The sequence below is a fragment of the Phoenix dactylifera genome, chromosome 17, assembly GCF_009389715.1.
Source record: "Phoenix dactylifera cultivar Barhee BC4 chromosome 17, palm_55x_up_171113_PBpolish2nd_filt_p, whole genome shotgun sequence".
Lineage (NCBI taxonomy): Eukaryota > Viridiplantae > Streptophyta > Magnoliopsida > Arecales > Arecaceae > Phoenix > Phoenix dactylifera.
The window spans coordinates 8,169,979-8,240,992 of NC_052408.1; the positions used below are offsets into that span (position 1 = coordinate 8,169,979).

The window sequence follows — 71,014 nt, forward strand, 5'->3', positions numbered from 1 at the left end:
AGCAAGGTTCAACCAAGACTAACTGGTGGACTGCTATGTTGAAGAGAAGTCGAGGGAGGAAGGGTTAAATAGCAAGAAAATGATAAACCATAAGAATGTTTTACTTATTTCACGCATTTTCCTTTTTAAATCGTGTACAAATCTCTCAAGTCATGATTCACAGTGATCAATAAGCAGCACATATGGTTTCAAACCAACCTACAATACATTAGCCGCTGCTACTAGGAGCTGTTTGGTTGCCTACAATTCAATTATCTGCTGTAGAAAGAGACCTCATTTGGCAGTCCGTAATTGAAAGATGCAAATATGGTTATTGGATGCGAAAAAGATGTAGATATCCTATAATTGAGCCATCCATGGAAGACAATACATTGTTCACATTTTCTATTATAATGTTTTATTTATCATATTATTTCTATTGAAACACAAAAAATAATGCTGTTAAATTATTATTGAATTAGTATAAAAAAATATTGTATAAAATAATTTGATATTGTAATAACCAGACAAATTATTTGTCTTATGCACTATAACAATGACTAGTTATTATATTTTATTTATTCTATCTAATTATAATTATTACTATATATTATATACTGATTATAATACCATAGTAGTATTATGCTATCATAGTAGTAAGAATGCTATAATAAGATTATTATTATTATTATTATTATTCATAATACCACTATATCATTCTAATAATAATAATATTATTATAATAACATGAATAATAACAACAAATGTTTTTATATGTGATAATATAATTTAAAAATAATATAATACTTCTAAAAATTATTGCAATATGATAAATAATAATATCATCACTATTAATACAATGGCAGCATAATACTATAACATTAATTTAATAATATCATTAATATTTTAATTATAAAGATATAATAAAGGAGTAGGAAAATGGTTGGGCTATCCCTTATATAGCTGGAACTGGGAACAATTTTGGCTGCAGTTCCAGTTACAAGTTTCTGGAATTTTTTTTGTTTTAGTTGAACTTTAGCAGTTGCAACCAACCCACCAATCGCAGGCAAGCAGACAGCCCCTTAGATTGGTTTGCTTGTCCTTCCAATTATGTAAACGAAACATCATCAGATCTAGCACAAAACCATTGCCAGCAAAAGAAATAGGACAAGTGCTTTCATGAAGCCACAGATCAATCATTCTTGACATCATGGAAGTCCTATTTGAGAATAATTGTATTACAGGAATGCAGCATAGTGCAACTTGCTACCACACGAAAAGAAGATAATCTGGTTTTTTCCATATTACATAAGTCTTGACCAAACCAAGGAACAAAGACTTCTGCATAGAAAGAAAGGCCCATCGCCCATGAACATAAAACTATTTCATGTACTTCTGCAGAAATTTTCGATGGAAATCATTTCTGATGGTATCATTGATAAATCGTTTGGGAGCCTTCGTTTCACCACGAGCCTGATTCTTGAAGACAACATCATCATCCCATCTGTGACATTACAAATGATAAAACACAGTATCAGTAAAACATATAAAGCTGATCAGAATTCATCACAGCAAATTGATGGTAATATAGAGTACCTTCTTTTAACGTTGAAGGAAGTTGAATTATTAAGATTTATCAATGGGTTGCCGCGCATCAGCTCAGCCTCTTTGGCCTTAAGCTCTTCTTCTTGTTCTTGACGCTCCTGTTGCAAATAACCATATTTTTTTTTTTGAATTTAGATGCATAGAAATATAAATAAAATCACATAATTTCATGTACAAGATGACATGAACAAAATGTTCGCAGCACTAAAGAAGATAAGGGTCATAAATCATTAGGTTGGAAAAGGGTGTGTTATTGGAAACTCAATAAGCTCAAGGTGAGATTTGGAGACACAGGAAGAATATGTGCAAGAGTTTGCTTCATATGGTCCGCCGTACCACCCGGTACCGACTATACCAGCAGCTAGCTACGGGTACATATGGATATTCGATACAACAACATACCAAACATATGATATAGCTACTGTCTCACCTCCAGCAGAGTACCATGTGTCAGCATGGAAAGTAGGCGTATTATGGTGTACCAGAAAGCTATTAATATGGTGCCCCATACTGGTACAGAAAACCTTGTCCCGAAGTACCATTAAAGCTTGTTAAATCTATTCAAATGCTTTAAGTTCAAAATTGAACTTAAGAATTAAGTTCACTTAGATATTATTGTATGTGTGTCATTGGAAAACATGGTCCATTTAGCAAGACTACATATGTTCTAGTTGTAAGAGAGAGTTCTGTCATAACTGTTTGAGCATACCAAACCCAATCAGCTTTAACCAATCTATTGTGTCTTAAAATGTATTCCAATAAGTGCATATTCATCTTAATCATTTTATTTCTTTATCCAAGATTAAGAATATCTACATAAACCGTACAAATCTTGTGCCTCACCAAGATGATAAGTGAAAATTATTCATGCAATACTGATCTTTTTATGGTTGTACAACTTCAATAAACCAGTCTGCTACTACTTCAATGACAGATGAGATGCTTTATATTTGTTCAAAATAAGAGGCGCAACTTCGGCTGTTCATACTATTCCTTGAGCACTTTGCCTTGGATGGTTATAAGCAAAAGTAGGGCAGTTTAATATCTTAGTTTTGTTCCATAGAAAGTGCGCTCATCAGTTGATAGTATCCAATAGTACTAGAATTACACATAAAACTCAGTCTGCCTGAGAAATAATGAGTAGCCAGGTTTTTGCCCCCATCTGTTAGCTTATGATAACCTAATAACCAACTTCATTGTTGGAATAAAGTTTCTGATGGCATCCTGCCTGCCTTTTTTGTGTGTGTGGGGAGAGGGGGAAAAACAAATTATGTGCAATATTAAAGCATAGACAAGAGAGATGATGTAGTTACAAATGGTTACCAATACAGACCTTCCGAAGTTTCTCCTCAGCTCGCTCTTTTTTAATCCTTTCAAGCTCTGCCAATAGAGCCTCGGTGTCATCATCATCATCATCACTGACAATAGAAATCAATGCCCGGTTAAATAAGATCAAGAGAGGGAGTTTAAAAGAGAAGAGGAAGCACAAGTCACAACCATGCAGATCCTTCAGTCAACATCTATTTATTGGGAACCAAGATGATTAAAGGGTGAAATTACAATTAAGCACAGACAATTATATGCTCCCTAGAAGTATATCAATAACAAAAAGTTTCATTTTTTCATTTCTTCAAATGCGCATTTTAATCTTGTCAAATTTACTCTTCATGGTTCATAACTATTTGAAAAGAAAAAAGGATGATAAAAAAGTCACGATTACAACCTAAAAAGACCGTCCTTTTTTCATCTCTCTTCCAATCTGCACTTAGACTTGTCAAGTTTCTTTTTCAAATGAACGGATGATACTGTAAAAAGAATGTTAAGCCCACCCAGGAGAGTTACTAACCTTACAAAGTAATGGCCCCGGAGAACCTTTTAGTTTTAATTCTTTGTTGCATAGGAAGTATGAAATTTTAGTCTATCAAATTGAAGCAACAGCGCCATCATGTTTATTTTCTTTTGTTTTAATAATTATGTTGAAAAACTAGAGTCTGGATAGAATGCTGATTCTCTTTAAAAACACAATGCTAAACTTAGATTTAGCACAACAAAATCACAGTGACAGTTTTCTGGAATGCCAGTGATGATAGACAATGGCTACCTCGGCTGCATGGGCAATGGAGAGAAAAAAAGTAACAGTAGGAAATGAATACACTAGTTAGCAAAAAATAAGATCAAGATTCGTCGTCTCAGTACCGGGCCCCTTACCGATACGATCCTATTACAGTATCGGTATGCCTGAAATGGGACCGGTTTGGCATACCAAGTGTCGATATATTCTCTATACTACATACCGATTTGGTACTGGTATGGTATAGTATGGTTGGTATGCACCGGTACTGACCGGTACAAAGGTAAGATAGTTCACTCTATTTAAGTATATGATCGGTAAGTAAATAAGGTATATGTCAGCTATATGATGTCATTGTACCCTTTTTTTTCCACTTTCAAAAGCCAAAGAAAGCATATAATTCCACAACAATCATCTTTCTTCAAAGCAACAACACTGGTGGCAAATTTACGAAAACAAAGAAAGGATACTATATGTCGTATGACATTTATAGTCAACAACAAAAGAGTTACACTTGGGTCAGAAAGCACAAAATGTAAATCCAAACAAGGATTAGAAGTAGTCCTTAACTGATAAAACATGGCATTCATGAGGTGAATATTAATCAGTGTATGATATTTGATTGAGTTAACATACTTTGTTAGGTTAGTAGGGGATGTAGGTAGGTGTGGAGGTCGATACCAAAAAAAAAAAATCCAGTTCAGACATGAAATAAAATTTTGCAGAGCAGATATTGTTAAATATTTGCATTGAAAATTCAAAATTTGAAACCAGGTGGGGTTCTCAACTTGGATTCTCAACAAGTTGACGGGTGGGAAAAAATAAAACAAAAGTTGGTGAAGATATGGGAGAAAAAAATTCCAAACCCTACTTCTTCAAAACATCTAAATTTACGATGGAAAAGCCTGACATCCAAAGTTGGTGACGATATGGTATAAATATTTCTAAACCTTGCTTCCCTAAAAGATCTAAATTTATGATGAAAAAGCCTGATATACTACTTAAAGAAAGGAACAAGAGCAAAATAGAAGCAAAAAGGCTCTCTGATTTTTTTTTTTTTTTTTTTGGGTGGGGGGGGGGGGGGGGTGCAAATGAAAATAGTCATCTGACCAACAAAGATTTCCAAATTGGATGGCCCTCAAAAAATACTGCCTCAGTTATTTTCCCAGGGAAGCGAACTGCACCAATCCTTCTTCTCTACTCCTTTTCAGAAAAATGAAGTCCCAAAAGGCATCTAGAAATACCTTTGCCCATCTCCCTTATACTGTGGTCCTACAAGCCAAAAATTGGTACAAACCAACTAAAAAGATCATAACTAATAACCATCTTGACCCTGCATAATCAGCTACATACCTAAGTTCGAGCATATTAACCCCTAATCCGTAATCTATGCCCATCCTCCCTCCCTTCATGACCACATGAACCACCTGCTAAATCACATCATTTGACTACACTATGCTAAAATCCTAATATCTAAGCCAACCCTCTATGGGTGAAAAACTTGGGTACCTATATAAATTGATATTTCCAAACCTCAATTAGTTATCGAACAAGATTTCCCACATATATGGAGTTGGTTTCAGGATTAAGGCATAAACCATCAAAGTTTGAGTAAATTTTTTACCATTACTCATGTTAATGACAACCCTTTCGAGCCTTTAGTTTGCTGCTCTGGTCATGTACTTAAAAATTGATTATTTAGAATTTCCAATAGGCAAGGAACTTATATGTAAGTACATACAGAAAAAGCCAATTCAATTAAAAGCTGAAGCCTTTAGTCTTACTTTAGATAAATTAGAAACTGACCTCTCATCATCACTTTTTACTTCCACATCAGAGTCATCAGCATCTATATTCCGTGGAACAATCCTGTCTTCAGCTTCCCTCTTTGACCCTGTAATGAGACATTATGATGAGAATAAATAACAATTGGGGTATCTCTTTCTTGAAAATAACAAGCAAATGAAGGTAGCATAAACGAATGTTATACTTCATTCTAAGTAATCCTATTTACCTTCCAAAAGAAGTTGACCTGTACTTGACCCTTTTCTTCGATCTCTGTCCTCTGCATATATAAGAAATGATTTTTTGGTAGTCTATAAAACACCTAAAGCAAAGGGGAAATGAAATCAAGCCAACACGCATCAAACGGTATAATATGAAGAGCTGCCCTTTTAAGAGAAGAAACTAGAAGGAGTTAGGAGTTTTTTACAATGAAAAAGCAACAAAGAATTTCAGTGTTTTAGCAAAAAAGAGAAAACAAAAGCCAGCAAAGAACCACCGAGCAAACAAAACTAACGTTGAAAGTTTTTAATAAAAGAAGACAAAAGTTGGGGTGTTCATAAAGCAAGAAAATGAAATCTTATGGACCACAAAAGTGCAGTATAGTAGAATCTAATGAGGAATCATGAAACTATGTGACTTCAAAAGCTTTAATTGTAAGCACCAAAAATATAGAAAGAGGAAAAAAGGCTCAAGAATTCTCGTGATACCAGCATAGGACTTATCCTTCGTGACAAAGTGTCTGCGCTCACGCTCTTCCAACTCGTCCCTGATATTCCTCTTATGCAATTCCTCCTGGGTATCCTGCCCCTCCTTCCTGCACCACAAAAGAGCTGCTAACTACGATGAACACCATTACATCGACATTCTTTTTTAGCAACAAATTTCAGCTCCCATAGAAAGGAGCATAAATGGGATTGGCTCCACTTTGAAATTCCAAACCACTGTTACGATGTCTATCCTTTCTTTCTTGGAGAGCACATATCAAGAAGCACAAAAAACACCACGAAATGGGATCAATCCAATTTTAACAGGTATAAGTATAATATGGCTTGGTCGAAATTTCAAAATGTTTAGAAGAGAATTTGAGGGTTTTCTTCTTCTAAAGAGAGAGACCTGAAGAATATAGAAGAAACCGATAATTATCCAAGACCGAGATTTAAGAAAAAAACATTTTCCCATGCAATATAAAAAACCCAATTCCAGTGGGTAAAATTATGAACCAGGTAAGATCAAAGCTCTAAACTAGAGTCTATAAAGCTGGGCGAATTTTTCCTATTTCTTTTAAAAAGAGCAGATTTCAACCTTGAAAAAAAGGGAGCAGCCGCGAATCCTAAAGCAAAAGCCCACAACTACGAACATCAAAATTATCCCCCTCTTTTCGTGCAATTGGATGAATACAGCCCTAAAACCCGTTCAAAGTATTAAATTGGCGCAAAATTGTAAACTACGTTAGTTTTCTTCCCTTCTCGGAAAAGGGCAAACCTGAAAAGCGCAAAAGGCACCCACAATTACCCACATCGTAAAATATCCACATTCCCCATGAAATAGAACGAGTCCAGCTTGGATAAACAAGGATAGTTCCCAGAATTTGAATCTAGGGTTAGGGGTTCTTTAAAAATCATAAAAGTCCATACATCTAGAGTTAGAGTTAGGGCAAACGATTCATTCCAAGAATAGACGGACCTGGGTTTGAGGGTGGTGTGGGAGGCAAGGTCCCTGGAGGAGTACTTCTGCGAGGGCCCGAAGATCCGGGTGCCGCCCTGCTCGTTGCCGCCCTTGGCCGGCGCCCATGTCGGCCGAGCCGCCGTCGTCATCGCGCGATCCCTCTCCTCCTCCTCGTTGACGCCTCTTCGTAGAGATTAGATCGAATCGCAGAACGAAAACTTCAGCGGTCGAAATCTTCCCTTAAGAAATCTTGATCGAAAATAAAGAAGGAAGGGGACGCGGGACTGCGTACCGGGCGGTGAATTTATGTTGAGAATGTCGTACGGTGCACGTGATAGAAGGGTGGATATAATAATAGCAATCTAAAGTCGGTGTACAATTTCGTCTTGTTAAAGTCGGTAAAATCCGGCCCACTTCGAAAGCCCGGAACCTGTTCCTGTTAGGGCGACTCAACGGTCTAGTTATGTGCATTCCAGTTGATTTTTTTTTTTCGTTTGTTTTTTTTGGCATTCAAAGTTTCCAACTTCAAGTGTGTTTTACTTTTATTCTTTTCAAATATATACTGATATAGAAATTCCAAAATAACTTATCAGTTTACTGTTACAATAGACATAATTAATGAAGCTATTTTTACATATACACATAGCCTACAAAGTTCTGGGAAGAACGTATTCATTGAAAAATAACTGTTTTTTTGTTACAATCACAATTTACTACTAGGTATAGAAATTTGAATTTTAGGATAAAAAAATACAATGCACACACTTGCTTGACACTGACATGATACTTGATGAACAGTTGCACCCTTATGTAACACTCATCTACCTCTTTAGTAGCACACCAACTTATGATAATTAATATATCTATTTATTTATATTTTTATGTATGTATACTAATTAATTTATATATCATAAATACAAATACTATGACCATATTATTAATAAAATTAACTGATAAATAAGATTTGTCATGAAGAGTCATTTATTCGTGAGCTGGTGTGATGGAAAGGCGAGCAAGCACCGTCACCCAAATCAAAGAGCTCATCTTTGAAAACGTGTATGAGAAGTTGGGCCTGCAACCAGTTGCGGCCACCACACGTAGCCTTTGCAATCAGTCCAGCCCCGCAAAAAGGCATGCAAGTTATCAGCATGCACGTGAGGAAGTACAAAATCTTAGGTGTCCATTGCTTCATTGTGGCTTCTTTTTCTTTCTCCAATACTTATAACGAGAGAGAGAGAGAGAGAGAGAGAGAGAGAGACGGAGAGAGGGAGGGAGAACACAGAGACAAAGGCGCAGCTCTTGGGGCTCCACATCGGCGTAAGCCTCCATGATATCGGCATGGTTGCTGCAACGCAGCCCACCGAGTTGGCGACGACCTCGCCGGCGAAGGGGTAGCAGGTCACTAGCTAGGGCCGGCGCGAGCAATGCCTTGAGAGCGCTGACCATGGCTGCGAAGGTGGCGAGATTCTGCGTGGCAGGAGGTTTCTCTGTAGCAGAAGAAGATATCCACTGACGTCCGTTGCCGGCAACAGCAGGTCAAGACTCAAGATTGGACAGAGGCAGCCACTGCTCCTCCTGCGGCAGGTCGAGTAGGTTGCAGAGGAGGAGGATGGAGGAGGAAGAGGCGCTTATGCCACCGCGCGCCATGCTGAGGGCAACCAAACCGGCTGATCCGGTGGGGTTCATCCGATTTGGCATGAAAGGAGCCCAAGTATCTTTCTTAAGAGAAATTCTCAAAGTAGTCCGTCCTCTAAAAAAACTCTTCGTGTATTCAGGTTTTGGGAATGCCAGTTCACAACCGGATGATGGAAGGGCACCAATATTTATAAAACTCAATATCTTATATGAGGATCGTGGGCATGTATTTAGTCCCATATTAATCGATTATGTACTAATAGATCTTAAGTACTTATAAAAAAAATAAATAATATCTTCTGTCCAGCTTTTTTGGATGAGGTTCTGGGTTGTTACAAATTAATGGTATCAAAGCAAACCTATTTCATAGCCTATGTGGACCAAGAAATATTGCAGCATGGGCCCATTGAAGCTAATCATGGATCAATCGTAGAGCTTATAATTAGATTTGAATGAATTTAGATACTTAGCTGGACGAGAATGTCAGGCCTTAAATGGATAGAGTATGTGAGAATCCATATAGATATATATTTAGTTCCACATCAGCTATATACTAAGTAGATCTTGGATACTTATATATGGCTAAAATATACACATAATATATTTTAGTTAGCTTTTTTAAATGAGATCCTAGGTTGTTACATCTTATTTACTCATTTAGGTCCATCTAGTTAGGACCAATGAGGACCCTCTATATAAATGGTATCTTCTTTTACATTGATTCTACAATACTCTGTAATCTGTAGGCTCTGTTTTTCTTTTAATAAAGTTTGGAGGGAGCGTCTGCTTCCTCTTCCTCTATTCCTCCAAGAAAAGAAAGATAGTGTTCATCCATTACACTCCAATACCTGAAGGATTACTTCAATCTTTGTTCCCTTTGAGGCCATGCATATCTAAGGAGAGGTTAATGATGCAACAGGTCAGATAGCTTCTCATGTTGCCAGTGATACGGGTTTTAGTCGTGATACTTCCATGGATGTAGACTGTTTAATATAGTCATTTAAAAAGTTAAAAAAAAGGTGGGAGAGATGCCTTTTATTTTTCGATGTGATGACATGTGGTAAGCCAAAAGAGTTGTATCTTTCGTGCGAAAGAAGGATTCAGCTTCATTGCACAACAATGGCTTCGAGATCTATGCAGATAGATGAATCAAAAGGTTCAAAGTACTTTGAGACCTATACAAAGTGCGATTCGATGGGCGATGTTGCAAAGAAGATCAATCATTCTTTTTGCACGACAGATCCAACCTAAACCTAATCAGGTGATGCCCATAGTATTGGCACAAAAGATACAACCAAACTACAGATCCTTTACGATGTGAACACGACACCACAAAGTGCTTTACAGTCGTGAATGGTTGCTAGCAAGAGATGGTCGGCTATTAAACAACATAATCCACTAGCGCAAACCATGCCATACATGACGCACATTTTTTTATGGCCGTCAGTAGACATCTAGAGATGCGCAACACTCTGCGGTGCCACAGCGCGGAGGATCCTGGTTGGGCAGGTACTCCAGTTATACTCTCAGTTCATCTCATGAGGAGAGAACCGTATCTTTTAAGCTTAGCTCGATCTTTGAGAAGTAGGGGCGAAAAAAGTAATTATATTGGATGGATTTTCACATAATTTTGACTAATCTAAGTAGGTGGATGCTGACCATGTTAATTTACCGATCATAACGTAATCCCAACATTCTAGAAATCTTAATGTATGGAGGAGGAGTATACTCGTGGCTAGTTGACCAAGCATTAATATTCTCCCACACACTACAGAGGATTCTGGTTGGGCAGGTAATCTAGTTTATGTTCGCACTTTGTCTCATTAGGAGGGAACCTCATATTTCTAGCTTGGCTCGGTCTTTGAGTCGCTGGGGCAAAACAAATCATCATGTAATTTTGCCTAAACTAAATGGGTGGGCGCTGACGATGTTAATTTACCAATCATGACATAATACCAACATTCTAGAAACCATGATGTATAGCGTTAATATTCTTCATCCTATCAACAAGTGGACACCAAGAAAATAAACTAATGAAAAGTCTACAAATGTGAATGCATGTCCTGCCTTTTTCTCATGTTAGGTCACAATTTCCAACAAATTTTTTTAGCTTTGTGTTTGATAGTGGCTTACCTCTTCAGCTAAGTGCGTCATCTAACATCTCTACCGAACTGTGATTCCATCTCAGTATCATGCTTCCATTATGCCCTAACGTCCTCGCCAAGCACCATATAGGCTACAAATTGTGTTAGTTCTGATACCATTTGTAGCAACACAAAATTTCATCTAAAAATAACTAGCCGAAAAGTATTTTTTAAGTTCCTTAATTTTATATAAGTATCTAAAATTATTTTGGCAAATAACTGATATGAAATTAAATACATATCCACACAGATTCTTATAGTATAGTCGTACTGGCAAGACTTTTATTCAAATATGTTTGCCACTTCCTTAGCTATATGTTCTGACAAATCTGCGTGCATGTCTTATGCTTGCTACAACTATAATTTTTTGTTTTAGCAACATAAACTTCCTTGCCTGCGTTGCCACCTTGGCTTCACATTATTTTAGAGAAGATAACTTTTGTTTCTCACCATATTTTTGAATTCACTGATTAGTCTTCATAATAATAACTAGAATGTAACGGTTTGGTAAATTCTAACTTAAATTGCTTATGCTAAAAAGTCATTTCTCCCCATACAAGTATTACAAAGTGTTGCTTTTTTAACTCAAACCAGCAGTTAATCCCACATATACAACAACAAAAAAATCATTTACAAATAAAACCAACATGATTCTTTTTAATTCAGCCCCCTCAAATAGTTTCTATGATGCTGATGTAGCAATTCATCACGTTTCATGTATGTGACATGCCATATGAAACTTTTTCATGCGACTAATTAGTATTCTGAAGCATTTTTTTTAAAATTTATTTCTCTGACAAAATAAATTATTATTATAAAATATATATTTTTTTGTAATTTTTTTGGTGAGCTTTTTGTAATTTTCTTAGGTGGATAACGGAACGCGCTTTTGGGCAATGAAGGCAGGGCTGGTGGCGCTGTGGAGAGTCATCTTCCAAGCAAGCCGCCGTAGGGGCTGACCCTTAATTCCACGCGCCGCCGCCTCTCGTCCTTGTTCTTCCGATTCCACGTGGAGTCAAGTCCTACCCGAAGACCGGTCAACTCCCCAAACCGAGCGCGTGGGAGAGCGATGGAGACGAGGAGAGGAAAAAAATAAAACTAAAGCCTTTAAAGTAGTAGCCGCGGAAGAAAAGTAGTAGTAGTGGAAGAAGAGCTAAAAGAGCAACGAGAGCGGAAGAGAAAAGGAGAAGAGAAAAAGACGTCGATCGATCCATCCCCGACTCACATTTCACGGGCTTCCATCTCCCAAGCCCTCGCCTTTTTCTCCTCTCCCCTCCTTTCGCCCTTCCTTTCCCCCAAATCCAGCGCCTTCTCCGCCTCCCCATGCCCCCCTCCGCTTTCTTCCTCTTCTGAAACCCAAACGTCAGAGAGAGAGAGAGAAAGAGAGAGAGAGAGAGAGGCGAAGAGAGCTAGAGAAAGAGGTTGGTGGCGACGGGAAGATGGAGTCGGGGTCGGGCTCCGGGGAAGGCCACATCAAGGGCGTGCCCACGCACGGCGGCCGCTACGTGCAGTACAATGTGTACGGCAACCTCTTCGAGGTCTCCTCCAAGTACGTCCCCCCGATTCGCCCCGTCGGTCGCGGGGCGAACGGCATTGTTTGGTGAGACGGATCCATCTCTCCTCCAATCCTCCTCCAATTTATCGATTAATTTGTTTCTCTGCTTGCATCTCAAATACTTTTCTTTTTACTATGCTCGTTAAGTTTGAATTCTTGTACTGATTCCTTGCTCGATTATGAGTTTCCATCTGTTTCTTGTTGGGGAATTGATTCTTTCCTAAATAGATAGTCTTCTTTGCTTTTCTTGGATTTTTAGTCATTAATTGAAGTAAAAGGAAGAGGAAAAATCACTTTTTTATTGAGTTGGTTTTATCGGGTTGGCAAGTTCTTGGGGAGTGAGGAAATGGATGATTGAAAAGCTAGTGGTAGCAAGCACTCCAAGAATTTAGGAAAAAGAAAGTCTTAAGAAGGGTTTTTTGGATGTTTAACTCTTTACCAGTGTCCTCTGGTGTTTTTTCCGTCATGATCAATGGCTTTGGTTGCCACTGGTGACTTCAACGTCCCAAGGTTACTCAGGACAATAGTTATAGACAGCGCTACAGGTGTGACGTGAATGAGTTTGGGGATGCAATCAGAGAGTTTGGTTTGGTGGATCTCCTATTTGAAGGTAGGAGATTCATTATGTCAGCATCTGCAAGGCTCTCATTTCTTGCACACCTTGATACTTACTTGTCCCTTGAAATTAGAGTTCCAAGTTCCCAGGTGTCCTTTTGATTGCTGCCTGAACCTATCTCGGAGCCCACAGATTGTTTTTTTGAGAATTTTGGTTTCTTTTGATTGGTTTTGAGAGTTTTGGTTTAGTTGAGAGGTTTTGGCTTTATGTGGAGGGGTTCTTGTCGTTGGTTAGGGACTTCTGGAACTTAGGTCTCAGTTTTAGCGATAAGTTCAGGTGTCAGAAATTGCTGAAGGATTGGAATAGAGATAATGTTTGAAATTTTTATCAGTTGATAATGGAGATCCATTAAAAGAGACCAGGGTGCTTTAGAAGGCTGAGCGAGCCAGTCATGTAGATGAGAAACCATGTTTACGGCAAATGCCTGATGTTGGAGAAGCCCTTTCAAGAGAGTGATCTATAGTGCAGCAGTGCTTTGGTAAAATCAGAAACCACTTCAGCACCATTTGGGATATTGATCATAGGAGAAAATCAATCTTATTGGATAGAGATCTCTTCCAAGTCCTTCCTTTATTTCAGAGGCATTTTGGAGAGTAAGGTGGACCAGGCAGCATTAGTTGATTACTGGCAACCATTGCTATCACCCTATGCACAGGATAAGACCTTTCTTGAGGTGATAATGTCAACAGTTTTTGGTTTTAAAGGGACAAGAATACTTGGTTCAGATGGATCTTCTCCCAGTCCTTTTCTATAGGGGTCAGGTTTTATTGCATTTCAACTTCACACAAAATGGTTCTCATTTCTCATAAGGAAGATGCTGCTGGAATTTTGTTTCAGACTATAGGCCCATGACATTCCTTAATACCTTGGCTAACCTACTAGCCTGGGTGCTGCAGATTGTTGATTCCTCTCAGTCCACCTTCCTCAAGGGTAGACTAATTATAGACTGTCTAACGATGCATAGGGAGTTGCCCTCTCATATTCTCAGAGAAAGATCTTTAGTATTCTTCTTAAACAGCACCCAAGAAAGCTTATGACCTTTCTAAGCTAGAGGTTTCACCATGTGCCATTTGCTAGAGGGATTAGCCAAATTGGATAATTTGTTCTGGAGAGAAATCTCTTCTGAATGGGCATTCATTTGCGATGGCTCCACTGGCAGGGCTTTCCATTATTGAAGGGGCCTCAGGAAGGGAGACATTTTGTTATTGTTGTATGCATTCAAGTCATAGATATATGTGCCAATAGCCTTGTGAAGTTTGAAAACAGCAGGCTTCATTTCTGGGATGGGTAGTATGGTAGCCTCTAAGCATTTCTTGTTTATATTGCTCTTTCCTTCTTTTTCATTTGAGTCTTTCTTTCCTGTTTAATGTCTTTTATAGGATATCAAGCTGTTTAAACAACTCCTATTTGCTAGTAATTCATTTCTTAAGAACTGTTTTCCTCCATATCCACCCAAGGCGAAGAGTTTATCTTTAGCAGCTTGATTCTTAAAACTAATGGTCAATACTCTCTGAAGACTGAATCACTTTTTTTCTCCTTGTTCTCAGTGCTGCTGTGAATTCACAGACACGAGAAGAGGTTGCTATTAAGAAGATTGGTAATGCATTTGATAACCGGATCGATGCCAAACGAACTTTAAGAGAAATAAAGCTTCTCCGTCACATGGATCATGAAAATGTGAGTTCAACTTACTAGTTGTCATTTTTAACATCTTTTAGCATCCCACCGATCCTTTTCAATCATGTTATTTATTTGATTATTAGCAGTTCTATTGGTGGTAAACTTTTCCTCAACATCATTTTCAATTATTCTCTTCAGTACTAGTATCACAGGATTTCTGAGGTAAGCATTCATCAACTAAGACAAGATTAGCAAAGTTGCCTAACCCCATGAAAGTTTTTGATAAAAGTGTTTGGCATTGAAACAGTTGATATCTCCACTTCAAAGGAAACTATTTTGTTATGTGTATAATTGTAGAATAACAATATGGAAAAATTACCCTGCTATCATTTTTTAATTAACTGCTTATCCAGTGCTAAAGCATCTAGTGAAAATTTGATGGAAGTCACTTTTATACTTGTTGCTCATGCTGGGGCAGGAGTCCTGTAATGGTTCTCTCTCTGTGATAGTGTCATGTTTTCTGCTAATAGTGGTTAATACCTCTATGTCATGCTGATCGTTTTGGACATGATCATACTTCTCTCTAGTAGCCATTCTTTAAGGGCCTTCACTGCACTGCATGTTTCTTTGTTCAAGTATCTGTTAACTTCATTCTAGGCGCTGTTACAAGGGAAGATTTCTGTAAAATTAAAGTACTGTAAGGTGATCATTGCTAAAGCACTCAAAACTACATAGTTTTTGTTAGTCCAGGTACAATCCATTTGGCAAGGTTCTATTAGAAGTGATCTTTTAAAGAATTTCTAGCTATCCAGAATTTATGGTTTCACTGAAGATATTTCATCATTTTCTTCTGCTATATTAATTTTCTGAGGTATGCACCACTGTAGTTTGGAATATTTCTAGATATATTTGTACATGCAGTGCAGTAAAATGAGTTTGCTCTGGCTTGACATTCATTTCACTGATCTAATGGTCTTTTAACACTGACTGTTTGCAATGTATTTTTGGAAGTGGAGTTTATTTTTGCTTACAATTTCTTTTATATTGTTACACTGATCTATTATTATCCTTGTCTTATTGTTGGAATTATTAGTCTATGTGCGGGCCTCCTTTTGTAGAATCCATACATCTCTGACAACTCGATTAATTCTTGGTCACAGGTTATTGCAATAAAGGATATCATACGCCCTCCAAAAGGGAAAACTTCAATGATGTCTTCATCGTTTATGAATTAATGGATACTGATCTTCATCAGATAATTCGCTCCAATCAGCCATTGACTGATGACCATTGCCAGGTTTGGTGTTTGTGATCTCTCTGGTATTTATTCTAGCAGACTTAGGTAGTTCCATAAATGCATAGTTGGACTTGTTTCTTATTTTATTTGTTTCTTTATGTTCATATATCAGATTTGTGTACTTTTAGGTTACTGGAAGCCTCTTGTCTATAGCTTTCACCTGTCCATATTGGTCATTATCCATCACATACACTACAATATGCTTCTGCACTGGTCCATGCAATTGACTTGACTCAATTTAAGGTCACCAACAATTCTAGGCTCACTCACATTAGTTGGTTCAGAACTATCCAATTATTGTCAAGAAATCCTTCTGTCCCAATTTTCAGCTCACTCAAGTTCTGTCAATTCAATATGAAGTGGAGAATATAGAATCTGAAAGGGAGAATATCAAATCAAAGAGGCAAGTTCCTCTTTCTCCCACGTAATCATACAATTATGGTTATATATAACTTTCACCAGGAATCATCATTTTGTTGAGCACGCAAGTTAAACTTGAGGAATTATTGCTCTAGGGTATCCTTAACAAATCCATGCCAGACCATATAGGGAGGAGATATAGTTTCTCCAAACTTTTTCCCAAAATACTTGAGATTTTCATAAATAATCCATGATAAAGCCATCCAAATGTTTTTGAACATTGATGCTTTTCTTGGATTTTTGGACATTCCACGTAATCTAGAGTCCAAACTCCAAACTTATTTTTCTGTTGGTGCTGTCGCTACTCCTTGTTTCAAAAAAAAAGAAAAAATCCTTGGTACAAATCAGAAATTATATCTTTCTGATAAAATTTTGAGTAAATTTGCATGTTTGTTTTTTTTAATTAGACATGATTGTTTTAAATTATGAATTAACAGCAATTTTTTAAATAGTTCTTACAATTAAACATTTATAGTTTTAGTAAGTGATGTCGATACTTTATTATATATCATCTAGATTATGTTATTCTAGTATTAAATTTAACTAGTCTGTTGGCTTCTTTTTCATTTTTTCATATATCATTTCTTTGTATAAAATTGGCAACATAAATTTGATATGGAGGCATTCCAATTGATTGAGAATGCATGCAAGACAAAGTTAAAATGCAAATATTGCTTGCATTATTTCAAAGGAGGCAATATGTGCAAAAAACTGCACTTGGCTCGAGTTGGTTGGGTTTAGGTGTCGGTGCCCTTCAAGTGTCCAAGATGTATGCCTGGGTTACAAGATATCTTATAAAGGACAAGCATTAGGATAGTTCTTTAGCATGTTTGGAACTGTACATCTTGCTCTTTTGAAGAAGGCTCCAACTAGAGACCCTCAAGAAGTTCTTGAATACTCTTGTTTTCGGATTTCTTTTTCTGAATAAATAAAGACTGTGTAGATAGTTCCTCCATGCTTTGATTTTTTTCATCTAATATCTGAATAAAAGATTCACCTAAATCATTTGCCTTTTTCACGTGATGCAAAATTATTCTCGACAGTCCTTGTTACAAATCTGAATCTTTTTTTTAACTACAGTGGAAATAGCTTGTAGTATGATTCGTAAGTTTGATTCTATTTTAGGAACATATATTGTTACTATTCTATTTTCCTTTTCCCTTAGGATCTGATTAAATCAGCCAAGGTAATGAAATTTATTCAGATATTTTTTATACGTTGGCGGGATCTAATTCAATTCTTATTTCTTTTCACTGATGATAGTTTCCTTGATTGCATCAATCTAATAGATTTTCTTTTACTTCCATTACTATTATGTGTGTTTCTCTCCAAACTCTGTTAGCGTTATTATTGTTTAACTTTATGAGTAGCATCTCCATTATTCTATAAGCTCATCCTCTTTTCAGATTCTTTGCCATCCTCACTTTTGATGATTATGTGGCAAGCTTGATCCTCATTTTTTTTTTCCCTTGCTCCATTTGCTAGTCCATATAATTTTTACTGTCTCAAAATCTTCACAGTTTCCTGTTTTCGTCAGGGTCTTTCTTTTGACTGCTGTTTTCCCAGTCCAGGCACCTTGCTTTGTTACATTTATCCATGTGCTTCCATGCTCAACTTCATTATTGAAAGTTTTTTTCATAGACAAACTAGAAGCAATCTTCTTTTCCTGGAAGTTATGTTGAATCTAAACTGCATGTGAGTTGTATTTGGAATTTATAGAATGAATAAATTTTCCTTCTTTTTTTCTTTTTTAAGTGGCTTTGTCATGTTTTATTGCTATTTCTTTTTGCCCCTTCTCATCTCTACCATTCATGATTTCTTATTAGAGCTTTTGTTAAATTACAAGTTATTGCCTTTATTAAATTTAATCAAGAATGAGCACACTCGTTTGTTCTATCCTTGCGCTATATTTTTAACATCTTTAACCTTAATTGATCAAATTTAGATATTTAGTATGTGGTAACCATACCTAGTCTAGAGGTTAAAAGTTAATTCTTTATCGCGGTTGTGGAGTATTCCATGAAGCTAGCTGAATTTGCTAACACACTAGGGACTGCAAGGCTCTTCCATTGTATTTATTTTTATATCCACTGGATAGTTGATATTATCTAGTATCTATTTTTTGGTTATGGTGGTGTTAGACTTGATGTTGCTATTTCATATGCTACTCATGGAAGCTTTTGTAAAATTTTTGGCTGGTGATTTATGTGACTCAATGTAGTGTGCCTACTGCATGATAATACTTTCTGGAATATAAGCATCAGTTATCTTTTACTACCTTCTAATCTAATCATGCATGATGTTTCGATCTGCTTGGCAGTATTTCCTTTATCAATTACTTCGTGGGCTGAAATACGTGCATTCAGCACATGTCTTACACCGAGACCTTAAGCCTAGCAATTTGCTCCTAAATGCAAATTGTGACCTTAAGATAGGAGATTTTGGACTGGCAAGGACAACTTCTGAAACAGACTTCATGACTGAGTATGTTGTCACCCGATGGTACCGGGCACCAGAGTTGCTTCTTAATTGTTCAGAGTACACTGCTGCTATTGATATTTGGTCGGTAGGATGCATACTTGGTGAAATTGTGACTCGAGAGCCACTATTTCCTGGAAAGGACTATGTTCATCAGTTAAGGCTGATAACTGAGGTACGACCTTGAGATTTTTCTGTGCATAAAACATTTTGTAAGGTTGTTTCCTGTAGATAATTTCCAGCTTAACAATAATGTCTTTTATCAATATGTTCAATCTTATGGCAACTTATGGTTTACATATTGTTGAAGAATGATGTTTTTCTTTGGCACTTCAGCAACTAGATGGTCTTCTTTCCCTCCCCCACCATATCTCTTGGGTTTAGTTCTTCATTTTTTTGTTCCATCTTTTTCTATTTGCAACTTTTTACTATGCCAATGAAGACAATTATATTAGATCAGGCAAGCCATGGCAGTGCATCATAAACTACAAGACACCTATCAAAGGTAGACCTGAGCCAGTATCTTGGAAATCCATCAATTTCTATTCAGAATCCATGAGTATAAAAGAGGTTGATATGTCTAGATTTTAGGTAAGTATTGGCAATTTCAAAGAGCATGTTGGCAATATATGACATGTTTACAGTTGACATAGTATTATTTCAAACATGGTCAATTTTGCAGTACATGATTGTCAGTCAGATTCACAGATTAATAACATATCCACTGCATCTGATTTTCCCCCCCTGTTCAATGTGGTTGCTTTAATGGACTAATTTCTTTATTATTCCATTTTTTTTTGTTTACATTGGTGCATTTAAAATTGTTGGCGAAGTAATATATCATGTCTGATATGGTATTTGCTACAACCATTTAACCTTACCAGCAGTTTGTTTTCTAGTCAAATTTTCTGATGGTGCATATTTTGAGATCATTAGTTTAGTTGCTTGTGCTGACTGATCTGACCTATCTTGAATTGAAATTTAAAAGAAAAGAAATGTATGCTCTTAGAGAAAGATTGAGGTCTGATTATCGAACTAACCACAGTGACATGCTGTATTTTCCCATCAGCTATGATGCAGTGGGCTGTAGGCATCTTTGTGAAAGTGCCAAAATTCCATCGTTCATGCTCTTGTTGTTAAACATTGTCACCTATCAAACGATATTCTATGGTTAAATTAGTTCTTTGACTTTTCTCTACGAGTAATATGAGATATGGTTTAAACTTCAGCAAACTCAGTTACCTGAATACCACTTCCCAACCAACACCCCCCCTCCCTGGCCAGAAGGCTTGAATTAAGCAACAAATTTCATTTCATTTCATTGCATTGGTTTTACCTCGCAGAATTCTTTTATAGAAGCTTTGTTCTAGCATTACTGTAGAATGTCCCCAGAGTTAAAATTAAATGACATTGTGTTTTATCATTCTGAAAAGCTAATAGGTTCACCGGATGACTCGAGCCTTGGGTTTCTTCGAAGTGATAATGCCCGAAGGTATGTGAGGCAGCTCCCTCAATACCCAAGGCAACCATTCAGGGCTAGGTTTCCAAACATGTCTAGTGGAGCTGTTGATTTACTGGAGAGAATGCTGGTGTTTGATCCAAGCAAGAGAATTACAGGTATATTAGTATTTGCAAAAGTTTTTGTTTTAATTCTAAACATCTAAAATTTTCAAACTATTGTCTGCCTGCAGTGGATGAGGCTCTCTGTCACCCTTATTTGGCATCTTTTCATGTTCTTAATGATGAACCTGTCTGCCCGGCTCCGTTCAGTTTTGATTTTGAGCACCCATCGTTTACTGAAGAAGATATTAAAGAACTCATCTGGAGGGAATCCTTGAAATTCAATCCAGATCCAATGCACTAGGAAATTTTCTTGTATGTGGTATATGTTGCTGAATGTAATTTAATAGTATTTGTTATTGTGCTCTTAGAATCAAAATTGCTGCCCCAATATATAACAAGATGGATGAGTGGCCTGAAGCCACTAGAAGCTAAGTCATCTACCCATTCTACTTCTAGCCCGTCATCCTAATGACTTTGAAGTTGAGCCAGAGCATGAGACAATAAAGGTGACTCGATATTTCCATGTTTTATGTAGGTCTTTGCTTTGGAATTTTTATTTGAGAAACAGATACTGTTTGTGTTAGAATTATGTGGAAATGTTATGTGCCATGTTTGTCAGCTACTGTTCAGAAAATGATATGAATCTGTACTCTCTTGGAAGATTTTATCCATTTACCTCAAGCTATTATGTGACAAATAAGTTTTCTGGACTATCTTTTGTTATATTGGTCATCTTTTCTCTAGAGCACACGTCATGTCAAAACACATGCCCAACTAGATTACGATGACTTTGCCAGATGTCCCTCTGGACGGTAGTGCTGTCGGTCGTGGCCAATCTGGCCATACGCAAAATAGACCATTTTTGCTGCTGCCGGATGCCATCATCAAAAAACACAAGTTCACGAAGCGCTCGTGGCAGCTTTCTCTCTCCTGACCAAAGGGTGTACCTGAGTGGTGAGCTGCATAGGTAGCCATTCAGTCGATCGCCTCGTTAGCTTCTTTAAATACATACTTAGTCTGAAAGGCCATTTCATCTCTCGTCATCATTCCAATATTTCGGATCATGAGGTGGTTCGTGCTCTCGCCTTTCGGATCTTTCTGAATCCACCTGATTACCGTGGCTGAATCGTCCTTCAAGATAACCGAACTGGCCTGCAGCTTTCTATCTCTACGCTAGTACTTTCATTATCGATTTGTGTCACAGACTGGCAGTTCAAAAACTTAAGCCGTTAGAAAAAGGATTGATGAGGTTAATAAACTTATATGGCATCTTTTTTTTATTAGTTGATGTATACTTAAAAAAAAGCCTTATCGATGCTGATGGATGCTCGCACTTTGAGCATATCCTACTCATTTGTAAACCTGAATCCGGCCGTATCCTGAGGGGCTAGCAATAACTTGATCTAGATTTCAAGGTTCCACTCGGGCTACAGTTCCAGGACGCTTAGATTCGGAGGTGGACGTTACTCCAGCATTTGCTGACAAGGCAGAACAGTGGAAACGTGATAGAAATAGACTACCGACACAGAAACCTAAATGGATCACAGTTATGTAGATCGGACTCCCACAGGTACAAAGTTACAAGGGTGAATGATATGGATCTCAAATAATTGCTACACTTCCACGAAAATCATAGAAAGGTTTTAAAAAAAATGATGGAAAGATATAGCAGATACGTTGACAAATCAATGGTTTTGTTTGACTACTCCGAAAAGGATATGTCAGCAATATTCTTTTTGTTTTTCTTGTATCGATCAAAAGCAATAAATATTTCCAAAAAATGCACCGAAGCAAAACTCTTTCATTTCTCCTTTAGATCTGTCTTACAAGAAGATCTATAAGTTGCTCTCTTTACTTTTCTCCCATTTTTTTAATGTCTAATTTTATATTGCACTATTTCATAAACTAACAAGGACTATAATTTTATCTTACAAGTAAATATTTACTTCTACCATCCCAAAAGAAAAGATTACTAACATCATGAAAAAGGTTGGAAATCTATGATTCTAGCTTGGCATATCCAAACATATATTTATTTTTAAAAGAACATCTTTCTAAAAAATTGTTTTTGTAGTTTGAGTTTGCTAACATAATTTGCAGTCAAAAGTTCTCCATACACAAACATACAATGACATTTTTTAGCGAAGCGCTTTTTTATAAGCTGAAGCAACAAAGCACGTCCGGAGAAAGATGAGAATTAGCCCCTACCAATCTCAAAAAAGGCTGGTTGGAAGATGTAATTTGCATGGATCCTCACAACTTATTAACTTTTTTAACATTCATAAATTAAACCTTAAGCATCAAGAAACTAGACGTACACAAAAGCTCCGATGCTAACGACCATTGTACTTGAGGATTGACCTGAGAAATAAAAACTATACAAACAATATGCCAGCCCAACCTCATAGATTATTAGCTCCTGTATAATGAGCACTTTCTTGAATTCATCATCAATAGGTAAATCTGTCAGCAGGAAACGGGCATGGCTTAGCTACAGCACGCTGTAATGAAGCACAAGGCGCAGGAGTGACTCCACTGGATACTCCCTCAACATCACTGCAGGTCCATCTCTGCTTCTTTGCCTTTGCTGCTAACTGGACTGTGACATTAGAAATGCAAATGCCTGTAAATGGTGCATTTGGAATCCCATGCAACTTCGCCACCTGCTTAACATTCTTGGCAACTATATTACTGTAACTGATATCTTTGACGACTGGAATGGCTTTGGGATCATACTTGTTATCAGGGTGGGACTTGTAGTTCCCATCCATCCGGAACACCCACTTCATGGTGTTGAGATTCATCCCCCTGACAAAGATATCCTTCACATAAGCTCCCCTCCCAACAGCAGTCTTGATTCTGACCCCGGACTCTGAATCCATGGCAGTGATATCCTCAGCTCTCACATCCTGAATTCCACCAGACATCTCACTCCCCAGAGCAATGACGGCACTGGTTGGAGAAATGCATGTAAGCCTTCGGATAGTTATGTGCTGGCTCGGCATTCCGACAGCAATGCCATACTCATCCCAGCCGCTCTTAATTGCGACACAGTCATCGCCGGAGACTATGTAGCAATCCTCTATTCGAACGTGGGAGCAGGAGTCTACCAGAATTAAAACTCATAAGTGGAATCAAAGCTTTTGTCTATCATCTCTGGCTAGTTTTCTCCAAAAAGAATCAGAAGAAACAGCTTCAAGAGAATAAAGACTGGATGCTTTATATACATTTGAACAATTTATTCTGAGAGAACAATGACTTCAAACAAATTTGCCTGTGGTTGGTTTTATAGAAGTCGTGTACAAATTACTAAAATTGACATATACTTCTCAATCTCATATTAGCTGAAGATGCAACACAATAACTTTTAAATATTTGTTCTCAAGTTCTTATCATGAGCTCAGCAAGCTAATACAATAATATAACCTCTTTCTGACAATCATCATTACTCAGAAAAAAAGGTATTATGGTGAACTCAGTGACACCAATTTATCAAAAGACTTACCTCAACTTTCTGGGATCAGCTTTATAAATACTAACAAGCATTAATGCAATCTAGAGTGGCATAGATTGGCAAATAAAATTTCTAGAACATCATATGTACCTGGGTTGATCCCATCTGTGTTTGGAGAATGGACTGGCGCAAGTATAGTGATTTGCGAAATTACGATGTCGCTGCAAAATTTACTTGCTTCGTCACAACCATGGCTTAGATGTAAACAAGTGATGGTCTCAAATTTGGACTAGGAACATGATCAAACCTGCTATAAACTGGATGGATGTTCCATGCAGGAGAGTTGAGTAGTGTAAGAGTGGATATAAAGATCTGGTCAGAGTGCATTAGTTCAATGAGGTACCCACGCGTGTATTTAAGTTTGCCTTCATGGAATTTCTTCCACCAGAAAGCCCCCTGCCCATCAATTGTCCCATTGTCCCCTGAAATTTTTGAGATGATGCATTGGCAACTAATGACTCTCATGTTACTCTTATTATTACCATTATACTCTTGTCAATGATTGATAACTTAGAAACATAAGAGAGTATAGGAAGTATATTGGAACTAGCTTTGATGGTTGTCACATATATACCTGTGATAACAACATCAGTGAGGTGTGATCCTCCAATAAGGCTGCTGTATCTCCCACCAGGATGGTCTCTTCCTCTCCCATATGAGGGTAGGGGATCGATGACTGGCCATTCACTCATATCCTGTGCCAACATATCAAAATGAAGTCGTCTCCTTTAGCAGCTCAATAAGAGAGGAATTCACATTAAAAACTCACAACGAGAAAAGGTTTGATTCGAAAACTACAATGGCTAGATCAGTAAGAGAAGATCGAGATAAAACCATTTTAAATAAAAAGCTTGATTTAAAAACTATAAAAGCTATAAAAAACTGGTGCCTGTTACTAATGGTCACCATCACAGATATTTTCATCCGAAAAACTACTGAACCAAGCTTGCAGTTATACATTGGATAGGACATTAGCTTTTCTTGTTACTGCAAGAAATATTTTTCCTGATCAAGTAGTTCATTAAATATGTAAAATTACATGTATTTTTAAAAATATTAATAGTTTGTTGGTCTTGTCAACAAATATTTGGTGGTGTCCTAAAGTTGTAGTTTAGAGTTCTTAAATATACCATTTTCAAGAATATGCTTTGTATATGTGAAAGTAATTTGGTCTTTCGATTAATTCTCTTCTTTGTGATGATTGAGTTGTCCGATTGTATGCCTTTGTTTGCTTTTTTTCCATTGAAATTAATGCACCAACTAGGATGCTTTTTAGTCTTTTTTATTCAAAAAGAGCAAGTATATACAAGAAAGTTGGAAAAAAATATATTAATGGGGCCCATGCATTGCATGAGGTGAATATTAATGGGGCATGTATTAACGAGCATAGAAGCTTATATAGAGTTCTCCATTCATTATATAGTTGTCAATATTAATGACACTAATATTAATGATGGGAGTTATTGTTCGATTATCATTAAAATTGCTTAATCTAGCTCCAATAACATATGCTAGTAAAATCAGTATTAATAATAAAAGGGTCATCATTAAAGTTCATTACTTAATTTGTAATAAAAAAAATTAGCTATTGAAATCTTTTACTTTTATAATTTATTATATTATTATCTTACATCTCAAAAATAATTTCAAAAAAAGGAGAAACATTAATGACATCGGTATTAATAATATGATTTTCTACATGGAGGCTCAGCTTGTCCAAAGTTTTCTATTTGCATATAAGCACCAGTATTAGCGATGGGAGTTTTTGCTCGTCTATTATTAAACTTTTATTTAATACAATAGAAATTTGATTATTGAAGTCTTCTATTCATTATAATTTGTTGTACTTCTATATTATATTTCAAGAATCACATAGCGTGCTATTTAATATTAATGATAATATTAATTATAAATTTATAGTAGATGGAAAATTAGGGGAAGAAAAGAAAAGGAAGTAGAAAAGGGAAGAGATGCGATGACCGGAAACAAGACCTGCGTGGCGAGGATGACGGCGTCGCGGTGGAGGAAGAGGGTGAAAGAGTTGGTGAGATTGAAGGGGCCCGTCAGCCACCGCCCTGCTGGCACGAACAGCATCCCGCCGCCGCCATTGCCGGCGAACTGGGCGAGGTGCGCCACCGCCGTCCGGAACGCCTTCGTGTTGGAGGTGGTGCCGTCGCCGACCCCACCGAAGTCCGTCAGCGATGCCGTGTGGGCCCGGCGTCTCACCGCCCCGCCTTTGGTGGCGCTGCCTTGGCCGCCACCAGGGAGGTGGACGCTCCGCCAGGCACATTCCACCGTTCCCATGGATGCTGCCATTAATGCAATACATAACGCCTGGGTGTGGAAGAGATGGGGAGGTAGACGAGTCAGAGAAGAAGAACAGAGAAACAGGGGAGAAATACTTAGAGAAAAAGGAAAGTATGGGATTAGTAGTCTAATTTCTTAGTTCTTTTTTGGTGAGAAGAAAAGATGGAATTAATTGTTTTAAGAAAGACTAAATGAGATAGATAGCGGGAACAAAAAAGACCCCTTTTTTTTTCAAAAATTGATCGTAAATGGTATTTTCGAAAAAAAAAATTCTTATGGATGGTACTATTTCTACAGATTGTCTATTTTATCGAAGAAAGGAAGTGAAAAAAGGATCTTTTGGGGAAGAACTAGAAGAATGAGATCGAGGAGAAGAAGAACGGGGGGCAAAATGAGTACATTTTTCCTTAAAAGAAGGCTTTTTAAGGAAATTCTGGTGACTAATGTAGGCTTTCACCTCCTTCTTCTCCATTTCCATAAAAAAAAGGAAAGAAAAATGGCATCTATGAGAAAAAAATCTCGAGAGAAGTAGAAGAAAGTGCAAATGAACAGTCCTCGTTATAAACTTCCATACTTTTTTCCATTGTTTCTACAAAGAATGGAGGAAAAAAAGGGGGGGGGGGAGAGAGAGAGAGAGGAGGGGGAAAAGGTGTGTGACAAATACTTGGAGTGCGATACTATTGCGCCTCTGCCGCTCCATTTGTGGAGAAGGATAGCGAGGTCAGCGGCCGCGCGCAGGCAGAGAGAGAGAGAGAGAGAGAGAGAGAGAGAGACAGAGAGAGGGAGAGAGACATGAAGTTATATGCAGGCCGGTGTCTCGTGTCGCTCACGGGCGGGTACGAAATCTTTTAGTGGGGCGGCTCCGACCATCCAAACCCTGACGTAAAGGCAAAACACCCAGCCCAAAGGACTGAAGCCAACCAGCAAACCATGTCACCCATAGCCAGGCGACGAAGCTTCACGGATGATCTCTATAGCAAAATAGATGACATCAATGTTGCCTACTCATCATTTTAGCTCAGCCACATTATTTATTTTGAAGATGGGTGGTTTTTATTAATTTTATTAGAGTTTTAATTAAAAGAATTAAATTTTTAATTTTTAGTTGTTTTAAATATTTTAAAATATTTTTTTATTGGACGGTTTTTTTTTAGAGGAGTTGTGGTTCTTCGAAAGATAACGTTGGTTTTTCATTTTTTTTTTTTTGGATAGAGTCTATAAATAAATTTCTTCAGAATTAATCAAAAAACAATCCAATCCTCTCTCTCTCTCTCTCTCTCTCTCTCTCTCTCTCTCTCTCTCTCTCTCTCTGGTATTATGTTTTCCGAGTATTTCTTTCACAAATAGAGCTTTTTATCCTTTAACTTTCTTTTTTTTCTCTCTTTTTTTTTTATTTTCTAAGCATCGAAAGGAGTCGGTTGGGAAGCCTCAGCAGCAATCGTGCTTGTTAGAGGAGCATCGGGTTGAGCCGACTTATTGTACTCTGGGAACGATATTACCGCAAACTTGCGTAATGTATATCACACGTCTGAATTCAAACAAGCTCTTTTCAATCTTCTAATTTTATTCTAGTAGATTATTCCTTTATAATACTTATATAAAATAAAAATATAGTAGTTTGTAGTCAAAATATTTCCAACAAATTTTTAATATGATACACAATGCATCGCGATAATGAAAAAGAGCCATCCATTTTCAAGATAGATGATGCTGCAGCTATCCATAATAGTACTGCACTTTGTAATGCAACCATAGAGGATCCCATATTTTTAGTGATAATACTATGTCAACAAGACTAGTCATATGTTATCAAGCCTCTCGTTATCACATCCAAGTATGAGAGATTTTATTTATAAACCTCAAAAATGGTATCTCAACTATATTTCTTAGAAAGAAAATACAAATCCTTTTTTTTGATTCAGGGTCTGTAGTTGCTCATTACCTAGTGCAATCGCTACTAATCAACATCAGATTGCTTTTCCAGTTTGGTATAATTCCACCGTAAGTATAAAATTTCTAAAGTATGCACTAAAGTCTCTAGATAACACCTTTCTAATGTTAGAATCCTGGGGCATCTTATCAGGATAGAAACATGACCATCAACTTACGATGTATCTAGACTTGTACAAACAATGGCCATTAGGCCGGTGAGGAATGGGTTCAGTTGGAAACCAACAACCCACTACGCCATAGAGTCAAAATCAAAGTGATTACCAGGGCAATAAAAACGTTTGAGAAAAGTTAGGAATCATTTATCCGCACGCTTGCAAGTATCCAATCCTTTCTCTCTACGCCTGAGGGAGGAGGCAGGCAAGACCGCTTCATCCGTGTCTTAAAGCAAAAAGCCACACGCTCTCGTGGGCAAGAGAAGGGAGTTTTGTGTCATCAAATTCAAGGCTTGCCACAATGGCAACCTCTTGCTTGCATCCCATGTCATCTATTTCCCTCAATTTATGCATGCATGCATGCATGCATGCATGTAGTCTCAGGAGGATATTATCTCCACCTTCTGTGAAAGTTGTGAACTATGTTGTGAAATGGTTAATGATCATCCATTCATAAGTTAGAGAATTGACATATTTTGGCCTCCATCGGCATATATATCTTGCTCTTGAGAGCTGATTGATGAGGCAAATGGGTCATGCATGCATCTCAAATGAGATCTGAACTCCAACCAATCTAAGAACTGATGGTCCTGAAATATAAAACAGCTGCATTTAATCAAATCATTCTCAGATACAGATATCAAAGATTCCATCAGCCTAACTGAAATATATATTTACTTAACCAATGAATCTGACTTCACTTCTTTTTAGTTAAACCTAGAGTGTTTGAAAGACATAATCGTCATAAAATGAAAACAGAAAGCACATATGTTTGATGACTATGCTTTCACTTTAGTAACATGGTGTGGACTAGAAGAATACATCCAAGCGTTGGAATTCCCCAAGTTTCTTTTGGCACCATATCTAAAAAGATTGACCTCGTTCTCATGCACCTTTGGTCCTCAATAGTTTGGCATTAGCAAGATATTGGTAGAAGACCTGATCAGGGTGACAACGGGAAACCATCATTACAAACATTACCAAGGCAAAAAAAGTCCAAAACACTACCGAATTTTAGTTCGCATGGTAGAATTTTAGTCAAGAAATTACGTGACATGCTTGACGTTGCTTCAAAATATACTTCCATAAATTTTTTTAATAAGAAAAAGATATTTTTGTAACTTGTAAGCCTTTTTTTCAATAACAAGTTTGACTTTCGTAAGAGAAAATTTTACACACACTAATCTTAAAAGGCCATAAGAAAACTTCATTCCAAACATTTGATGCCATATTTGACCATTATGGCTTTCATTGAGCAACTGAATCATTTTTTCTTGTATCCGTGAACTCTGCAGCTTAAATGCACCGGTCTCCTTAATATCTGAATCAATATTGTATCGCTTCACTCTAAAATCTTGTCGTCGATCGTGGACTCTTTGCTCAATTTTTAATATAGTAATTCTATCAAAACAACGGCAAACAAATGTGTTAATTATGATTTCAGTCCTCTGCGATCAAGTTATGTGGAAATATCTTGCCGTTTAGAGAAATATAGGAACTTAGTAAGATCTAGCACACAAAGGAAATAAATTACTTAGAACATCTCCAACATTTATGCATTAAACCTTTAAGAATCAAGAAGCTAGAAGCGCAAAAAAACTCTGCTGCTAGCCACCATTGTACATGAGGATTGATATGATAATTAAAAACTATATGAACAATATGCCATCCCAACCTCAAAGATTATCAGCTCTCATATATGAACACTCCTTGAAATTGATATCATCAATAGGTAATCCCCCTGACAAAGATATCTTTCACATAAGCCCCCCTCCCAACAGCAGTCTTGATTCTGACCCTGGACTCTGAATCCATGGCAGTGGTATCAAAAGACACATAAATAGCTAGATTTTATCTTCTTATTATTTAATTCCGATCTTAATTCGTAAATGCCAGAGAAATAATAGTATCCAAAACAACACCTAAATTCCATATGATTATCTTGCTATTTTCCTCCTTGAACTACTCTGTTGACCCTTTTGAATGGCCTTGAATGATCTTTGCTCAACACTTGGTTCTCCTTGTAATAGTAGTGATAGCAGCAGAAACGACACTGGTTCTAGAACCTTAAGATATTTATCTGCAGGTGCTAATAATAGTAACGGTGACTCGATCTCTTTGGGCCATTTTGTAGGTCCGAACTCTTGGAGATGGTATCAAAATTTGTATACTTTTTAAAATGTATTTAAATAAAAATAGATAGTTTAGTATGCTTATTATGTGATTAAATGAGATGGTGGCTGGCACCAGCTCCAAAATCATAATTTGCATAGTTTTAAAATATATTTAAATAAAAATATATATTTTAATATGCTTATTATGTGATTAAATGAGACGGTGGCTGGCACCTGCCGAGAAAGAATAATCCAGCAGAAAGTACCTCTTTTTTTTTGTTTTTGCTAGAACGGGTGATTCATATATGACGAGTACGAATGCACCCAATAAAGTTAGAAAACAAAATATCTCAAAATGCCCAAAGTAGCTCCTCAGCCCACACGGTACTATCATATAGCTGGCCACATAGGCGGCCACCCAATCCGTAGCCCCATTAGCTTCACGGAAGACATGCTTGACCTGAAATGCCACTCCATCCCTCGTCATGGCCTAGATGTCATGAAGCAGAACGTGGTCGTCACCCGCACCCCTCGGATCCCTTGGATCCATCTGATAACCGTGGCCAAGTCGTCCTCCAAAATGACTGAGCGAGCTCACAAACCTAGTCGGGCATGTCGAAGGCCTGCCCACGTGGCCCTCAACCTACACAAGGAACCAAAACATCGAATAGCTGATAGCCACCTGCTGCCATCATCCTGACATTCGAGTCCCTCATAACAAACCCCGTGCCATACACAAATGGTTGCCATCATCTCGATCGGTGCATCCACCCGTAGGGGAACTTCGACAAGGCCGCCTCATCCCAATGGTCCCAACCGGCACAAGGCAACAACCCTGGATGTTTCTTTAGAGAAAACCTCCTTAGGTGCCAACTCTTCGTCACCTGGGACGCCAAACGAAGCTTCCCTTCTGGTTTCAAAACAACCAGCCAAAATATCAGCCAACCATTACTCTACATCTCTTCAAAGCTTTACCAACCATTAACGCTGCTTCATCATGTGGCAGAATTCATAATGCAAACACAGCGGGAGCATTTTGTTTTCTGACTTTATTGAGTGTATTCGTACTCGTCAGGTATGAATCTACCTACTCTAAAAATTATATATATATATATATATATATATATATATATATATATATATATATATATATATATATATATATATATAGCGGGGCAATGTGAATACGATACATTAGAAACTAGCTTACAGCATTTAATGTAAGATATCGAGCAATTTATAATACAACATATTCCATTAATTTGGCTAACTCATCATCCCATTCTATCTCCGTACCAACTTGGCACTGACCAAAACCCCTCTCTACCAACCACTACGTCCCCCAAACTTAAAGACGGGATGGTTTCTCTCGAGCGCCTACCGCGTGCCGAGTTTCTTTGTATCCTCCCAATGGCTGTCTCCAACCCCTCCCTGGTCCCGCATTTAGGGCTCGTTTGGTTCGCAGGAAAAAGAGGGGGAAAAGTGTGGTCAACGGGAAAGTAATGAAATGCCTCTTGTTTGGTTGGAGTTTTCAAAGGAGAGAGATGGAAAAGTTGTATTCCCATGGGAATATGATTCCCACATTTCATGGGAAAGTCTTTCCCATGAGAAACATGGGAAAGTTACTTTCCCATTAGGTGGGAATCACTCCTTTTTTATTTTTTCCCAAAAAGACCCTTCAGCATTAAAGAAGCATTAAAGAGGCATTAAAGACCTAATTTTTATTAAGGGCATAATAGGAATTATACATAATTTTCCTAGGAAAGTGGATGGTCAACCAAACATAAGCACTTTGGAAATTTGTCACTTTCCCATGGTTAACCAAACATGCCAAAAGTACTTTCCTAAGTATCCTCTTCCTAGGAATCTGATTCCCAGGAATCATATTCCTAGGAGGGAAAATACTTCCCGCGAACCAAACGAGTTAAACACAATAAGCATTCCCTGAGGATGTCAATATGCAATATGCAATACGCAATAGAAACGTGTCTATTGAAGATTTCTATTTATTTATATTATTATATTATATTTTAAAAATAGTTAAGAAAATTAAAAGACAATATTCCACACATTGCACGGAGACGATATTAATGAGGGCAATATGAATGATAGGAGTGTTTGTATGGATGCTGATATTAATGACACCAGAATTAATGGTGAAAAATTTTGTTCTGTTACCATTAAAATTTATTGCTTCATCTGGCTCAGCTTGTACAAAGTTCTCTATCCCCGACATTAATGATGAGAGTTTCTACTTGGCCATTATTAAAAAAATTTATTTAATGTGCAACCAAAATTTGGCTATTGAAACCTTTTAATTTTTTATGATTTATTACATTACTATATTACATTTCAAAAATAGATGAAAAAAGAAGAAAAATTAAAGATATCGATATTAATGATACGATTTTCTGCACCGAAGCTCAGCTTATGTAGAGTTTTCCATTTGCTAGTAGTGACAGGAGTTTTTGCTTGGCCATCAGCAAAATTCATTGTTTAATGTGCAATAAAAATTCAGCTATTGAAGTCTTATATTTATTATAATTTGTTACATTTTTAGATTTTATTTCATTAATAGTTGAAAAAAAGAAGGAAAAAAACCATATCCCACCTAGTAGGTTATATGCTAGTTAATATTAATATTAATATTAATTATCAACTTATAGTCAATGGAAAATTAAGAGAAGAAAAGAAAAAGAAAACAAGAAGAAGAGATGCAGTCATCTGAAACCAAACCTAGGAGGCGAGGATGATGGCATCATGGTGAAGGAAGAGTGCGAATGAATTGGTGAGATCGAAGGGCCCCGTCAGCCACTTCATTTGGGGAGAGAGGAGGGGAAAAAGGTGTTGGTAAATACTTGGAGTGCGACATTATTGCACCTCTTGCACTCCATTTGTGGAGAAGGATAGCGAGCTCCGCACCTACACGTAGAGAGAGAGAGATAGAGGTATGTAGAGCATGAGCTTTATAGGGAGGGTGTTCCAAAATTAGGGAATTGGCATTACCTTTGGCTATTAATATACACTAGGATACACCACGGGTAATTGTAAACCTAGATTCACTTAAAATGATTGCTATTTTATATTTTATCTTTTCTGATTGAAAATTTATTTTTAAAATATTTGATAATATTTCATACTTGGTTTTGACTACGTATGTATTTATATATTACTGTATGTAGAATAGATATAACCATACGCAGAGACAAACATAATCAAAATTTTATGTTCTGACAAGACAGAAGGCATCCCGGCCGTCCTATTCTGTTTCTGTAAGAAAACAACTTACAGAAAACAACAGGACCGGGATAGGGTTAAGACTCCAAAATCTATCCATATGAGGAGAGAAGAAGAAAGATACTTGTTTATCAAGAGCAACAAATGACTAATAACCAATGCAGTATTCCTCAAGATTCACCTTGAAAACAAGAACATAGAGACTTGTTTATCAAAAGCAACAAATGATTTATTTGACTAATAACAAATTACATATGATAATCTTATTGTACAATTAAAACACAACATATACAGCGAAGCAGATCTTGCCAGTGTTCTTAAACAGCGGATATGACAAGCTCCTTCAGACATTCCTTAACACGCATTCCATGACAAGAATATAGCATTAAATTAGGAAGATATTTTAAGTCACTCAAAATGGAAAAAAAGGCTAATTTGCGACAGCTATATACAAGTCTACATATAATGTACTTATTACTCCTTGTAAAAATTAACTTGGTTACCCACGCTGCTGCATCTCAGCTTCCTATTGATGACAACATTTGCCAGTCCTTGGCCAGCAAATTAGCCATCATGTGAATTTTCTGCAATTCTAAGTGATGAGACTGCCTCTGCTGCTAAACATCCTGCAGATATATCTGCTCTTTCACCTGTCTCCTCATAATACGATGCTTGTAGATGTCTTGCATGCATCTCAGAAGGCTTTGACTGTCCAAGCACCCAATCATTCCACTTCCACACAGGTCCATATGCATCAGTGGCCCATCCCAGTCCCCCAACAGAATATTTTGTGAAAACATGATAACCCTTTAAAAAGTCAAAATTCTTAGAGCAATCCCCAGGGTAACATCTTCTATTATTGTTCAGCATGCAATGACAGGTTTCATCTGTATCCTCCCCTAGAAGGACATGCAGAGCAACAGCCTCAGCTGTTGCAGCACCTTCCTCATCAAGCCGCCGTTGTTCTTCTATTTTCTTCTGTTTCTTCTTCTCCAATTCAGAGCATATGGCTGCAGAGGTAGCGAGTGCTTTCTCTAGGCGCTTTCTTTTCTTCTCGGCCTGCTTTAGGCGATCCAGTTCATCTTTGGCCTGCTTCTTCTTCCCTTTCTTCAGGACTGCACCTGCTTGACCACATCGAACTTTTTCCATGATTCCTCTTTCTAAAATGCTGGTCTCAGCTCAATATCTTTGAAATGACTATTGATGAAATAGAATCACTTCCAGTACCATCTCGCCTAAACTTTACATAAGTTACTGAACTCTTCTGAACAAGAAACTACTTCAACAGCTACCACCATAATGCTACATCCATTCAGGTCTGAAGGAGTATCTCATTTTGCAAAAAATACAATCCCAAAAGGAAACAACAGGAGAAAGAAGGAGAGTAAAATGATAAGCTCTACGTAATGCTTCTCTGGTGACCTTTTCCCCAGACTTATTGCAGCCCAGACCACTGCCCATCTTAATACCACCAATATGTACAAGTATCGATCTCAACAATATGATGGCAAGGATTAAAATATTCGATCGAACAGCTCATATGGCTTTCCTACTGCATACAAGCAAAAGAAATGTGAACATCAAAATCTCCAACAAATACCATCTTCCTCATCAAAAAATTTCAATAAAAAGTAGACTCATGTGATAGTATAATGTAAAAGAAAAAAGAGGATATTGTTTCAAAATGCTTCTCCATCATATGCAAGCTACCAGGTCTACTTGGCAAGCTAGATCAAATAGACCAAGCTATGGGGTGTTCTTTCCCATCTCTGCTGCACAACAACTCTTACAAGTTAGCCAAGTAATTCAGAGCTATTCTAGTTTAAACTCTTTTTTTCCACCAAAAAAATCTAAAAACAACTTAACATCCATTTGCTGTAATTTGAAATGCTTCAACTAGATGCACAAAGCATTCATTTCAACCAAGTTAAAATAAAAAAGCATATGTTTTAGGGAGAAATATGTTTAGTTTGCTCTGGGATCATTGGATGAATTGATTAGGGAGTTTTGCAATAGTTTTGCTCTGTAATTGTCTTCGCATCCTTCAGTTTAGCTTGAGAAATATGTTTGGTTTGCTCTGGGATCATTGGATGAATTGATTAGGGAGTTTTGCAATAGTTTTATTTATGTGAGCATGGTGGGTTCGGGGTTAAAAATATAAGAACAATTATTTGGTTTTTCATATTCTATGATAGAATCCAAACATCACATTACGAACTAATTAGTATCAAAGTTAAAGGTCCTTGCACCATAAGAGGTATTAGTATCAGACAAGCCTTAATATATGTATCACAAGTCAAGTTTTAATATGTTATTTTACTATTTTAACCATTAGGGGAAAAGCACTAAGAGGAGTTGAATTGCAATTGATAGCATGAAAAGAAGCAAAAAAACAAAAAACTGAGAACCATAACAGAAAGCATGGACTAACAGACATCTGCCTCCCTTAGGTTAAACTTAACCTCCTTTGAACAACATCATCTCAATCCATCCCTTTGACTCTGAAAACTAAAAATGGTTTTACTTCCTACTCTCCTTCTCCTTCCTATTAACCTTCAATTCTGGAGCATAAGAAAAAAAATCCAACAGACTGTGTCACTTTCAATCCTACAAGTATACCAGTGGCCATGGTACATGCATAAGATTATCACATGAGAAACAAAGAAGGTTGTAGCTGAACCACGATTCAAAGGAGATAATATTTGTTCTCCAGGATTTGATAGCAGGAGCAGATTTTACCAACTAGGCAAGCTGCCATCTGCAAAATTTAAAGATCCCCTCCAGATTCCAAAAGAGTGCTGCTATGTTTCTAGAAGAACCCCGCACATAATATCAAGCCAATGTCAAAGGAAAATACCCTCAAATGTAGACTCACGTGATTATTGAACCAATCATGATGCACTAATGCCTATCCATGATGCAGCTTTGAAGTAAATGTAGAAGCATTTTCTATACCTCCGAAGATCTTTCTAAATAACAGCCCCTAGAAGTTAGCCAAGAAAAGTAAATTTTGTCTTACATTTACTGCTTAGTTTCACTTCGATACCAATTGCAGTAAGCATTTGAGACCTAAAGTATTAGTTTCATCTTTTATACCATATGAACATTCCCCAGTGGAATACATTCTTTAATGTTCTTGAAGTCCCTAAGAAGTTCATGTTGATCGAGCAAAATAGTGTCCAAATGTTGCAGAAGGATCAGGTTGCAATGAATTTCTGCAAAAGCAATGATATGCAGCCCAGTCCTATTACCAAAGAAAAGATTCAGCATCACTGTCATGCCACATGGCATTGAGGAACTTGATGTGATCCACAGGGTCAGTGCGATTCATAATGGGTTGTGGTATAAAGACAAATCCCATTGTAACACATGGCATGCTGAGAGTCCAGTTTTTTTCCTTTCATTCACCCTTCAAGGCAAAGTGAGGCTCATAACATTTTTTTTTCTTTTTTGCAATGTTCACTTGAGTCTTCCACACTATTTGTTTTGCTTGTTCCCTCCTAAATCAGTGAAAGGGATCAAGCAGAATAATCTCTTATAGCTGACTAAACTTGGATTACTATATGGTTATTTAGTTTCTTAATTCTATGGTAAATTCACATTTGTTATTCTTCCTACCCCTTCTCATCAAGCCTTTCCCGCCAAAAGCCTTAACCATGAATAAGTCTATAAGAATCCTCATTTTGCTCTAACGATTTTAAATTGAATCCAATCCATTACTTCATCCTTAAAGATCCCAACTTTCTACGCACTGGCAATATTCCTATTTCTCTGAGCATCACAATTTCCGCCTCCGATTGTCAAAAGCGTATTGCCCAAGCATTGGACCCTCAAATCCTACCTTCTTTCTTCTACAAACTATAATTGTCATCACAATTACCAACACTCCTATTTCCACCGACAAACCCTAGAATTCCTCCACTTGAAACCTGAATTCTAATCAACAACACTCGAAAAGCACGGAACGATTCAAATAACCCTGACGCATACGGACTTCGAATCTGCTACTCCACCACAGCGATCTAAAGCCTCAAACAAACGTTCCAAACAGTACGATCCAGATCTATCCACGATAATTAAGGAAAAAGTAATATTTATCCAACAAAACCCAAAAACAAAAAAAAGAAGCCAGAGAGTACTAAGGTACCTGCCCAAATCGGGGAAGAAACGGGCAAATCCGAGCCTCCCCCGTGCTCATATCAAGCAGAGAAAACAACGAGATCGAATGGAATTCCCCTCGGTGTCGAGTCCTTGGATTCAGTCCAACCCTAAAAAAATCGAGAGAGAGAGAGAGAGAGAGAGAGAGGAGTGAGGGATTCCAGAAACTTATCACATGCCAAGGGCGCGAGCGATGGCGGAGACTCGAAGGCCCGGAAAGGGCATTTTGGTTATTTCAGGTCTAAACCCTCCAAATCCGACTACCAGATTTACTGCATATATATTTCTATGCGAAACGTTATCCGCGGTTCGGATTGTTTCAAAGAAGTCAATCGAACGGCCAATATTGGTTGTATGTATATAAATACATATGCGGACGTCCCTGTTGCGGTCCTTCCATTTCGATCCGGCGGGAACGGGACGGCGGTGGGATCCGACGGGGTTGTACGTGTCGGATGGGGGGAATCGCGGTTCAGGGGACAAGGGAGCGAGGTGGGGGTACCGGGACATGAAAGATCCCATCAAGAGGCAAGTGGGAATGGGGATGTAATGTTGGAGAAAGGTTCCATGATCCACCTTAAGTTTTCTACCTCACTCCGATAGGATGACAACTTTGATTCCTTGTTTCACCAACTTGCACTCTGGAAAAATAATAGAATACATTGATGTATAAGATTTGGTAGTCAGTAGGTTGGATCTAGTATGCATACTAAATATGTATGTATTCTCAAGTAACCAGTGAGTTAGGGTTTTTTTTTTCTTTTTGCTGTAACTAAATTCATGGAAAAAAAAGATAAAAAAGATTTTTTTTTTGTGTGTGTGAAAAAGTAAAAGTTTTGCAGAAAACTAGTGATAAACTTTTTGAAATTTCTATAATTATTGGTGAAACAATTAGATTAAATTTGAGAAATATTAAGTTGAAAACTAAGAGAAATATTTTCAATTTTTTGCTTTGATATTTGGATGTCTCACTATTAAAGAAAAAAAGGAGAGATCTCTAATGGCTCAAAACGTCTTCATAGTAGGACGAAGATATGTTTTTCTTTATTATTGACTTGATATAATATGAACATACTGTGAACAAGTACCAATATCTTTGATTCAACTAGAACTTGCTAAATGTGATATTATTGTGAGTCAAAGAAGGATAATGAGCGAGAGAATATTTTGAGGAAAAACTATTTTCAAGTTTCTTTCTTTTTTTTTTTTCTTTTTTTGTTCATAAAAAATTCCCAAAGTTTACTAAATATATAGGACCTTTGTCAACATACAAATTATCCATTAATTCACATTAAAAGTTACAATATAAAACAAAGTTAAGAATTATACTATCTACTTTTCTTGATAACTAGTCAACCACTTGATTTATCTCTCTATACAAACAAATTATCTATGAGCGGTTGCCGCAACCCTGGCTCTCGATTTCAAGTCGGAGGCATGACAAAATGCTCTCTTAATATGTTTCTCTGTTGAATGGATCAAATTTAATTTTTATTTTTATTTCTTTTTTCTTGTTGAATTTTTATTTTCAAATGACATGGACTTTTTTTTTTTTTTTTGCTAAACCGGGTGATCTATACAACACGTGTACGGATACACCCAATAAAATCGGAAAACAAAACATCCCGGAGCTCCCGAGGCAGCTCCCCGTCCCCAGCCCATAAGGTACTACCGGCATGGTTAGCCACATACGTGGCCACCCAATCCGCAGCCCCGTTGGCTTCTCTAAACACATGCTTCGCCTGGACCACCCCTCCGTCCCTCATCATCAACCCGATATCGCGGATCAAGGGATGGTCGGCAGCACCGGCTCTCAGACCCCCCTGGATCCAACTAATGACCGTAGCCGAGTCACCCTCCAAGATGACTGATCTAGCTGAGAGCACATGCTGAGCGTGTCGAAGACCCGCCCAGGCAGCTCTCAGCTCCGCTCCAGGGACCGTGCAGTCAAATACCTGACAGCCTCCTGCCGCCACTACCCTAGAGGTCGGGTCCCGAATAACAAAACCCGCTCCACCTATCGTGCCACCATCCAGCACGGACCCATCAAAATTGACTTTGAGGAAGCTTGGGGGTGGGGGCTCCCAGGTGAAAAACACCGTGTGAGAAACTGCCGAGGCAGAAGGGGAACCCCAGATATCCCGAGCTATCAAAAGTCCATCTAAGGAGAAAGCATGACTAAACTCTGCCGCCTGCGCCCGGGCGCTCTCCGCCACGAGCCTTGGCGACTTGCTCTGCTCACCAAAGGTTCGAGCATTCCTGGCCAGCCATATCTGGTATGCTGTGCAGGTCGCTCTAATCGCCTCTTGGCGAGTCAATGGGTTACCCGACCACCAGCGGATAGTTCGTAAGAACTGGTCCCCACGGGTCCAACCATCCCATGGCAGCCCCGCCGCACACCACGCCGCCCGCGCCCATATGCACTGAAACAGTACATGGTCCACCGACTCATCAGCTCCGCATGCCCCGCACTCTGGGGGCATCCTCAAACCCCGTTCGCTCAATACTGCTCTTGTCGGAAGCCGAACCCAAGCGACCTTCCATAAGAACAGTGCGACCCTCGGATGGAGGCCTAGGCGCCAGACCCAGGCACAATCCGGCCCTGGCTCATGCTCTGGCCGGAGCACACGGGAGAGGTCCCCCACCCTCACTCCGGTCCTGCACGACGTGCTCCACACCCGGGTATCCGGACCCACATACCCCGGGATCGGAAGGGACCTGACCCTCTCAGCCAAGTGTGCCCCAAACATGTGACCCAACCTAACCTCATCCCAGGCAACCCCGCCCGGGACAAGGAGGTCACAGACCCGCAGTCCCTCCACTGCCTCAATGTCAACCATAGTCGGCCAGCGTCTCAAGGGTAGGGCACCCACCCATGGGTCACCAACCACATCAATACTCTGCCCATTGCCTATCAACCATCTAGTGTTCTCCTCGACCATGGGAAGATATCTGGCAATCTCTCGCCACATGAATGAACAGCGACGCCCACTGCGAATTGCCCCTGCAGTGCCAGTATAGCCATATCTGGTAGCCATGGTCTGACTCCAGAAACCTTGTGGCTCCAGCGTGAATCGAGCTGCATGTCGGTCAATCAGCGCCTCACGTCGCTCCACCAGAGACGAGACTCCGAGGCCACCCTCACTCACTGGTAGGCAGACACTCTCCCATGCCACTAGATGCATCCCGTGACCCCCTCCATACGACCCCCACAGGAAGCTCCGAAGTAGCCGCTCAATCCTCATTAGCACTATTTTCGGAACTACTGTGTTGGCCATGAAGTGGACAGGCATGGAAGCTAGCACTGACCTAATCAGCGTCAATCTACCCATCATGGAAAGTGAAGATGCCCTCCAACCCTCCAGTCTGCTCTGAATCCTCTGCACCAGACCAGAACACTCCGCCACCCGTAACCTCCGACCCGTGATGGGTACTCCCAGGTAACTCCAAGTCCCGACCTGATCCGGCATCCCAAGTAACCCCCGAATCTCCTGTCTGACCCTATGCTCAGTGCTAGGGCTGAAGGAGATTGTTGACTTCTGAAGGTTTACCTTCTGACCCGACATAGCACAGTACTCCGCTAATACTCTCCTGAGTACTCGTGCATCCTCTACCTGCGCCCTGGTCAGGAGTAGACAATCGTCTGCGAATAGTAGATGCGATATAGACCGAGACCCTGGGGCGGGAACAAACGCCTCCAGCTCCCGGTTAGCACAAACACCCCGCAGAGCCCGAGACATGACATCTGAACAGATGATGAACAAATATGGGGATAACGGACATCCCTGTCTAAGCCCCATAGTAGAGCTAAAGAAAGGGGAGGGCGTGCCGTTGATCAAGATGGAGAATCTCGACCCCTGGACACACCCCAACACCCACTCAATTCAGGTCTCATGAAAACCGAAGCACTCCAAAGCGCGTCGTAAGAAACTCCACCGAATCCTATCATAAGCCCGTTCCATGTCCAGCTTGACAGCCATCATACTTCTTCGCTTAGAGGCCCGTCGCAGATCCCACATCATTTCTTGGGCCAACATGACGTTATCAAAGATATTCCTACCCCCCACAAAAGCACCTTGCTCCTGGCAAATGAGGCCTGGCAGCAGATGCTTCATCCTGCCCACCATTATCCTTGCCACCACTTTATAAAGGGTTGTGCACAAGCTGATGGGCCTGAAATGGCTGGGCTCCCTCGCATCCTGGCGTTCATCTCCTAATCCTCCACATATCAAAAAGAGGATGCCGATTAATGTTTTGACAAAACGGATGTATTTTACCATTTCTATTCATTGTTTTTCAATCATATCACCTTAAATTATATTCAGAAATTTAAACCTTTTCTTTCTATCCCTATATACCTTTGTAATTAACAATGCTTAATTTTTCACATCCGAAATCATAAAGTGATTATACTAATCTCTTTAATCACTGTCCAAGGATAGACAAGACATAATATAGAATGCAATGGGCTAAGGGTGCCCGCGCGTGCATATATATATATATATATATATATATATATATATATATATATATATATATATATAATCCAATCCATATATTCTTTTTTTAAAAATATAAATACTCTGTAAGTTCCTAATATCACATATAAGTGCTTCTTTTCCTTGGTAAACCCCCCTCTTCCTTGTAGCAATAGAAGCTGACATATCCAAAGAGATCATAACCATGCATGTTTCATCATCTATTCCTCCTCCTACCACCATAGATATCAATGAGCTATCCTATACAAAATAAAAGTTCACGTTTAATTATCTAAAGACAGTATGCAGGAGACCCACACCAGGCCAAACAAGATCCAGTGGATCCCACCATATCAAATCCAGTGTGCCACAACATTTCAAAAAATAATAAATAATAAAAAACGGAAACGACCATGAGAGAAGACAGCGCCAAGGGGGCGAGCGATCCGACGCTCCTCCAAGATCGAAACTTCGGGGCCGGACCGAGAGCGAGAGAGGGGTAAAGAAAAAAAAAAAAGGAGAAGAAAAGCGAGCGCTCGCAGTGGCGGTCGCGAGGGCAGAGGAGAGAGAAGGCCATCCTTTCCCCCAAATCCAATGCCCTAAACCCTCCACAAGAATCCTCATTCCCTGGAGAGAGAGAGAGAGAGAGAGAGAGAGAGAGAGAGGAAGGGGAGAGGGTGGAGAGAGAGAGATAGTGGGAGGAGGGGGAGAGGAGGGCGAGAGGATGGAGGAGGTGGTGGTGCACATCTACGACGTGACGAACAGCGGCTCGGAGAAGACCAACAACACCATCCTCCAGATCAATCGGATCTTCAAGGACGGCATTGGCCTTGGCGGCATCTTCCACAGCGCCGTCCAGGTCTTCCCCCTTTCTATCATGTTCTCTCCGCATTTCTTGTTTAATTTTATCTTTTATGGATAAGGAAAATCATCAGTTGCTTCGATTGAAATCTTCACTCTGGCTGCTATATTCTTGATTTTGATGTGAAGCGAAAAACCGGAGATTTGGAATTCGTTGCCTGATGATCCCTCTAATTTTGCATAAAGATTGAAACTTGAACCGTTTTCTTGGAGGTTGCGATGATTGTTTTAACAGAAAGAATTGGATTTGGAGTAGGGTTGGATAAGTTGACAAGTTTGGAAGGTGGAGAGACTTGGAAAAAAAAATAGTGCCTGAATGGACTGCATTTTGTGCCATTCCAATGTGAAAATTTTCTGTTGGCAGAGCGGAAGTTTTGCGTGATTATAGTGTTGCTGAAAATGATTGGAGAGGGATACAATGGAAATTGAGTCTAAGGTAGTAAAGCCATTTCTCGAGTCATGGTAGAGTGTGTGGTATAGGTTTCGTATTGCTTTTGTTGCAAACAAGCAAGTATTGCAGTTGAGCCTTTTGCCACTTCGAGAAACTATCATTTCAATATAAATGGAGAAAAGGTTGTGGACTCTAAATTCTGGAGGGACGTCTAAGCTTAGGAAGTTGAGGAGGCTGGTTCTTAGAAACCTGCAGCAGGAGCAAGCATGTTGTTAGGGGCAAGTTCTGATGGGAGGAACAGTAGGTTTTATGTTGTTCACAGCTCAAAAAGATGGCACAGAGAATAGGCAAGGGATGGAACAAGTGCTCAGGTATCCATGGCATTGTTTGGCCGTCCATTTTTCTATGGTGCTAATTATTTTCTTGTCTTGCTGGCCTTGGTAAAATCGGACATGGACTTTGTTAATGTTGAACTGACCGGGCTGCTGAAAGCCCAAGAATCTTTCTTATACATGTTCTTCCTAATATTTTCATATTGTTGAGAAGCAGCATGTTTTTGGAGATTTTATGATCATTTTAAGATTCACGCTTGAGAAAAAAATCTCACATCTAGGGAATGAACATTGATTTTTTTTGGCCTGGGAGCATAATGAACATTCAAATATTTAACTGCAATCTGTTTTTGTTGCTCTTATGTTTTTTGTGTGCTATGGAACAGTTTGGACTTTGTTGGCTTATGATATTGCTGTTCATGCATTGTTGGGGACCCATTATTGCAATAAAAGAAAACAAAAAAAATCAACCTCTTTGCACATATGCTTTGGTCATATTTATGGAAGAAGAGAAAGATAATACATTTTTAGTTCAGAGTTAGATACAAGAGTTGTATGTGGAATTGGATCCAATATTTGCCATAGAGACTAGTATTTTCTTCAGGAATCAACATTTTTAAGTGATTTTCTAATTTTCTTTTGCTGATTGTCAATTTTGCTATTCCCTTGTTAGCAATTCCGGAGTAACTTGATTCCCTTACCTGTATTTTTTGATTTTAATGAATATTGTTTGCTGCCCTTTTTTAGTTTTTAGACTTTCATCTGTGATATCTCTGATCTCTCTCTGATCTCTTGGGGCTGTTTTAAAAGAATATGTACCCTTCTTCTTATGCTAACTGTATTATAGAGGGTCTGCCAACATTACCAATGATTCTCAATTAATTTATAACCTATTGTTCTACCAACTTATTGGGCTTCTTTTAATTTTCGAAACCCGTCAAGTTGCTTCATTTATGTTACTCTGCACTGTTTACTACCCGACATATTAATCTGTTCACTAAAGTCAGAATAAATATGACGGTGGATGTTTAATACAAAACTACCTAAATTGGTGCCATATTATTCAGTTTAACACTGTGAAATTTCACTGATTTGTTTTGCACTTGGAAGTTAAATTTTATGCAATTTATTGGCATTATGCTATAAAATATCTTATCTTTTTAGTTAATTTATGGTTACTTCTGGATTGGCAGGTTTATGGAGATGAAGAATGGTCATTTGGGTTTTGTGAATATGGCAGTGGAGTTTTTAGCTGTCCACCTCGTAGAAATCCTATGTATACCTACCGTGAATCCATTGTCCTTGGAAAGACAAACTGTTCAGTTTTCATGGTAAATCAGATTTTGAGGGAACTCAGCAGAGCATGGCCTGGAAGCTCATATGACCTGCTATCAAGAAACTGCAATCACTTTTGCGATTCTTTCTGTGAATTGCTTGGTGTACCAAAACTTCCAGGTAACTTTTGCATTGTCAAGCATCTGAATGTTAGAGGTTTCTGAAAGTTATGCTTCTGCATACTTATTTTAGATGTTATAATTTTTTTCATCTCTGCTGATCTGGATATGTTTCATGGTTAGAAAAATTTGCTGAGAACTAATGCATGTACATACTTATTCCTCTGGCAATGGGATTTTACCACAGTTCGTGGCCTAGTTGAGGTCATGAGTTGTTTATGCATTTTTATGCACTTCTGTTGTACAACATGCTTTCAGTGTTGCGTAGACATGGATATGAGAGACAGATTTGGACGCATGTCCTAGTGTTTGGCATGATGAGAGAGAAAAAGAAGATACGGGGACAAGTAGAAAAAATAATTTTAGTCAAACTATATATTTATTTTTTTAGCATTGTATGAAAGAAAAAGTTGAAGATATTATAAGTCAAGGTCTTTCATTATATGTGTTTCTGAATATCTATAAGCAAAACATGATATTTTGAAAATTATTTCAATATTTACATCTTTGACTGATATTTAAAAAGAAAAAAAAGAATCGCTTTCAACATCACTATGGTGTGCTGAACTTATCATTGGAAGAGTTAAATTATCTACATATTTGTAAAAGCAAGGAAGAAAAAGATATATATCCTAGTGACATGCATTCTTAGAGCTGGACGTCAGTGTATAACATAGTGTGCTGTATAGATCAGCAGTCTGATTCATCTCTCTCTTTTTTGCTCTTATCAGTTGGATCACCTCAACTTTATAGGGAGCAATGTAACTTCTAAAATTTCTGCCTTAATTTATTATTTCCGATAATATAATTGACCATTTTTCCTTTGGTACTCCTTACCATGTCATAATCATCAATTATGCTCTGTCTATTTGGGCTTCAGGATCGTTATCATCGTCATTGTCATCGTCATCATCATCTTCATCGTCTCCTCTCACCCTCTCACTCACAGTATCTCCCTCCAAATATCTTCTGAGGCAGTTCATGCTATTTGCTTATTTATCACTAGCTGATAACTATTGCTCATCAAAATTGAGAATTCAAAACTCGCAATGAGACCTAAATATCCTTTTATTTATTTATTTTTCTTAAACATATTTCGACTCTGTCTGCCTTGATATCAGGCAATGCTTGTTTAAGAGCGCATATGTAGATCTGAAAGTTGGTTTGGTGAGTGGCAAATGCCCCATCTCCATGCTGCTTGCTGCTGGCTGATTTACCTACCTTTTAAGACTAAAGAGGATCTTCTTGCACTAAAGGAAAGGAAAAGAAAAAATTGGACTGATGTGAATGGGTCATATATGATTATCCATACAAAATGGGAATCTTTCTATTATTCTTTCTGTTTATGGCTGTTGCCAAGTTCTTCAGATGTCATTCACAATGTGCTTTAAGAGATAAATTATGATGGAAGAATATAAAGCAAAGTTCTTTAATTCAAGGTGTTGATTCACAAATGCTATATGATCAGGAATTGTTAAGCTGATTGATTTGCCAGGTCAGTAAGTGGAGGTCCGTTTTGAAGTTATTCTGTTCATGGCTTAAAGTATCTAGCTGTATTGTACTGTATTATATAATACTTGTCATGTTTTGGACTGATTAACAAGGTTTAGGTCCTATGATCTTTGGAGGTTTGCTGGTGATGTTCTGATTTAGAGGCTGTTTGGACACTGGAAGATATTATCCTGGTGATAAGATATGATTGTCTGGACTTTAAATATAAAAAGATGAAGCAAAATAGGAGTTCAAGAGGAGTGATCGGCTGGATTGATCTTCTTCCTGAGTTTTCAGGTTTATTAGATTCCTTTGCTGAGATGATCAACCTTATATTCAGAAATAGGGATTTCACGTTGACAGGCTGCCCCAATGTCCAAGAAACTCTCCTCCAGCACTATCGTTAATTGAATTCCAGCTAAGAGGATCTTGTCACCTTGTAGCATTAGTTAATAATTACTTGTGGTTTTCTGTTTAAAAACCTCTAAAACAAACTTATCTACATATTTATCTGGTCAAGCAAAACCTGTTATACATATGTAATGGGTTTTAACTAAATCATATGCACCTATCCCTAGTTAGACTTATAGAAGCATGATAATAACCAGTTTCTAATAAACCACATTAATACATTTGATAAGGTACTTTCTTGCCATCATATGTTCACACTACTGCGTACAAGTAAGCAGCCAAGTTGATGATTTAGTCTTGCAGCAAAAGAGTCAATTAGCTTCAATTTCATGGAAGTTAAAAGGGGATAAAATTGGAAAAAATCATTTTTCATGTTGATGTGTCTCATTCCTTCCATGCTCAAGCTACACATTGGGACAAGGTGTATATTTGATCATAAATAATGGGTTCAGCATGAACTTCATATTTCGAGAGGTGATTGATGAGTTGGTATTGTCTGTTGAGACGCATCCATGTCCTGCAATATTGAATGGTAATGTGACATGGTACTCCCTATTCATAAGGCAATCTTGCTTTGCGCTGTCTGGTCCTTATGAAGGTTACAGCATATTGGGTTGATTGTGGTTTTATGTCCATGAAGTGCAATACAGTAGGGTGGTCTAAACTTTTTAGGTCGTTGTACCATTCACAAGTCTATGTTGGTTGATAATATTTACAGGAAGAAATTAAGCTCAAATGTTCCTCCTATACATTCAGTTGAAACCAAGACAAATTAGGGAGATATGCTGGTGTTTACAGTTTTATGGCAAATTCTGAAGGGCAATTAATTTATCTTTTGTAGCAAGGAAAAAAATGGAGATATTCTTCTAGAAGTAAAGGCCTATCTTAGAAGGTTAACATTGGCTAATTGGATAAGGGAAGTTCAGCTGGTGCGTGGAGGTGGATAATTACTTGGCTGAGGAGTGGATCAGAGGGAATTATTCATAGCTTGAGAGAAGGGAATTATTTAGAAGATAGTTTTCGTTAAAACTGTGAAACCAATCTCAATTAAGGTTATGCTTGGGTTGGGACTGAAACTTGTGATTTTGGTTTCTAAAGTTTCTGATGATTCTTTAAACCAGATCTGGCAGTTTTTTCTCTTTGAAATTTAGAGTTGGAAGTCTAATGAGCGAGACTTGATATTTATTGTTGCTGGATCTTTCATCATGATCTTATAGTCTGTAATTTTACAGGTTGGGTCAACCGGTTTGCCAATGCTGGTGATGCTGCAATGGAAGTTGCAGAAAATACGGCAGTAAAGGTGGAGAATTCTTATTTTTCTAGTTGGTGTTTAGCACTTACATGAACATGCCCATCTTTGTTTATTTCCTCGTTCATGAGTGTGCCTAAATTCTCTGAAATCATTGTTTAAAATAAAAAAATTGCTAACGGATGAAATATCTTTAAATCTGTCTTTCAAGACATTCATTACTTTAAAATATAATAAGAAGTGATTTTTTTTCCTTTTCAATCATGGTACATCTTATTGGTTTTTATACATGCACATATTATCCAAGTACTTGAAAAATGTTGATATTTTTGTTGGAAAATCATAAATTGATTTGTAAAAAAGCATGATACTTCTTTATCCATTGACATTAGCATCACAAGTTTATTACCATTCCGTATCAGGAGACTGATTTTATTTCAAGCCTAACAAGAGATTTAACATTACGCTAATACTTACATTTGTGTTCAGCGAAGTCCTTTTATGTCACATAAACTTAGGAAATCTATGAGGGGTATGTAATATTTGTCTTAAGATGTTAATTAAAATCCTTATATGCCTATTAAAATCATGATATATTTGAGCCAAACCAAATCCTGAAACATTCTAGCCTGTTCTATGTACTTGGTGATATGCTAGCCAACTTCTGTTCGGCATTTGTCTGCATTTTTGTGTGGTAGTAGCATGTCCCATAGTGGCCTTTGACATGACTTGAACATACTGTTGCGACTTCAAGATTAAGGCTAAATTCAGTATGCAAGTTCATTGTGAACAGACTTGGAAATGGGAAGGAACTTCTGGTTATTCTCACCCTGGGAGATTCCAAGGATTGAATGATGTGAGTTGCAAATCAGATCATTACCCTTATTTTAGACATCTCTTATGTACAAGAGGAGCTTTCATCCAATGGGCATGATCTTTCTCACAGATCTCTTTTCTTTACAGACATAGATCATACAAGCATCTAAATCAACATCTAGGATGTTTTTAGTCTGCTAGAAAACTTCATATAAGCTTCCAAGGAGCTGTACTCCCATATAGTTGAGTAAATGGCTTGCTCATGGTATGATTTGGTGGGTCAAATCACTTAGTGTATGACAACCTTCCACTGTGTAAATTTTATTGCCTCTTTCCGAACCTGGCAATCTTGTCCTTCATAAAGTGTTTCTTCACTTGGAACTAGCTTCCCTTCTGGTAGTTGCTTTCTCTAGACAAAAAAGTTATGTTCAGGTATGGACTCGTCTTCAGCGGGCAAGGCAGAATATGAGAATCCACTGCAAGGGATTTGACACAATTATGATGGCAAGGCTTTAAGTAGTTTATCTGGAACATAGCTGTAACTTTTAAGCCAAGTTGCATATCTTCTGTTGTTTATGGTGTGGCCCTTCATAATCTTTTGCCACCCCTTCTGGAGCATTTTGAACACCTTGAACTGCTGGGGCTAAAAATTTAGCATAACCATATCAACCTGCTTGAATTCAAGTGGCATTCATTTATTATTGGCCCATTTCTTCATCCTTTTTTCAGGTCTGTCCAAATATGCTGTGGAGATGGCTGTTTTACTTTTCCATTCATTTGCAAAGCTGTTGATTGCATGGTTCACAAATTCTGTCTGCATTTTGTGGAGTCAATTGTTGGCATTCCATGAGGAAGGTGCTAGAACGAGGAAATGCATTGTTTAAAATGTTGTAGCAAATTTGGGCACCTGGAGTAAACTTTGTTAAGCCCTTTTTATTGGCACTTACAAAGTGCTTCAGAATTACTTGAGTAGTGCACTATTTGCTTGGTCTTTCCTTTTGTCAGATGATGCTTGCAAAGAGTAAGAGCTAAACTCTCCACCTAGAACCATGGTTGAGGGACAGTTTTCTTCAAAATTCAAAGGAACAAAATCTATTACTCAGATCTAAGCCACTGGCTGCTGATATTTAGGAATTAAAAATCTTTAACCAACAACCCTTGTTCATCTGTATGGGATTGGCTTGGGGATTTAACATACGATCCATCAAGGGTTGATAGTCTTAGGAATGGTTAACCGGATGTCATCTCTTTGAATGGGTGTCTAGTTTTGGGGCTAGGCATCTTAATTCAAGAAAGGGGCCCCAAGAAGGGAAATTTACTTGAAATGGATAATCAATTTAAGCTAAAGCAACCAAGGATTAGATAATCATAAAAATTCACATATTTTATTATTTGTTTAAAGTCTATTATCTAATTCAAAATTTTAAAAGGGTTTCTACCGTTCAAGTTTCTCATTTGTTTTAAAGGCTTTGTTCCTGGAACCCATCTCCTGGGTTTGACTTTCGACAATTCTAGTACTGACCTTTACTTGAGTATCCTTTTGGAGCCAGTGTCCGTGAATGCATCTGCATGAGTTTTTTCCCGCATCTTTCACCAGATTTTGGCATGTGCAATGCATATGAGAAGAATAAACAGTTATATTTTCATGGATGAATATGTGCCATAGATAGGGAGATACGAAGGATGATTGGTCTTTATTGGGAAACTGAAAGGGCCTACCCGTCTCTATAAAATCATGTGAGAGGTAAACATCACTATGGGACTGGTTTTGAAATCAGTAAGCATCTGGTGTCTTGAACCTCAGCTTGCCTTTCTCACGTGGTTGTGATCAGAAAATAACCATTGAAGGGCCAATTGACTTCTCCAGGAATTTGCTTTTTATATAGCATTACATATTAATGCATAGTGCTCCTTGGATGGGACTCTTGAATGGGACTTTTTTTGGGAATTCTTCAAATGGTAATATGTAGGACATCTCTGTCATTTCCTATATATAGATACTCAAGAGAGATGAGCCCAATGATATTTTTGTCTCTCCCCATCTTTGAAATGGTATTTTATCCTAGACAAAAACCAACTACAGAGACCTTTTGTTCTATTCTTATCTTCAAAAGAGTTAATGGGTGACTGGAGGCCTCCATTTCAAAGTGCTGACCATACTTTGCTCACGTGCAGGAGGCTGGTATATGGCTGGTGATAGTTGCATCTCAAGTATGCAAGTCCAGAGACCTTGTGCACCACTAGGGGCTCAAAATACTCAAAGGACATGTCACAGTCATGCATCTGTTACCCAGGCATATCTAAGCCCTGCTGTTCTAGCTTATTTCTGAATGAAACCTACATGATCCCAGAAATAAATCAGGATATGTTATTTGCATGAACATTCTTGTCACATTTTCCATTACTGGTATTGGCGAATGGCAAAACATTTTCTAAGCTTCCATGAGATGAGTGAAGCTTGCCATGCATGGTGTGCTGATACCATTTTTGAAACTTGATCTAATAATCTATATGAATAAAGCATAAAAAGATTTTTTTTTTCCTCCTTGGGTTTCATTCCATTTTTTTCTGGTAGATTGAATTGCATTCTCAACCTTGTCTTTTCCCTGTCTCTTCTTGGATACAGCTGAGACAAGCAAGAACAGAAATTGTGAATGCTAGCAAAGTGGCTTACAGATTCATCACTGGTGTGGCCTCAAATACACCAGCCACACCTGAGACTCCAAGCAATTCAAGCAATGCGAATCCGTGTCCCCGGAGCACATGGTTCACTAATCTCATGAACAGCGTTGGAGCCAAGCCATCAAGTAGTACTTTGGAGTACCCTGAGGACTCTTCGTCCTCGGAGTCTGAAGAGCCTTTGGAGTCGGAAGATGAACATTTTCACCAGCAGCAGAAAACACGGAACAAATGAACTTAGACTGAAGCACGACATGTGAGGAGAGGGTTTGACTGCGATATGCATCAATTGTGAAAATTTTTCAGAACCAAGACATATTGCTTGTTCATCAAGATGAAAATCTTTTTGCCTTTAAACTGATTTACATGGCTACTTTAACCAAAAGTACAGTTGTTCCAACAAACTACCTTAACACGAGTTTCATTCAGATGCATCATTTTTGATAAGAATGCGACAGTTGTGGCAGTGCCTTCAGAAGCATGGAGGTGATGGAGTGTACAGCTGTGGTGGCTATTCTGGACTTTATTTGCCCCCGCTTTGGTATAGGCCGCCTCCTATCTGACCTCCCATTGTTGAAATCAGTGGCAAGAACAGCAGTGACCTTGTTGCTCATGGTGCTAAATGGAGGTAAGCTGTGTTGAGAGTCTTGCTGCCTTTGTTGACCTACTTGGCTATGCTGTTGTCTTTGTTATTGGACTATATATAGAGGTCTTAGAAACCGGGGCTGTGGTCGGTAGAAACAGGAGCTGGTTTATGAGAGAAAGGGGTACTCTGATAGTGGTTTTCTGGTGGGAAGACATGCCAGCTAATTTTATCTAATTGTTGAGAACAGATTCCTTTTTGCTCTGATCAAGGACAAATAAAAGAGTGAGCAGCCCTGATGGTTCCATATCTCATAAGCAATCAAAGGACATGGTTGGGTTTAAAATTTCATACTGTCTAGTAGGTATGATGGGTATAATCAATGGACTTGTTTTTCTTCTTGATTTGCTTAGATTCTGCTCCCAATTGGGGGCTGGATCATCTTGATTAGAGGATGATTGAATTTTTTCAGAAGTTTTTTTATTAGCAAGACGGTTTCTCTCTTGGTAGGTTTGCTTGGGGAAGAAGGTTATGTCGATTGTTAATTGTTTTTTGCAAATAGCACACCTTATGAATGGATATCATATGGGATTTCTGAGGTCAAGTGGCTTTTTTATATTCATGAGGACAACACATTCAGGCCACCAGGATCTTGTAACTCTGAGAAGATAGAGAGGTAGCTCTCTAACTTTTTAGCCCTATTTGCCGGTGAACAAAAGTAAATGTGCTCTTTGGATCAAGTCTCTTTTATGATTAGAACTCTTTTGCTCTGGAAAGGTTACCCACATGCAAACCATCTTGTAATTTCTATTGGAGAAAACTGGATTTGGGGCCTAGATATTGGATACAGTGGGTGGATTCAACCTTTGATATCACATGCAAAAAGCTTTCCACTTTGCATGCGAGTCTTTGAAAACTGCAGCTCGACCTGGTGGTTTGTTCTCCATTTGGAGTTGTTTTTTGAGTAAAGGTCTTATCGTACATGTTAAACTGTGCTAATTAGCAGCAGGTTTAGTGTAATGGTTGCTGTTTTGGCCATGTTTTGATGAGGAGGCTTGTGGTGTAGTGTTTGGATACAGCAGATGCTGATGGTTAGATTTATTACAGGGATGATAATTGCGGTTTGTGGGGTGGTTAGGTGATTTTGGGCACTCTATTAAACCATTTTCGATCGACATGTCAAAATCCTGGAAGATCTTAATTGTCTGCTCCAGACCAAAAACAAAAAAAAAGGAAAGAAGAAGAATTGAGTTGAGAGGAAGGTACGCTTACTTACCTTCAGGGCTGCCTAAAATCTTAAGATCTGAAATCCAATAGAAAATTTATGAGCAAAGTAAACCTTACGCAAGTGAAGACAAATCCAACTGTCATGCCTCCCAAACTCAAACCCACCGGCTTTATGCCTTCGAGTCCTGTCTAAATTTCTTCCAACATGCACCTCTAATTTAATCCATTGTTTCATCTAATCCTACACTAGAAATCTAATCAGGAACCAACCTCGAACTTTCTCCCATCCATAATGCCGCATATATAACAACCACACTTGCACATTATTTCCACACAACAGAGTCTCTCTCTATCTCTCTCTAATGGGGAACTCAAATGCTGACTCAAGTGGGCACTCTCTTTTGAGCAAGGGAGGGAGAAGAGGGACCAATGAGGGGAGGCATCAATACAAGAAATGGAAGTTCTTGGGAACATCAGCGATCCGAAGGATGATAGGGAGTCTTCCAAGCAGATCAGCAGCTGCAAAGGAGCAAATGCATGCCACATCTTTTCATAGATTGGCTTCTTCCTGATCCTTTAAGAAAACAGTCTGGTTCCATTGCTTAGAATTGTTTGTTTTTTCTTTTGTTTCTTTCTTTTTTTTACCTCCTTCCTTTGCAATAAGGGTGTTTATATGCACCGAGCAAAATCTTTTCTTACAGTGTTAAGATTAAAGATTATGGTGCAGTGAAGTTGCAGCTAACAATAGTTTCGTTACTTGACGGATGCTTTAAGACGTCTGATTGGTGTCATAAGCTGCATCAACAATATTTTGCGAATTTTCAGAATGATTATCGAATTGTTGATGGAATTTTCGCTGGCTGAACACAACTGGGAAAAAAATTTATTTAATTCATAATATAAATTTTATTAATTGTTCATGAATTTTTGTTGGCTTATTCACGAAGGACTCATGAATTGCATATCAATCGTGCTGTATGTTGGCGTTGGATTTTCTTTCTTTGTTTTTTTTTTTGCCACTTGTTCTTTTTGAGAACAGGGAGGGTAGAACCCCACCTTTAAGCAAAGTACAGCTTAGAAGATAATGTGAAAAATGACAGATTAGACTACAGAGAAAAGAACAAAAGTTAGAGTAATCTTGCAATGCCGTTGCTAAAGACGCTTTCTTCGCGGTGGCTTGGCTGCTCCAAGCTTTAAAGAAATTTATTTTAGTGTTGGCAATGTTTGGAGCAAAAAAGGGAAGAAAAATGGAAGGCTTAAAAAAAAAATGATGGTGTTAAGACATGCAGCATTGCCTTTTTTTTTTTTTTTTTTTTGGTGAAATATTGGAGGGGGAAGAGAAAACCTCACCCGCATAGCAGCCCCCACTGGGCCCTCCTTCCATCAGAAAATGTTCGATGCAGGCCGCAAGTTTCTGCATACCTTCTCTGACCCGTGGGTTTCTCCCACTAGGTTCATTACCCACGTGTGAGTACTTACCTTTGGTATCGGCGGACCAGATGGTGACTCCACTGAGCAAACTAGGCTGGAGGCATTCGGTCCCCACATTTAATCAATGCCCGCGGGTTTCGAACCTGGGTCACTCCGGTGGAATCTTAGCCCCGTTCCAACCATGCTACCACCTTAGTGGTATTGCAATTTTTTTTAAGGCTTTGTTCGTCCCCACCAATTAGGTATGTAAGGGAAACATGCAATAAGCCTTTAGAATACAATGAAGCCTAATGTTTGATCACATTTTGCACTAACGAATCAAACCAATGAGCATTCACTAATATCTGTAGAATAAAGTTTATTTGATGGAGTTGCATTGTGGTATCTTATGTATTCTGATATGAGGGTTTAATCAGCTATTTATAGAGTGGTTCATGTCTTTTTTAGGATAGATGTGGAAATATGTATTTTCTCCAAAAAAATGCACATCTCTATATGAGTCATATCCCAAAGAACACTTTCTTCTCAAATATGGCAGACAAATACTTCTTTTCAAGAGAGACTTAAACTTATGCAGTTATGCTCATTTGAAAAAGCACTAGCCAACCAACCACCACAATAGTGTTGAAAATCATTGCTTGTTTATATTAAGATTCTATTCCTAATTTTATTCTATTTAGGTATCCCACTTAGAATAGATATTCATTGTTCTACTTAGTTATTTATTTTGGAATAGTTATTTTTTTGTCTTTTAGTTGTTATCAAAGTTTGTTTTTTCAGTGGGCGTTGATTTTTGAATTTAGGTAGGAATCAAATATTTCATCCACGTGATGCCCTATTTAAAGGAACTTTTGGCGTCTCTTTAAGTGGCGTGCGAATAGAGAGAGAGAAAGTGGAAGGTATTCTCTTTGGTAGGTGCAAGAGAGAATGATCTAATTTTTAATAAAATATTTTTTTCTCTCTCCTAATTTTTTTCTTTCAGCATTCTTTATGTTTTTTTTTCTTTGGTGTTTATTTTAGATCTTAAGTCAAATGGTTGTTCTATTTTGAATAACATACGGTTCTAGCTGGTTGTGAAAATAAATTATTATTTTTTTTATTATTTTAAAAATATCTAACAAACAATATGTTACAGTTGTTTGTTTGTGTCCCTAAAAAGTAAGATTATTGCGCTCCTTTCAAAAAAGTAAGATTATTGCACTCCTTTCAAATTATCCCAAAACAATGTAAAAGCCAACGCTGACCAGCCTAATTTAGCTTGCTTGTACAATTTCATTGATGGGCTGCAATAAGCTTAAGATCATTTGGAAAGTGGAAGACTCCCAATCTGATGTTCATGGTCATCCAAATTTGTTCTGTGACTTGGCAACGAATGAAAAGGTGCTCGGATGTTTCCTTGGATTGATTACAACCTGGCCAGAGTCTCTTTTTGTGAGACTTATCAGTTGTTAACATTTTCCCTTGGATGGCCAGCCAAGTATCACTTTTGCTGGTAATGGTAGCTGCCAATTCCTGCTATTTTAAAGCTGCAGACAACCCCCAGAGTTGAGAAATTTGTAGGATTTCATAGAGGATTTCAAATTGGGAGCCCATTTCCAGGAGAATGAATTGTGCTGTTGTAGGCTAGAAGCTGAGGAAGGAGCTGCATTAACTTGGATTTCAACATCTGTGGCCTGGTCCACTGGTCTGGAGAGGAGAAGCTATTGTTTACTGTAACCTCTCCCCACATTGGCAATGGAACCTTAGACTAGGGCTGCTACAAGAAGCATGCTATGAAGCCTGGCCTGATCTAATGTTATATGGCCTGCTGAATGCCCCATTAAAAACCTCTGAACATCATCTGGAAAGCAGAAGATGCCAACTGCTGGATTATGCTCTAATTGGTGCTACTTGCTAGGCTTCCACAGTTAGCTAGGGCAAAATGAAGCCCTCTAGATTTAGAGCATGGATGTGGTCCACTAAGCATTGCAGACCTAGAGATGCGTGCTCGCCGATCTCGTGTTTAAGCAGTGGATTTGAAATGTTAAAAGGAGCCAACTTTGTTTTAGTTTCCACTTGATAGCAGACCTAACCCACACTCTTGTAGCATTTGCCTCATCTGGCTCTAAAGATAAAAGACATTTTGAAGCTGTTTCAAGCCACTTTCAGCTAGATTACTACCAAAATGCAAGTTTTAATGAACTCGAACATCTCTGCGAGTGTTGGTGATGGGTAGGGGTTGCAGTGGATCACTTTGTTTTGGTTTATAAGAACCAAAGAGGATTTAGTAATCTAATATACTCCATCCATATCAAGTGATTTGGACAGCTTATGCTAATCAATTGAACTTCAATCCGAGTCTGTGGCTGAGAAAAGCCAAAAGTAGACAATTTGCTCGAAAAAACCTGAATCGGATGTCCGAATTAGCCATGCCAGGGTTTTTCAGGCTCCCGAGAATTAGCCGGAGTCCATATCTAAGAAAACAAGCAATATAATGAACAAGACTCATTATAATTTCATGATCTATGGACTAATTGGAGATGCCAGAAGATCAGAGGGTCGTTCAGAAAAGCTTGGGATCAGCATACAATGGCTCTTTTCTCACAGATTTGGCAAGAACTGAATACGAGAATATTCGTTCGACACAAACTCCTCTACTAGTAAAATCCTCCAAAAAAAAAAAACACTCCAAACCTTTAAAACAGTGGGAAAAGCTGTGCTCGGTTAGAACAACAGCGACTCACAGAGAACTTTGGGCAGTGCTGGCCTAATTGGTGTCTATTGCTCATAGTGATTCCATTCTTGCTGATTGGTAGCTTGCACCCAATTCTAGCTGTTTTGTAACTCCAGCTTCCTTTGTGAATACTTCCCACATTTGTACTTATTCTGGTTCCAATCATTAAATCTGGGGGAAAAGTCTCACTTCATTATTTGTCAAAAAAAAGATAAGTCAGAGTTCAACACATACTGCTGCATCATCTTAAAAAGTTTTGGCAACTCTAGAAAGAGGGAATATCTCAGCTTTCTTATTGGCAGTGGATCTTCTACAATCCAAGCTGCAGAAAATTCTCATTGGTGCCTGAACTGGAGAGCTCCAAGCTCAATAGTAGACAATCTATATACTGCATGATTGTCTTATGAATGAACCATAACATTTTTATAATCCATCTTGCTGCAAACCACACTCTATCACAGCTGTTGCACGGTAGATAGATTGTGACTGAGGATTGAACCTCTCCAGCTTAGTCAAGTGAACTCAAGAAACTTTGCATGCCACATCGACAAAGAAGAGACAGCCATGCAAATGTACCGGGACTGGACTTAGGAAAAAAGACAATTTCAACTGATCCACCGAATGATCTTATCCTAAATAATAGCAAATTTGCCCCACAGCTCCTTATATGTCTAAGAGGATACGATAGAGTAAGGACCACTCCAACTACCATGGACAGAGACTTTGAGCAAAATCAAAAGCTGGTCTGAAACAAGGAGTAATCTATTCCACTTGAGCTGGAAAAGTAAGTACTAAAGAAATCTAAACAATAAACCGACACCAACGCATCATCTCCAGTTCACCACCCCAAGAGAGAACCATGTCAAAGAGTTCTCCAAAACTCGGTGGAAGTTAGCAGGACTCCTATAAGATTCAACTCTAGAGGTCATCTCAGCTCCACATATACGTTGTATCCTTCTTTTTCTTTGGATTTGAAAACGACATTTATGTGTGCCCACAGCTCATAAGTCATGGGATAAATTGCTTTGCCTTCATTCTTCCCTTGATTTTTTGGGCGAATCAGAGAAAACTTGCAGCCTATCGCCGCTCGGTTTCCTTCTGTCACCGAGCTGGCTCTTACTTTGGTGCTCACGAGTAATGAGCTGGAGAAAACATGACGTAATTTTATATTTATGATCTTAGTGTTTTTAATTAAAGAAGTAACCATTTCAGATGCTATATACGGTGCTTAGATTATAGCATGAATTTTAGTCTTAAAAAGAGCCAAGGAACTAATTTAATTTACAAGATATGTAATTATATTTTTAAGAAAATAAATTTTATAATATGATCAAATGTGGATTACTAAAGATTACAGACCATTTTATTGACAGGTTTGGAGAAAAGCTAACAAGGAATAACCTATTTCATTGGTATAAAATTGTTAGGTGTACATAGTACTAACCAATGTTTTAGACTAAAAGAACCCCAAGAAGATGCTATACTCAGTAAGAAAGAAACAAAAGAAAAAACGAGCTTGGGAATCCTGTCATTCACTCACCATGACTTGGGATCAAATCCTGCTTTCAATAGGGTCTGGAAGTTTAATAAGAAATATTTAGAAAAAAGTTATCCTTGCTCTTCGTGCTTTCTAAAATTCAGAATGCTAATTAATTTACTAGTGGTTCGATATTAACAATCTAAATATATATTCCTATCATAGGTACTAATGTTGGGTTCATCCTGATTTTGATGAGCTTCTCTTTATTTTTTTTTAAAAAAACATTCCATAAAATATACTAAAATTATTTAAAATTAAATTTATAAAATTAATTTCACCCTTCCTCTTCTTTTATTTATATATATATATATATATATATATATATATATATATATATAATATTATTTAATTATATTTAAATAAAAGTTCATGCTCCACAATCCAAAGTTCCAAGTAACCGGGACTCACCAGTAGTCGCGCTCCAACTATTTAAGCAAGCACCCCTACGTCTCCGTGCATTCGAGGAATCAAGAAGAACATTTGGGCATCCTCATCTGAAAAATTATGGACACAACTCCACCACCATCCTCTACCTCCACTCCCACTCGTAATCCTCCTCTAAGTCCTTTCCTCCTCCTCCTCTCTTCCTTACCTCTCCTTTCCCTCGCCGCCTTCGTCCCCGCCGACAACTACCTCCTCGCCTGCGGCGCCACCGCCCCCGTCGCTGCCGCCGACGGCCGGCTCTTCCTGCCCGACTCCTCCGCCGCCCAGGCCTCCCTCTCCGCCCGCCACTCCTCCCCTCTCTTCTCCCCCTCCTCCTCCTCCCTCTCCCCCCTCCTCCGCTCCGCCCGCCTCTTCCCCCTACCCTCCACCTACTCCTTCCCCTCTCCCCCTCCTCCTCCTCCAACGGCCTCCTCCTTCGCCTCTACTTCCTCCCCTTCCTCCACTCTTCCTTGAACCTCTCCTCCGCTCTGTTCTCCGTCTCCGCTGCCGGCTCCCTGATCCTCCGCCGCTTCTCCCCGCCTCCCTCCTCCCTCCTCAAAGAATTCTTCCTCAAACCCCCCCTCTCCTCCCCCTCCCTCCTCCTCCTCTCCTTCTCCCCCTCCTCCCCCTCCTCCTTCGCCTTCATCAACGCCATTGAGCTCTTCTCCGCCCCTGCCAACCTCTTCTCCGAATGCCGCCACCCGCCTTCCCCTCTCCTCTCCTTCCCCTGCCACCCCTCTCTCCCACCACTCCCTCGAAACCCTCCTCCGTATCAATGTCGGCGGCCCCACCGTCACCCCGGACAATGACACCCTCTGGAGGACCTGGATTCCTGATTCGCCGTTCCTCGCCACGCCGTCTCTTGCCAAACTTGCCACCTTTACCGGCCAAATCAACTACCCCGAAGGCGGCGCCAGTCGCGAGAGCGCCCCCGAGACCGTTTACGGCACTGCCCGTCAGATGAACAAGGGTGATTCATCCAATTCCTCGTCGCCTTCTACTACCTTCAACATTTCTTGGATTTTCCCTGTATCGAATTCGGTTAATGGCTACCTTGTCCGGCTGCATTTCTGCGATATAGTTAGTAAAGCACTGAATGATCTCTACTTTGATGTGTATATCAATGACTATTCTGCTTCCGAGGATTTAGACCTCTCGGCGCTGGCCGGCTTTATGCTGGCTTCGCCCTACTACATGGACTTTGTAGTCATGAATTCGAGTCATCCGGGGAGCATTCGGGTGAGTGTCGGGCCATCAGAGCGCAGCCTTTCATCAAAGGTCAATGCTATACTGAATGGGGTGGAGATTATGAGGATAGGAGGTGTTGTTCCATTCCCATGGGAGGAGAAGAGGAAGAAGCATCTTGCAAGAATACTAGTGTCTGTTCTTGGTAGCTTATTTTTGATCAGTGTCTTGATTGTGTTGATTGTGGTAATGTTGAGATGTAGAAGGTCCAGGAATGAGAGACCTGCATCACAGGAGGCTGTGACTTGGTCGCCAATGCCCGTTTTTACCGGGAGCTCGTATAGTAGAGTGACAGAACTAACCAATGCTTCGCCTGCTACTAATCTTAATCTTCGACTCAAGATACCTTTCTCTGAAATTCTTCTGGCTACTAAAAATTTTGATGAGAATGCTCAATTGGGTCGGGTGGATTTGGAAAAGTCTATAAAGGAGTTTTAAGAGATGGCACCAAAGTTGCAGTGAAGAGGTGTGTGCGTGGGTCTCAGCAGGGACTTGGGGAGTTTCAGACTGAAATTGTGGTTCTGTCCAAGATCAGGCATCGACACCTTGTTTCACTGATCGGCTACTGCGAGGAGCAGTCGGAGATGATATTGGTTTATGAGTTCATGGAGAAGGGTCCATTAAGAGACCATCTTATGGGTCCGAGCCATCCGTGTTTGTCTTGGAAGCAACGGCTTGAGGTTTGTATTGGTTCTGCAAGGGGCCTCCATTACCTCCACACAGGTTCTGCTCAGGGAATTATCCATCGTGATGTTAGTCTTCCAATATTCTGCTGGATGAAAACTATGCTGCTAAGGTTGCTGATTTGGCCTTTCAAAGTTAGGTTCTCAAATCAATCAGACTCATGCGAGCACTGGAGTCAAAGGAAGCTTTGGATATCTTGATCCTGAATATTTCAAGACACAGCAGCTTACAGATAAGTCTGATGTGTATTCTTTTGGCGTCGTTCTTCTTGAAATCCTATGTGCCAGACCTGTCATTGATCAATCCCTTCCATGGGAGCAGGTGAACTTAGCTGAATGGGCTATGTCGTGGCAAAAAAAGGGGCAACTTGGACAAGTTATCGATCCCTCGCTGAAGGGAACGATCGATCGTAGGTCACTGAGAAATTTGGAGAGACTGTGGAGAAATGTTTGGCTCAGTATGGAATCGATAGGCCCACAATGGGTGATGTACTCTGGAATTTGGAGTATGTCTTGCAACTTCATGAGAAAGCAACGGCATGGAAAGCAATATGGGATGGTACAAATGGTTCTTTGGATGCTGCATCACTAAATGTTGGACAGGATCCTCTAGTTCTGTGACGGCTGGGAGACAGAATAGCATTGCAGAAGCAAACAAAGTAAATTCAGAGGTGGCAACAGGCAAGTGTTCTCCCAACTGTTTACTGACGCTGGCAGATAATGTCAAGGCTCTTGTGTGAATTATGTTTGTACTTGAAAGGAGATTTTCCAACTGAAAGTTTTTGGAATGGTGGCTGAAATGGAATTCTATCAACCATTCTACTTCATTTCTATGATTTTATATGTTTGTCTGTATTACATTAGTTTATCAATAGGGAAATTTTCAGTTCTCAGTTTGTACATGTTACACATCATTATTCTGTTGTACCTCATGATCAGTTCATTTATAGAACAAAATCTATAGTTTATGTTTAACATGTATTCATTTAGTTGTCATTATTTATTTGGTCTAAATTGGAAGTTACATTGGTGTGTTTCAGTGTTTGCTATTCTCAAGGTCGGTAATCATATAGTGTGAAAGCTAATTCATATACTATCGGCTTCGACTCTTTTAATTTTTCTAGAAAAAAAATAACTTGATTTTTAGTGTGCCAGTGAAACTTATGGAATCTATTTGGGTTCAGCAAATGAACCCTCGCTAGTTATATAGATTGTTTTTATGCTCACTAAATAAATGTTATTAATGTGGATGAGTCTTGGCACAACTGTAAGATTGCTTCATTGTGATCTCGGTATCATAGGTTTTAAATACAGAAATAGCATTTTCACACATAAGGGTAAGGTTGTGTACCCTTGATCTTCTCAAGATCTTGCAGTGGTGGAAGCAATCATGCACTAGGCCGCCCTTTTTAGAACAAACGTTGTTTATATAAAAACTTGCTCAAATTTTATAGGAACTACTCCTTCAAGAAGAAATGTTGATATGACTATTATTTTACACTTAATAATAATCAATCCTGAAGATCATTAGCCTATAAGTCAGATTCCAAGTTTCTCTGACAAATAAAATAAGAATATGAAGGTTAACTCATAAGTAGTTTTTAAGCAAGAAGTTAACCCATATGTAAACTAAGTGGTTAAGTAAGTTGACCATATGCTGGTCACCTCTAATTCACCATGCACAAGGGAGACTAAACAATTACGCCCCTACTGCTTAAAAATATTTCATTGGTTATCAAACCTATCATTTTTATTTATAGTAGGCAAAGCAGTAATTTTCTTTGCCATTGATCTTTAACAAAATACACTATTTTATCAAGAAATATGCAAATCAACTACAAATAACACTCTCGCATGGTACCACTAAGCAATTCTATGTGAGTTTGTCCTAGAGCCAAAGAAAGACCATGGAATAGCTCCATTGTGAAGTGAGTGAAGGAGAAACAAGCAGCCGCGGAACATGGAAATACTTGAGACCACAGAAAGTTGTCCAAATTATAAAATGATTCAGAAAAAAGAGTAATCTAAGTGCTTTCAAGAAACTGATTTGGATGAACAGTTAGGTGGAATATCTGGATGTTGTGTCGTCTTGGCAGTGGAGTTGGAAAAGAAAGAGGTTTTATTATTATTTTGGTGGCACAATGTGGCTTATTGGGCAAATTATTTAAGACAGAAAATGTGCTTTGATTGCTGACATCATTCTATTATCTTTCTCTGTCTTCACTTGCATAGGATAAGATGGCCCTTGGAACCATTTACCAAAAAAAAAAAAAAAAATCCGTGTGTGTCGTAATTGCTTGCAACTCTACCACCAATAATACAGCCGTTGTATCTGGGAGTTGCACCAATCTCTCCTTGCACCTGACAAAAAAAATATTAATTTACACTTTGCAAAAACCATAGAGTATTACTCTATTTAATAATATAAAAAATTATTTATCAGTATCAAGCTTCACCATTTCAGTACCGAATTTCGTACCGATACCATACTAATATAGTATCAGTACGGTATAGTATGAAATTTTTAGACATATTAAGTATTAGTTTTCCATCCATATTGGATACCAATACCAAACCGATACAGTACGGTATGCTCTATATCGCCTGATTCAGACAGTGATAGGAAGAAATAGATTAGGCATCTACTATCCTTGCAAAACTCTCCTTCTCCCTTTCCTTTTCCGAATGCTTGAAATCCTTTTGATTCAAATTTGCCTCCTCTCCAATCATACATTGCTGAGTCTCTTTTAAGTTCTCGGTAACTGTTGATCCTTCCATTACCAGTGGGATAATACCAAACATCTTCTTTCTTGAGCCGGTAAAATCATTAAATCCTAATGAATGTACCCTCAGCACAATTTATTGAAAGCTTATCCATTCACAGAGATGATTCAGTAAATTGTTTTCTTATTCTATATTATAGTTACTGTTGATGCTTTATTACGGTTCATTTTTCAAACAAAATCGATGCTTATCAGAAACGACAGCATTTTTAACAGAATCTAATCTTCTGTTGCTTACAAGGACATGGCATCTGCATTAACTAATAGAATACTGCATGTTTTCCAGCCGACTGTGCTAAACTTGTCATAGAATTGACTGATATGACAATTTAAAACAAAAGTGAAGGAGACAGCTGTCACTGAAACTAATGCCATCTGTTATGCATTATTGCCAAAATTTCTCCACATCTATGGGCGTGCCTCCGTCGCCTTTGCCGACCACTAGCCTTCATCTTTTGCTTGCAAAGTCATGATGTCCCCAAATTTCAGGCCTGAAGCCAGATCTTCACTTTATTCTTATCCCAGTTGGAGGATATTGCTTTCAAGGGTGGGAAGAATGTACGGATATATTTTTAGTTTTGTATTAATTATTTATTAGAAAAATTTTAAGTATTTATATAGAATTAAAAAATTTAATAAATATTTTTCGACTATTTTTTTAAGGATGAGATTTAGATTGTGACAAAATAAGATTAGAGTGGATCTGACATATGGTCTATATAAACTAACAAGCATTGCAGCATAAATTTATTGAGGTTGACTATGAGCCAGCTGTAATGTTTGGGATTAGATTTAAATAAATTTGAATTTTTAGTTTAATGAGAATGTCAGGATATAAATGAAAAAAAAAATGGAATGATCTATATAGATATATATTTAGTTTCACATTAATTATTTATTAAAAAAATAGATGTTTATATAGAAATGAAAATTATAAAAAATACTTGTCGACTGGTGAGATAAGAGAAAAGTTAATGGATGACTGTGGGGAAACAAAAGAGAATGTAGCCCGGTATGAATGGGTCAGCCGCCAATGACTTTTTGACTTAAACCGAGGAGAAAAGTTATAAAGCCATTCTATTGGAGCATGTGGCTTTCTTCAGCTCAGATCACTAGGACAGTATGCACCAGGACATCTTGTCTGCAATTATTGTCTAGCTTGCAGAATAGTACTTGGACTTGGTTATGTACTCAGGTATGAGAAGGTGAATTCATTATGGTCTTAGAAGGTGCAAAGAGATTCTAGTTTTGAAAGTTTAAAGTGTTACCTTAGGTGCTTAGATCATTCTAACAATCTGTACCTTCTTTAAGAGATATCCATATGTTTGATGAATTCTTATAGGAATAAATTTCCAAGGATGGTGGCTCCACAAGGGAGAGATGAAAAAACATGAAGGAAAGATGGGTGAGTTTACTGGGCAATGCTTGGTTTTAATCAAACAATTCTTGTAGCATTAGAAAATTTAACCACAATTACAACCATCAAGCATATAGGGGATTGGTTTTTGTAAATTTTTGATCACCTATCATTTCCGATTGACAGCTACCTCTGATGTTAGTGAGAGCTTTTTCATGTCCTCCAAAATTCCACAAATTAAAATCTAAATCCATGCAATATAAGTCATATTATTCTTGTTATATAGTTCAACTGAGGCTTGATAACACACTCAAATACTCCATAACCATCTACTGTGAAGGGAAAGAAAAGCATCTGCTGAAAAAAAAAACCCTTAAATACAAGCTCTGTGGTTTCTCTGGATTTTTTCCAGAAAAAAAAACCCTGTTTGGTAAGCTAAAACACTTACCAGATGGCATGTCTCTCTGAGTAGTCCCAAAAAAGCTTGATGCATCACCCATGTAGATTAAAGCTATCTTCACCTTATTGTGCAACGCACCACTAGATGCATCATGAAAGACTTGTGGTCGTGCAGTCTTAATTTCTGAAAGATTTTGGGCTTAATTGATAAAATAGATCGCTGCATCTCGATTCTGTCATCGCTTCAAGAGATCTGCTATGGGAAGAAACAAAGGCTAGCTAAGTAGCTAAGAAATATTTGTTCTCAACTTCATTTGATATTGACTAGGGGAAGAACTTGCTTACAGTTAACAGCTAATATTCCATCCTTGTTCTCAGCTGGATCATCTTTGCTGTTGGTATCTATGCTCAGTGAAGATGCCTGACTCACTACAAGAACATTGTTCCCTCTTGACTCCATCTTGATGAAACACAGCCCATACTACAACTTCCAGAAGACAATCCAACTGTAGGCCCATTGATGCCATACTCATGCAGGCACTTCGGAGCTATCTCACCAGATACTCCTATAAGAACTTCACAGTATCTAAACCAGACCCTGATAAGAAATTTATTTTTGCTCTTTCCCCGAAGTCCCAAATTGATGATTCTCTGGATCAGTTGATCCTTTGTTAATGGCAATACCGACTCCACGAAACGAAAATGCTCCTCTGAAGAGCATCGGCTCGATGATCAGCCTCATGTGCAAATAAGCATTTCAAAGAGCAAGCACATATTAGACATCACTGAGCCCCTGCAGTATTAATTATGCTGGGCACTGCTATCCATTGCCACAGGCTCACAAGGATCTCCCCGGTGGAAGGAAGGCCGGTCAAGACTGAAGTGGAGATACAAATTGTTCCTCTACTAGGAGAATGTTGGACATCAATGTCTTATCCTCTGCTTTCCATAACAAGCATGAGAAATACCATTAGTATTAGTTACACTTAAGGATGTTTCCCTCTGTGTGCTCAGAGCAGGGTCACTTTCAAACTGTCATTGGAGTCCCTAGTAAAGAGCAAAATGTGCCAGTTCTCAGACCAGCACAAGATAACTGCAGCTCTAAGTGCTGTCCCTGAGAATAACCTCATAAACCTTGGAGAATTCACCAGAGTCAACAATGAGCTCCTTGTTTAAGTCATTAGTTAAAAACATAAATAGTAAGGGATAAGGAAGCCCATGCGGTGGTGGTTATTCCCTCAATATTTAGCCTTTAGAAACAACATCACATGTTAGCGAAGGAGGCTGCGATGCCATATCTGTGCTGGTTCTCCATATCAGCAACATTGTCTCATGTTCTCAGCTTGAATTAGCCTCAGGCCAACCTTTATTTTGGATGGTATCCTTAGGCTATCTTTGACTTCAAGTCATTTAAAAATGTGCTACCAAGTCTTCTTCCTGCACCAAATTTCCATCTGCCTCAGATTTTGTGATCGTCATTACATTGTGCAACTCTCCTAGCATTAAAGAAATTTCTGAAACCTGGGGTGGGTTAGGTCACTCACTAAAAAAGAGTGGATATTTCCTCTGACTTCAATCCAACTACATCCCGGTTCCTTGCAAACTGTTCTCTCCCTCATTCCCCTCCTCAATATCCTAACCTCATCCCATTTACCAGCCGTCGCATAAATATTTGAAAGTAGCACATAGGCAGAGACATTATCAGGTTCAAGCTTCAGTAGTTCTTGTGCTGCAATCTCTCCAAGCTTCACATTGACATGGATGCTGCAGGCTGTCAGAAAGATCTGCCACATCCTAGCATCCAGACTGAGAGGCATTTGATCAATAATTCTTTTAACTTCTTCTAGTTGTCCTGCTCGACCAAGCAAGTCAACAACACAGGCATAGTGTTCTAAAGATGGACCTATACCATGGTCTTCAGTCATGGAGTTTAAGTAGTAACAGGCTTCCTCAACATGACCTCCATGACAGCTGGCATAAAGCAGTCCCAAAAATGTAATCTCATCAGGGTCTATACCTTCTTCTATCATCTTCTTAAGGTGATTAGTGACCTTGTCATAGCAGCCATGTTGTGCATACCCTGTCAGCATTGCATTCCATGTAGCCAAATTACTCCTGGGAAGCTCCTCAAAAACTTTTATTGCTTCACCTAGGCTTCCACATTTACAGTAGATATCAATCAGACCACTCCCGACAAAACTATCTCTATCGATGCCCAATTTCAGAGCTAGAGAGTGCATGTTCCTTCCTTGCTCTATTGATGACACAGCACAATAAGCTTTAATGACTACACTAAGAGAAACGTTGTCCACTTCCATTCCCATATGCCTAGTTCTCTTAAATAGTTTAATTGCATCTGCATGATGGCCAGCTTGAACAAAAGTGGAAGCCATCTTATTTATATGGACCAAAACTCTTCTATCAACCTCATCAAATACTTGTTTGGACTCATCAATCATACCACACTTTCCATATAATGTTATCAAGGCGGTGGCTATGCAATCATCAAATATATGTCCTAATTTGACTATATATGAATGGATTTGTGCTGCAAGATCAGAAGTAGAAAATCTAGAAGCAGCTTCAAAAAGGCTTGACAAGGTAGAAATATTGGGTTCGAAAGATGAGTGCTGCATCCAAGAAAACAACCATAGCACTCTATCGGGCAAGCCATTAGCAACACATGCAGCTATCAAGGCATTCCATGAAACTATATCTCTTTCGACCATTTCATCAAATACTCGCTTCGCATCATCAATCTGCCGACACTTTCCATACATGGAAACAAGTGCATTGCCAACAGAGATAATGGATGCAAAGCCATTTCTAAAGCACCAAGCTTGGATCTGTTTCCCACCTCTCAGAAACTCCGGCCCATCAATCACTGACAGGACGTTGATCAGAGTGAAATCATTCACATCCACATCTCTCGACAACAAGAATCCAAACAACCCAAGAGCTTCTTCACCATTAAGAACCCTGATAATTGTGCTCCAAGAAACCACGTCAGGTTCCTGAATCTCGCCGAACGCACGAAGCCCTTCAGCCTTAGTTCCACACCTACAATACATGCTCAGAAGCGCATTGTTCAAAGGCATTGACTCACGACATAAAAATCCTACCTTTATACTCAAACAGTGAATCTGCTTCCCCTGCTTTACATCAAACTCGCCATCAGACAATGCAGCAAGAACACTCGTAAGACAAAACTCATTCAAACGCAATCCCAAATCCAACATCTCTTTAAAGGTTCCAACAGCTGATCCAATCATTCCATTCTTCACATACCCAGAAACCATGGCAGTCCACACCCCTGAATCGAATAAAGGGCATTCTTCGAAGCATTGCTCAGCCAAGCCCAGTTCCCCTAGTTTCGAGTAGTTATCCAGCAAGCCGGTGATCACGTAAACAGCTGATAAAAATCCCATTTTGACGGCGACCCCATGGACTATTTCGGTGGCTAGAATGTCTCCATGGGAGGAGGCCTTAATGAGGGAGCTCAAGGTGAAGGCGTCGGGATTGAGGCCGTGGAGCGGCAATTCTTTGAAGAGTTGGAACGCGAGTTCGACGCCGCCATTTCGGGCACATCCGGCGATCAGGGCGTTCCAGGCTGCCGTGTCGGCGGCGGGAGTGTGGAGGAGGAGGGTGCGAGCCTCGGAGAGGTGGCCGGAGTGGGAGAGGCGGCCGATGAGATGGGTGGCGAGGTGGAGGTCTGGGGAGAGGCCGGACTTAAGCGAGAGGGATAAGAGTTGGAGGGTTAGGGGGATTGGGTGGTGGACGGCGGAGGCTCGCAGGGCTTCGGGGAGAAGGCCGCGGCGGAGGAGGGCAGTGACGGGCGGCGGCAGTGGAAGGAGGGCGGCGGCGGCAGGGATGTGAAGGGAGGATTTGGAGGAGAAGCGGCGGAAGCTCCACGGCCCCCTCATGACCGTGGTGCGAGTGAGATGTTTTAAATTACATTTATTTCAAGCCAGTGGTACTTTGGCACGTCCTTCTGCAGCACCTAAATTCACTTTGTCCCCCCCCCCCTCGGGTCATCCGAAGATAAATTTTGATGGCGGTATATCGGCAGTGGAAAAAAGAAAAGCTATCAGTTTTGTGATTAGGATCACAATTTCAGGCTGATTACTCACCTATGATATAACAATCTGTTGCTGAAAAACAGACTGATTACCCCCCTCTTTATAGAAGGGGGTATAGCGATTATACGCAATCGGATGTAATTACGCAAATCTTGATTTAATTGAATTACCTTAGATGACACAAGATTTCAGGCTAGCTGGCGATCGGTTGAGATTGTGAGGATTCAAATATTGATAGCCGTTGTGATAGAGACTACGGACTTTGATCCCATATATGGAGGATTTGGTGATCCCTTCTTTAGGCGGACCAGCTTGACTGTTGGTGAAGTCGGGGTCGGTCTCAGCTTCTGACTAGGTCTTCCTTGATCTCGAGGTCAATCAGGCTTTACTCAGCCGAAACCATGCGTGCCGAGGTCATGCCTGCCGAGGTCGTGTGTACAAAGGTTATGTCTGCCGAGGCTACACTTATCAAGGTTACGTCTGCCGTCGGATTCGGATGCTTTAATCGTATGTGTGAGGTG

General features: G+C 38.9%; 6 protein-coding genes and 1 pseudogene across 9 annotated transcripts; 3 read left to right on the forward strand and 4 right to left on the reverse strand.

Moving 5' to 3' along the window:
• Positions 1-1,133: 1,133 nt before the first annotated feature.
• On the reverse strand, positions 1,134-7,367 carry LOC103712222 (protein CWC15 homolog A). Its single transcript, XM_008798691.4, has 7 exons — positions 7,124-7,367; positions 6,148-6,254; positions 5,670-5,720; positions 5,462-5,549; positions 2,918-3,002; positions 1,576-1,682; positions 1,134-1,483 (listed from the first exon to the last, which is right to left on the reverse strand). The coding sequence occupies exons 1-7, from the start codon at positions 7,252-7,254 to the stop codon at positions 1,360-1,362; spliced, it is 693 nt and encodes a 230-aa protein (XP_008796913.2). The 5' UTR covers positions 7,255-7,367; the 3' UTR covers positions 1,134-1,359.
• A 4,467-nt stretch (positions 7,368-11,834) lies between these two features.
• On the forward strand, positions 11,835-21,108 carry LOC103712221 (mitogen-activated protein kinase 2). Its single transcript, XM_008798689.3, is given in 7 exon segments — positions 11,835-12,484; positions 14,603-14,732; positions 15,836-15,869; positions 15,872-15,972; positions 18,713-19,045; positions 20,304-20,487; positions 20,562-21,108. Coding segments are annotated over 7 exon segments (1,116 nt in total). The 5' UTR covers positions 11,835-12,323; the 3' UTR covers positions 20,735-21,108.
• A 1,524-nt stretch (positions 21,109-22,632) lies between these two features.
• Positions 22,633-27,002, reverse strand: LOC103712220 (probable polygalacturonase). The gene is made up of 6 exons (XM_039114870.1): positions 26,919-27,002; positions 25,940-26,281; positions 24,522-24,642; positions 24,195-24,369; positions 24,038-24,108; positions 22,633-23,539 (listed from the first exon to the last, which is right to left on the reverse strand). The coding sequence occupies exons 1-6, from the start codon at positions 26,952-26,954 to the stop codon at positions 22,884-22,886; spliced, it is 1,401 nt and encodes a 466-aa protein (XP_038970798.1). The 5' UTR covers positions 26,955-27,002; the 3' UTR covers positions 22,633-22,883.
• Positions 27,003-33,914: 6,912 nt separating this feature from the next.
• On the reverse strand, positions 33,915-38,042 carry LOC103712219. Its single transcript, XM_008798687.3, has 2 exons — positions 37,858-38,042; positions 33,915-35,262 (listed from the first exon to the last, which is right to left on the reverse strand). The coding sequence occupies exon 2, from the start codon at positions 34,857-34,859 to the stop codon at positions 34,275-34,277; it is 585 nt and encodes a 194-aa protein (XP_008796909.2). The 5' UTR covers positions 34,860-35,262; positions 37,858-38,042; the 3' UTR covers positions 33,915-34,274.
• Positions 38,043-42,766: 4,724 nt separating this feature from the next.
• On the forward strand, positions 42,767-52,477 carry LOC103712218 (desumoylating isopeptidase 1 homolog). 3 transcript variants are annotated; one of them, XR_604899.4, is made up of 5 exons: positions 42,767-43,205; positions 45,124-45,385; positions 48,519-48,586; positions 51,527-51,645; positions 51,978-52,246. XR_604899.4 is itself a non-coding variant. In XM_026806626.2 (4 exons), exons 1-4 carry the CDS (start codon positions 43,071-43,073, stop codon positions 52,263-52,265), a joined length of 804 nt encoding a protein of 267 aa, XP_026662427.2. In that variant the 5' UTR covers positions 42,767-43,070; the 3' UTR covers positions 52,266-52,477. The 3 variants fall into 3 exon arrangements, 2 of the variants coding, with proteins under 2 accessions (XP_026662427.2, XP_008796907.2); XM_026806626.2 differs by lacking the exon at positions 48,519-48,586 and having other exon boundaries at positions 51,978-52,477; XM_008798685.4 differs by lacking the exon at positions 51,527-51,645 and having other exon boundaries at positions 42,771-43,205; positions 51,978-52,477.
• Positions 52,478-52,510: 33 nt separating this feature from the next.
• On the forward strand, positions 52,511-62,850 carry LOC103712259 (annotated as a pseudogene).
• A 1,142-nt stretch (positions 62,851-63,992) lies between these two features.
• Positions 63,993-70,358, reverse strand: LOC103712258 (pentatricopeptide repeat-containing protein At2g13600-like). 2 transcript variants are annotated; one of them, XM_039114871.1, is made up of 3 exons: positions 66,760-70,358; positions 66,464-66,667; positions 63,993-64,236 (listed from the first exon to the last, which is right to left on the reverse strand). In XM_039114871.1, exon 1 carries the CDS (start codon positions 70,335-70,337, stop codon positions 67,917-67,919), a length of 2,421 nt encoding a protein of 806 aa, XP_038970799.1. In that variant the 5' UTR covers positions 70,338-70,358; the 3' UTR covers positions 63,993-64,236; positions 66,464-66,667; positions 66,760-67,916. The 2 variants fall into 2 exon arrangements, with proteins under 2 accessions (XP_038970799.1, XP_038970800.1); XM_039114872.1 differs by having other exon boundaries at positions 66,464-66,670.
• Between the last annotated feature and the right edge of the window lie 656 nt (positions 70,359-71,014).

Coding starts and splice junctions, on each gene's coding strand:
- LOC103712219 (XM_008798687.3), bottom strand. CDS start 34,859: ATGGAAAAAGTTCGATGTGGTCAAGCAGGTGCAGTCCTGAAGAAAGGG.
- LOC103712258 (XM_039114871.1), bottom strand. CDS start 70,337: ATGAGGGGGCCGTGGAGCTTCCGCCGCTTCTCCTCCAAATCCTCCCTT.
- LOC103712220 (XM_039114870.1), bottom strand. CDS start 26,954: ATGGAGCGGCAGAGGCGCAATAGTATCGCACTCCAA. Junction 26,282..26,918: donor GCAATAGTATCGCACTCCAA/GTATTTGTCACA, acceptor TTCCACACCCAG/GCGTTATGTATTGCATTAAT. Junction 24,643..25,939: donor CCGTCATCCTCGCCACGCAG/GTCTTGTTTCCG, acceptor ATGTTGGCACAG/GATATGAGTGAATGGCCAGT.
- LOC103712218 (XM_026806626.2), top strand. CDS start 43,071: ATGGAGGAGGTGGTGGTGCACATCTACGACGTGACGAACAGCGGCTCG. Junction 43,206..45,123: donor TCTTCCACAGCGCCGTCCAG/GTCTTCCCCCTT, acceptor CTGGATTGGCAG/GTTTATGGAGATGAAGAATG. Junction 51,646..51,977: donor GTCATGCATCTGTTACCCAG/GCATATCTAAGC, acceptor TCTTGGATACAG/CTGAGACAAGCAAGAACAGA.
- LOC103712222 (XM_008798691.4), bottom strand. CDS start 7,254: ATGACGACGGCGGCTCGGCCGACATGGGCGCCGGCCAAGGGCGGCAAC. Junction 5,721..6,147: donor GAAGGATAAGTCCTATGCTG/GTATCACGAGAA, acceptor TTATATATGCAG/AGGACAGAGATCGAAGAAAA. Junction 5,550..5,669: donor AGGTCAACTTCTTTTGGAAG/GTAAATAGGATT, acceptor GTCTCATTACAG/GGTCAAAGAGGGAAGCTGAA.